The sequence below is a fragment of the Somniosus microcephalus genome, unplaced genomic scaffold (genome assembly GCF_052327205.1).
Source record: "Somniosus microcephalus isolate GS21.2 unplaced genomic scaffold, FLI_Smic_1.0 unresolved_chr2, whole genome shotgun sequence".
In the NCBI taxonomy this organism is placed as follows: Eukaryota; Metazoa; Chordata; class Chondrichthyes; order Squaliformes; family Somniosidae; genus Somniosus; species Somniosus microcephalus.
The window spans coordinates 716,729-788,817 of NW_028225180.1; the positions used below are offsets into that span (position 1 = coordinate 716,729).

A 72,089-nucleotide genomic window follows, 5' to 3' on the forward strand; every position below is an offset into this window, starting at 1 on the left:
GACACCGTGCCCATAAAAGACGTCGCCCCAGCCGGCATCGACAACAACCACGGCAATAGCAGCAACAACGATCACAGCAACTCTTACCCACCCACTACTCTTTCATCACCCCCGGAAGAACATCGACCAACGGCACCCCCACCAACTACCCCTTCAACAACCCTGGTGGCACCCCCGGCAGAGACCCAGGAGGTTACTGGGGACACCCAGCCGACACCCGCGGCAACACAACAGCCACGTCGGTCGCAGAGGACTATCAAACCCCCGAACAGACTAAATCTATAGAAGGGGTGAATGTGATGAAATATTCCATTCATCACTGCCTGTGACTGTGGTCGGTTTCAGTGTCATCTCCCTTCCCCCAGTCCTCATTGTATTGTTTATTGTAATGTGCTGGAATGTGCTGTGTGTAGGGCTCCGCCCATACCTGGCCCCTTTTGTAAGCTAGCTCAGTCTGGCCTCAGTCTCCAGAAGGAAGATACCTCTCTCTCTTACGTGTTACTTTCTAAGTTAATAAAAGCCTTGTTTTGTTTCGCTAACATCGAGTCTCGGAATTATTGAGGCACATCAGATCCTGAGTTCAAATTCCAACAGCTGGGGAATTTAATTTGACTTAATTAAACACATTTGAATAAAAGGTTGGTGCCAGTAATGATGACCATGAAACTACCGGATTGCCTTAAAAATGTCATCCAGGGAAGGAAATGTACCGTTGCTACCCATTCTGGACGAAATGTGATTCAAAACCCACAACAACGTGGTTGCCTATTAACGGCCCTCTGACAAGACCTAGCATGATGTATAATGCGGCTCACCACCACATTCTCCAGTGCAATTATGGATAGCCAATCAATATGGCCTTGACAGCGACGTCCACATTCCAAGAATGAATAGAAAAATGATCTTTACTGCTCATAATGGTTTATGAATGTTTATAATGTTGAAACCATGCCACCATTTTTCGGGACAGTCAGAGCTGCCATCTTTGTTAGGGGCGCCAGTGCCGCCATCCTTGTCAGGGGAGCCAGAGCCGCCATTTTGTAAGGGTCGCCAGAGCCACCATCTTGGTAAGGTGCGCCAGCGCAGCCATCTTTGTAAGGGGCGCCAGAGCCGCCATCTTTTAAGGGGCGCCAGAGCCGTCATCCTTATCAGGGCAGCCAGAACCGCCATATTTTTCAGGGGAGCCGGAGCCGCCATCTTTGTCAGGCAAGCCAAAGCCGCCATATTTGCTAGGTTATGTGGAGCCGACATTTTGGGCAGGATTGAAGGCCCACCATCTTAGTGCGGTACATGGGTTCCGCTCTCTATGTGCGGACTACAGAGCCGTAATTTTTCACAGCGTGCGGGTACCGCCATCTTTGTATGGGGAACGGAGACGTCATATTGTGCGGGGCAGCAGAGCCGCCATTTTTGTGATGGGTGCCGTGTCCGCCATCTTTGCGCGGTGTGGCGGGTCCACCATGTTTCTGTGGGGCGCTGCGTCCGCGATATTTGTGGGAGTCTCCGGGGCCGTTATCTTTGTTCGGAGAAATGAAGCCGCCAGTATTGTGCGGGGCGCTGTGTCCGCCATCTTTGCGCGGAGCAACCAGGCAGCTATCTTGGTTGTGTGAATTTCCCCGCAGGTGGGCGGGCTGCCCCGGGGGAAAGCAGCTCGCCACAATATCATGCTGCAATGTCTCTGCTTCACATCACGATTTAATGAATTTTGCAATCAGCGTAAACGCATCATTACCCACATTCTTTAACTGCTCCCTGAACTTAGTCTGGGTCACGGCATAAATCCCAGTGTTGGTGCAGCAACTCAGCAGCTGCAGCATCAATCCTAATTCCTGTAAATATTCAGGTGGGTATGCAGACACAGACACCAAAGCCAACAAACGGTACCATATATAAAACCCCATATATGCGGCCCATAACAGGATGAAATTGCCGGAGATAACAAGCAGTAAAATGATGGATTTCCTGCGGCTCTCCATCTCTGGGTCTCTGGGATTCTCCCCACTGCTGGGACCCCGGAGTCTCCTGCGGGCTCTGCTGGACACTAAAATGTGTCTGACGGTGAAAGCATTGAGCAGCAGAATCACAACAAATGGGAGCCCCGGGGTGAGAATATAATGAAGGAGCTCGATTGTTGCCCAGACCCGTGAAAACCAAACATCGAGTGTTACATTACAAAACCAGGGGAAGTTCATAAACATATACTGATCTGTGAACATAAAATACCAGGAAATGTTCTTTAAACAGCTCAGCACAGCCACTGTTCCCAGAACCACAGCCGCCGTTTTCTCGGTGCAATATTTAGTTTTCAGCTTGTGCCGACAAATGGCCACAAATCGATCAAAGGTGAAAGTGACGGTGAACCAGACAGAACAGTCTGTGGCTGCATAAAGCAGGATGGCGTGGAAATTACACACAGGGATGGGCGGAAAGAAACGAAACTGATCCCTATAAACAATCGGAATCTGCTTCAAAATCAGGTCGAGGATAATGACCAGTAGATCCGCCGCTGCCATGGCCACCAGGTAGCGAGTGACACACTTGGAGAGGCCGCAGTTTCCCCGAGAGAGGATCACAATCGTCAATAAGTTCACTGTGAGGAAGAGAAATAAACAAGGAGTTTATACATCGGGCTGGGAGCACGAGCAGCAGTTTGAAGGAATTCAGGGAGAAATCTGCAACTCATTCGCGACATTCAATGCTATTTCCTAATACTATTATCCATGGAGCTGAATACAGGGGGTATTTTAAGAGCAATTGGTAATACATTGTGGAATTAATCAATGAAACAGCGATAAATACAACATGAAAGTAACAGATGTTTGATCAATGAGAGATTAAATGGTAGATCTACCTTTAGCCCAGAAGACAAAAGCACCGCCCGAGGTATCAAGGACACCAAGGACCAGAAGCTCTCAGGAAGCCTTCAAGTCCCGGGATCAATCAGCATTTAGAGCGGTGCGATACCCTTATGTACCCTTCGTTAAGTAGGGGGAAATCCCGCTTGTATTCCTGGTACTCGTTAGAATATCCATTATATTTCAAAGTGAAAATGAATGCAACGGCAAAATACAGAAATTGCAATCTTGGCGTGCAATAATTACTGGCAAATTTATTTAAAATGTATTGCTGTAATATGCAAGTGATAAGATAATAAATACAAGTGCAATGCAGTTAGAACGATAACTGGGCTGTTCGAAGTATTTTGAAGATTGTGCTTTTTACAGTTTTGTTGGAATACTCAAATTGCAGCTCATTGAAAGGAAGATTTATCAAATAACATTTGAAAGAATGGACTCTGAATTATAATCAATTGTTATCATTGACCAGGTAAAACCCCAGTAAAAGCATTTTTTAACATCATAATCAGCAACATCTCTAACAGGTAACGACCTGCCGAACGCTTTTGTAAAGTATCTGAATGCAAAAAGAAGAGATTTATACTTGTACTTTTTCACCTTTTGGTTTTCAACTTGTGCAGAGAATATTAGTTGAGAATATATGAAAGGATTTTCTTGTCCTCAGTACTTCAGTTACAATCAGCTGGGATTGTTTATCCTGCAGTGCAGCAGGAGGCAATAGAGAATCACTCTGCGTCACACTGAGAGATCCAGTGAACTGTGACAGACGAGCATGGCCTCCAATTGTAAATTCAAAACAAAGATTGGAAATAAACGCATTGAAATGTGGCTGAGTGAACGCTTTTTGGGAATGTAAATTGTTCTTGTAATCCGAATCTAACCATCAGAAGCAGTGCCACTAATGCAGAACTGCAGATAGTGGGAAAGGAGACATTGACTGCAACTGAATGATTCGCGGATATTTAGAAATTTAAAGATGTGGATGTGATCTGCCAGGATTTGTTTCTGTGACTCTGTGTCAGTAACCATACCGAGCATTAGGCGAAAACAAAATCAAATTACTGCAGATGCTGGAAATCTGAAATAAGGACAGAAAATATTTTAAGTACTCAGCAGGTCAGGCAGCATCTGTAGAGAGAGAGAGAGTTAACGTTACAGGTGAATACTCTTTTGCCATTACAGCATTCTTCTGATCTGTTACAAATGTTCAGTGTAGATAGCAGAACCAAATTCGTTAAGCAAAGAGTCTCATCCAATATCTTTTCTTGAGTTGAATAAAGAATAATTGAATCTTGTATTACCTTCGGGATCAATAGCCATCAGCTGTGCGGATGGGATGAGGAATGAAAAGAAGAGCAATACAGTTAAACATGATTTATAGAATTCATAACCGGATACAGATAATTACCAGGGACACCAACAGTAGAGAGTGTTGTGGGGGGAGTAAAAAACAAGAACAGTAATACAGCTAAACATGATTTATAGAATTAATAACAGGAAACAGAGACGTATATTAACACACAATATATATTAATGATCTAGACGAGCGAACTAGATGTAATAGCTTCAAGTTTGCAGATGACACAAAGCTGGGTGGGCGTGTGTGCTGTGAGGAGGATGCAGAGAAACTCCAGTATGATTTGGACAGGTTGGGTGATTGGGCAGATGCATGGCAGATGCAGTATAATGCGGGTAAATGCGAGGTTATCCAATTTGGTGTCAAATATATGCAGGCAGATTATTATCTGAACGGCAATAGAATGAGAAAAGGGGAAGTGCAACGAGACCGGGTTGTGCTTGTGAACCAGTCGCTGAAGGTAAGCATGCAGGTGCAACAGGCGGTTAAGAAGGCAAATGGTATGTTTGCCTTCATAGCGAGAGAATTCGAGTACAGGAGCAAGAATGTCTTGTTGCAGTTGTACCGGGCCTTGGTGAGGCCACATCTTGAGTATTGTGTGCAGTTTTGGTCGCCCTATCTGAGGAAGGATGTACTTACCATGGAGGGAGACAAAGAAAATTCACCAGGCTGATACCTTGGATGGCAGGAATGACGGATGAGGAGAGATTGGGCAGGTTAGGCTTATATTCGCTAGAGTTGAGAAGAATGAGATGGGAACTCATTGAAACTTATAAAATTCTAACAGGACTAGACAGACTAGATGCAGGAAGGCTGTTCCCGATGGCGAGGGAGTCCAGAACCAAGTTCACAGTCTAAGGATAAGGGGTAAGCTATTTAGGACTGAGATGGGGAGGAATTTCTTCACCCAGAGAGTGGTGAACCCGTGGAATTCTCTACCACAGAAGGCAGTTGAGGCCAATTCATTAAATATATTCAAGAAGCAGTTAGATATCTTTCTTAGGACTAAGGGGATCAAGGGATATATGGAGAAAGCAGGGACAAGGTACTGAGTTTGGATGATCAGCCATGATCACACTGAATGGCAGAGCAGGCTCGAGTGGCCAATTGGACTACTCCTGCTCTTATGTTCTATGTTTCTATGTTACCAGGAACACCAAGAGCAGTGAGGATATGCTAGTTTTTTTAAAGAAAAAATCTTGCATTCCAAAATGCAACATCTTGAGACACCAAATACCATTAATAACTGTGTATGCCACGGTAACTAGTAAGAATAATATTACAGTTTAACTTGGTTTATAGAATTAATAACTTGAAATAGGTACTTACAAGTAACACTAACAGCAGCAAGAAGGGGATAGTAAATCTTTTTTTAACCTCCCCTCCCCACTCATCATTCCGAAGGAACCGCTCACTCCACTAAACCCTGGTCCACTCCTGAATCACCCCCAACCGCCGCTCCCCTCCGCACAGCACCTTCCCATGCAAGCGCAGGAGATGCAACATCTGCCCATTTACGTCCTCCCATCCCACTGTCCTGGACCCCAAACAGACCTTCCAGGAGAAACAGCGCTTTACTTGTACTTCTTGCAATTTAGTATACTGTATTCGATGCTCACGCTGCGGTGTCCATTACATTGAGGAGACCAAATGCAGATTGGGTGAATGCTTTGTGGAACACTTCTGTTCAGTCCTTAAGCATGACACCTAGCGTACGGTCATGTGCAACTTTAATTCACTCCAAACCTTCCACTCTGGCCTCTCTGTCCTTGGCTTCCTACAGTGTTTCAATGAAGCTCAATTGAAGCTTAAGGAACAGCACTTCATAGAAACATACAAACATTTAAAAGTAGGTTCAGGAGTAGGCCCTTCGTCCCTTCGAGCCTACTCCACCATTCAATATGATCCTGGCTGGTCCTCTATCTCAATATCATATTCCCGCTCTCTCCACATACCCTTTGATGCCTTTTGTGTCTAGCAATCTATCTATCTCCTTCTTAAATATATTCAGTGACTTGGCCTCCACAGCATTCAGAGGTAGGGAATTTCATAGGGTCACCACCCTCTGAGTGAAGAAATTTCTCCTCAACTCAGTCATAAATGTCCTACCCCTTATGCTAACACTGTGACCCCTCGTCCTAGAACACCCAGCCACGGGAAATATTCTCCCTGCATCCAGTCTGTCTAGCCCTGTCAGAACTATATACGTTTCAAAGAGATCACTAATCATCCTTCTAAATTCTAGTGAATACAGGCCTAGTCGACCCAACCCATCCTCATACGACAGTCCTGCCACCCCAGGAATTGGTCTGGTGGATCTTCGTTGCACTCCCTCTATGGCAAGTATATCCTTTCTTAGGTAAGGAGAAAAAAGTGCATACATTACTCGAGGTGTGATCTCATCAAGGCCCTGTATTAGTGTAATTAGTTAATCTTGCTCCTGACCTCAAAACCTCTTGCAATGAAGGACAACAAACCATTTGCCTTCCAATTGCTTGCTGCACCTGCATGTTTGCTTTCAGTGATTGGGAACAAGGACACCCAGGTCACTTTGTACTTCAGTATTTCCCAATATAGCACAATTTAAATAATACTCTACCTTTCAGTTTTTCCTACCTAAATGGTTAACTTCACATTTATCCACGTTATGCTGCATCTATCAAATATTTGCCCACTCAATCAACTTCTCTAAATCGCCTTGAAGTCTCATTGCATCCTCCTCACAACTCACAATCCCACCTAGTTTCGTGTCACCAGCAAACTTGGAAATATAACATTTGGTTCCATCATCCAAATCATTGATATATGTTGTGAAAATCCGGGGCCCAAGCACTGACCCCTGCAGCACCCCACTAGTCACCACCAGCCACCCCGAGAAAGACCCATGTATTCCTATTCTCTGTTTCTTGTCTGTTAACCAATTTTCACTCCATGCCAGTATATTATCCCCAATCCCATGTGCTTTAATTTTCTCCACTAACCTCGTATGTGCAACATTATCAATGGCCTTCTGAATATCCAAATACACCACATCCACTGATTCTCCCTTATCTATTCTACCAGCTACATCCTCAAAAATCTCCAGTAGGTTTGTCAACAACTATTTCCCTTTTATAAATTCACGTTGACTTTGTCCACTCCCGTTGATATCTTCGAAGTGTCCTGTTATCGCATCCTTTAAAATAGACTCTAGCATTTTCCCTACTAATGATGTCAGGCTTACCGGTCTATAGTTCACGGTGTTCTCTCTCCCTCCTTTTTTAAATAGTTGGTTTACATTTGCCGCTCTCCAAACTGCATGAACTGTTCCATAATCTAAAGAATTTTGGAAGTTGATAACCAACGTTTCCACTGTATCCATGGCTACCGCTTTCAGTACTCTGTGATGTAGATTTTCAGGCCCAGCGGATTTAACAGCGTTCAGTCCCAATAATTTATTTGTACTTTTAATCATTTCCTATAATTCCTCCTTCTCACTAGATCCTTGGTTCCCTTGCATTTGTGTCCTCTTCCGTGAAGACTGAACCAACGTATGTGTTTAATTGTTCTGCCATTTCCTTGTTCCTGATTATAAATTCTCCCGTTTCTGAATATATGGGACCTAACTTTGTCTTCACTAATCTTTCTCTTTTTACATACTTGTAGAAACTTTCACCATCCACTTTTATCTTCCTTGCGAGTTTACTCTCTTACTCACATTTTCCCCTCTTAATGAAACTCTTGGGCCTTCTTTGCTGAACTCTAACTGCTCCCAATCATCAGGCTTGCTAATTTTTCTGTCAACTTTATATAACTCTTCTTTGCATCTAATAATGTCCATAATTTATTTTGTTAGCCATGGTTGGGCCGCTTTTCATTTTGTGTTTTTGCGCCAGAAAACAATGTATAACCGTTGAAATTCATACAGTCGTTCCTTAAATGTTAGACATTGCCTATCCACCGCCCCGCCTCTTAAAGAAGCTACCCAAGCTATCATAGCCAACTCACTCCTCATATCATCATAGTTTCCTTTGTTCAGATTTAGTACCTTAGTTTCGGATTGGAATTCTTCACTTTCCATTTTAATGAAGAATTCTATTATTTTATGGTCACTCTTCCCGAAAGGACCACGCACAGCACGATTGTTAATTAATCCCTTCTCATTGCACAATACCCAATCTAGGATAGCTTGTTCATTATTTGTCTCCTCAACATACTGATCTGAAAAAACATCTCGTGCACACTCCAGGAATTTATCCTCCACAGTATTATTGCTAATATGGCTTGGCCAGTCTAAATGTAGATTAAAGTCAACCATGATTACTGTAGTACCCTTGTTACATGAATCTCTAATTTCCTGTTTGATGTCATCCCCTACATTTCCACTACTGATTAGAGGCCTATAGACAACTCGCACCAATGTTTTCTGCCCGCTGGTGCTTCTTAGCTCCACTCAGACTGATTTTACATCCTGATTTTCTGAGCCAATATCCTTTCTCACACTTGCTCTGATTTCATCCTTTAGTAACAAGGCCACCCCACCATCTTTTCCTTTTATCCTGTCCTTCCTAATTATCGAATATCTTTGGATATTCAGCTCCCAGCCTTGGCCACCCTGCAGCCACGTCTCTATAATCAAAATTATATCATATCCATTTACATGTATATATGCTGCTAATTCATCTACCTTATAACGAATGCTTCGTGCATTCAGATACGGTGCCTTTAGATTTGTCTTTTTAACATTTTTGCCATCTTAACATTTTTTGCTACTATGGCCCTATTTGTCTTATTACCATTTTAGCTTATGCGGACCCTATCTGTTACTGCACTCCTTTGTTTGTATGCTCTGTCCCTCCAGGACACAATCTGGTTATCCTTACCCCAATCACTTTCCTGCACTGCTTCCTTGTCTTTTCTATTTAGCATTCTAGATTTCTCTCCACAAGGAACCACCTCCCCACATGTATTTACTTTAAAGCCCATCTTTCCATTCGGCACTATACTGTCTTCTGGAATCTAAATTGATTTTCGCAATTTAGGACCAATTGCTCGGCCCCTATTATTTCAGACGGCAGCGGTTGATGTTTCTTCCATCCCCATTTGTAACATTTAACCACTCCTGCCTTCCAACTATCCACGAACATCACTTTTGTTCTTTTCACTACTACCCTCTTCCCCTGTCCTTGCATCTGCATAAAATCTGTTACATCTCTAGCTTTTTCCAGTTGTGATGAAAGGTCACAGACCAGAAATGGTAAAACTGTTTCTCTCTCCACACTGCTGCCTCACCTGCTGAGTGTTTAAAACACTTTCTGTTATTGTTCCAAAGTATCCTTGTTAATTGCCACTGTTGAAGTATACTTTCCATAGAGATCCTGGAACTCACGACATTCAATCTCTGAGAGGCTGGTGGACTTTGTTTTGGAGGCAACTTGCTGATTTTGTGAGGTAACACAGTGAAGGGAGCTCCTTATTGAGAGCAGAGGGAAAACCCCGAGTGACATCATTAGGCCTCACTGCAAGTGGCATTAAATACAGCCATTCAACAAACTGACTCATTGATCTATTGTCAACTCAACACTTCACTACAATACAATCTAGCTCGCATCATTTTACCAACTTTAAATTAAAATTGAGTGCTTGCACAGCATTTCACCCCTGACCCCTCGGTCCTGGAATTTAATTCCCAGGGTCGCCTATATTAAACTGTCTCTGCCTCAGTGCAGGAAATTCATTCCCAGGTAATTCTCGGTTAGAATGTTCCCGGCTCAGTCCAGGAATGCAATTCCCAAGGCTGCCTAGATTACATTGCTCCTGCCTCAGTCCAGGAATTTGATTCCCAAGGCCTCCTAGATAACACTTCTCCAGCCGCAGTCCAGGTATTTAATTCCCAGGGCCGCCTAAAGGACACTGACCCCGCCTAAATCTTGAAACTTAATTCTCACGGCCAACAAGATTACATTGTTCCCACGCCTCAGTCCAGTAATTTAATTCCCAGGGCCGCATAGATTACTCTTTTGCCGCCTTAATCCGGAAATTTCATCACTGGGCCGCCTAGATTACACTGCTCTGACCTAATGCCATGAAGTTGATTCCCAGGGCCGACAAGATTTCACAGCTTCCGCCTCAATCCAGAACCTAATTCCAAGGGACGCCAAGATAGATCTGCTGCCAGTTCAGTCCAGGAATTTCATTGTGATGGCCCACTAGATTACACTGCTCCCACATCATACCATGAATTTTAATCCCAGTGCTCCCGCCTGAGTCCAGGAATTTAATTCCCAAGGCCGCCTAGATTACAATGAACCCGCCTCAGTCCAGTAATGTCATTGCATGTGCCGCTAAATTAAATGGCTCCCACCTCAGTCCAGAAATTTAATTCGCAGGGACACCTAGTTTTAACTGTTCCTGCGTCAGTCCAGGGCTGTCATTCCCAGGGCCGTCCAGATGAGAATGCTCCCGAATCAGTCGAGGAATTTCATTACCAGGGCGCCTAGTTTGGTCTGTTTACAACATAAGAACATATGACATACAGAAGGAATAAGTCAGTTGCCCCTCTAGCCTGCTCCGCCATTCAATATCTTCATGGCTGATCTGATCATGGCCTCGCCTCCACTTCCCTGACCGCTCCCCAATACCTTTGACACCCTTATCATTCAATAATCTGTCTATCTCCAACTTAAATATATTCAATGACCCAGCCTGCACAGCTCGCTGGGGAAGAGAATTTCAAAGATTCACGACCCTCTGTGAGAAGAAATTCCTCCTCATTTCCGATTTAACAGGTGCGACCCTTTAACCTGAATCTATGTCCCCTAGTTCTATATTCCCCCACGAGGGGAAATATCCTCTCTGCATCTACCCTGTAAAGACCTTTCAAAATCTTATATGTTTCAATAAGTTCCCCTCTCATTCCTCGAAACTCCAATGAGTATAGGCCCAACCTGCTCATCCTTTATTCATAATATAAAATCTAGATGAGAATGCTCCCGCCTCAGTCCTGGAATTTAATTCCAAGGGCTGCCAAGATTACATTACTCCCTCCTCAGTCCAATAATTTAATTCCTTGGGCCACTTCGCTTACACTGATCCCACCTCACTCCAGAAATGTCATTCTGTTACTCACCTAGATAACAGTGCTCCCACTTCAGTCAAGGAATTTAATTCCCTGGGCCTGTAACATTGCACTGCTCCCGCCTCATAGCAAGAAGTTCATTCTCAGGGCCGCCTAGATTACACTGTTTCTGCCTCAGTCGAGGAATTTCATTGCCAGGTCCGTCCAGTTTAGAATGCTCCCGTCTCAGTCCAGGGAGGTGATTGCCAGGGCTGTCAAGATTAGAATGTTCCCACCTCAGTTCAGGAATTTCATTCTCAAGACCGCATAGATAACACTGCTCCCGTTTAGATTAGCATGCTCCCGCCTCCATCCAGCAAGTTGATTGCCAGAACCGTCTAGCTTAGAATGCTCCCGCCTCCGTCCAGGAATTTCATTCACAGGGCCGCCTAGATAACACTGCTCCCAGCTCAGTCCAGGAATTTGATTTCCTGGGCCATCGAGTTATTTATGCTCCCACGACAGTCCAGGAATTTCATTCCCAGGTTCGCCTGGATTACACTGCTCCTGCCTCAGTCCAGCAATTTCATTCCCAGTGTTTATACATTTACAATGCTCCGGCCTCTATCCATGAAATTCAATCCTTGGGCCGCCAAGATTACAATGCTCCCGGATTTGTCCAGCAAATTGATTCCCAGGGCATTATGCTTGTCTGAATCCAGAATAAGATCAACAAGGTCTTTCTAATGATTTACCTCAACCAGCCCAACTTGTAATGGTGCTTCACAGAGTGGCAGAAAATAATTAAAGGTGCAAAGTTTTGAAATCCAGGAATCAAAGGAAAATGTTTAAAATATTAATCAATGACATAAATGCAGTGTAACAGTCTCAATACTCCATGAAAAGATCTGGAAACTTTAAATTCTCACACAATCATAGTCACAGAACAATAAGTAGCAGTCTACATTTCCAACTCCTCCATCACCATCCCAGTGTATGTCCTGTTCCACCACATGGACAGACACTCCAGAGGCGGGGACACAGGGGTTTACAGTCGGCTGGGAGATATCCTGCGAGTCCTCAACATTGCTTAAGGAGCTAATGAAGTCTCGTGGCTTCTAGTCCGTCATGAGCAAGGTAAATTCCTGCTGATTAGTACCTACCGCCATCATTCAGCTGCTGAATCAGCACAGCTTCATGCTAAACACCAGTCGATGGGAGTACCGAAAGCAGAAAGGGCACAACATATATTCTCCGCGTGGGGAGTGAGAGACCTCAATGTCCATCACCAAGACTGGTTTAGAAGCACCATCATTAACCGAGCCGTGAAGAACAGAGCTGTCAGTTTGGGATTGTGGCAGGTGGTGGGAGAACGGACACGGGAAATCATCCTGCATGAACTGGTCCTCACCAATCTACCTATCGCATATGCATCTGTCCATGACGGACATTGGCAGGACGGACCACTGCACAATATTTGTGGAGAATAATCCTCGCCTTCACACTGAGGAAACCATCCTTTGTATCATGTGCCACTACCATCGTGCGCAGTGGGATGAAATTAAACAGATTCAAGCGGACCCACAACCAACAAATCAGATTATTTCAAAGCTGTCATAGCCTTTCGTGAATGGTAGTGAACATTTAAGCCATGGTCCTGGCAGTTTTTCCTATTCAAGTATATATGGAATTACTTTTTGAAATTTTCTATTAAGAAAGAAAGACTTGCATTTATAGAGCGCCTTTCTCGACCATGGGTTGACATAAAGTACTTTACAGCCAAAGAAGTACTTTTGAAGTGAAGTCAGTGTTGTACTGTAGAAAACACGGCAGCCAGTGCGTGCACAGCAAGTTCCCACAGACAGCATTGCAATAAAGACCAGTTCACCTGTTTTAGTGCTGTTGATTGAGATAAATATGGGACAGAACACTGGGGATAACTCCACTGCTCTTCTTCGAATATTGCCATGCGACCTTTTACATCCACCTGAGTGAGAGCAGACAGAGCCTTGGTTTAACGTCACATCCAAAAGGCCGCCCCTCCGACAATAAAGTACCCCTCAGCAATGCACGTCCAACAGTGCAGCGCTCCATCAGCATTGTCTCTCCGCGAATACAGAGCTCCTCAGTACTGACCATTCGAGAGTGCAGCGCTCCCTTAGCACTACCCCTCTGACAGTGCATCGCTCTCTCAGTACTGCCCCTCGGACAGTGCAGCGCTCCCTCAGCACTGCCTGTGCAACAGTCGAGCGCTCCCTCAGTACTGTGACTCTGAAAGTGCAGCACTACGTCCAAACTGCCCCTCCGACAGTGCAGCACACCCTCAATACTGCCTCTGCAACAGTAGAGCGCTTCTTCAGTAATGTTACTCTGAAAGTGAAGCTCTACTTCAATACTGTCCTTCTGACAATGGAGTGCTCCATCAGTACTGACCATCCGACAGTGCAGCGCACCCTCAGTATTCCCCCTCTGACAGTGCAGCGCACCCTCAGTACAGGCCCTTCAACAGAGCAGCGCACCCTCAGTACTGGCCCTCCGACAGCGCAGTGGTCCCTCAGTACTGTACCTCTGACAGTGGTGTGCTCCCTCAGTACTGCCCCTCGGACAGTGGAGCGTGCCCTCAGTTCTGCCTCTCTGACAGTTGAGCGCGCCCTCTGTACTGTCCTGCAGACAGTGGAGCGGTCCCTCAGTAAATCCCCTCCGACAGTACAGCGCTCCCGAAGTACTGCACTGGAGTGTCAGCCTATAATTTTGTACTCATGTCGCTGGAGTAGGAATGAACAGACAACCTTCATGACTCACAGGAGAGTTTGCTACAAACTGAGCCTATTGACTCTGCTTCCATCAGCCTTTCAGAGAGTTCATTCCAGATCATCTCACTGCATGATCAAAGTTTGTCCTTTTGGTAATGACAAGTCAGCCATTGTAAACAGTTTCTCCTTACTTACTCTATCAAAACCCTCGACATTTTGAACACTTATATTCAATCTCCCCCTAACCTTCTCTTCTCTAAGACGAAGAATCCCAGCTTCTCCAGTCTCGCCGCATAATTGAATTCCCTCACCCATGGTGTCTTTATTGTAAATTCTCTCCACAAAAACAACAGACGATGACCAACTCCATCAAGAGATAATCTAACTTCCTCCATTTGACAGTCAATTGCATTTACCTCACGGAATCCTCCAGCATCAACATTCTAGGCTTCGCCATTGATCAAAAAATCAAATGGACCAGCCACATAAAAGACCATAACGGCAGGTCAGCGGTTGAGTATTCTGCGGTGAGTAACTCACGTCCTGTCTCCCTAAAGCATTTGCAACAGCTACAAGGCTCAAGTCAAGAGTGTTATCGATTACTATCTGTAGACACCGAGTAAATCCGCATAGTTGTTCTTTTGCTGGACTAGTATTCCAGAGGCCTGTAATTATAACCTGTGAGATAAAAGGTCAAATCCTACCACGGCAGCTAGAGAATTAAAATTCAGTTAATTAAATAAATTTGGTATTGAAAAGCTAGTATCAGTAATGGAGAGCATCAATTTACCTGAATGTTGGAAAAAACGCACTGGTTCACTAAGGTCCTTTACCGAAGGCGAACTGCCATCCTTAATGGGCTGCCCATATGTGGTTGACATTTAACTGCCCTCTGAAATGGCCCAGCAAGCCAAACAATTGTACCAAAGTCAGGACTTTGGGAGTATCATAAAATCAAGCACTGCAGCGGTTCAAGAAGGCGTCTCACCACCACCTTCTCAAGGGCAAGTAGGGATTGGCTTGCCTTGCCAGCGATGCCCACATTCTGTGAATGAAGCAGTAAATAAAAATACTGAATCTTTCTCAACATTAAGAAAAATTAGGCACATTATAATTAAGAGTCTGCAAAATTAGCAGATTCTAAGGGGTCATATGCAGGACAATATTACAACCTGTGAACGAACACTAATGGTCTCGTAATCTGTAAGGTCATAAATGGGAGCCGAGAATTTCCGATCTGAAACAGTCTGGTTAGTTTCTTCGCTCGAGAGGGATTTCTAGGCGTTTGAGCTTTCACCGTTGTTTCTCTTTAAATACTCTGTCTCTTCAACAATCTATGTGACGGCCCTGTTTCTTGAAAAAGCCTTTCTGAGTGTTTCTGGCTCATTAAAAAGCTATTGTGACTGGTCCTGTCTCTTCAAAACGCCTGCATTACTGGGCTGGCTCTTTACAAATGCCTCCTTGTCTGGTGCAGGGTCTTTAAAAAGACTTCGTGACTGGTCCTGTCTCTTTAAAATGCCTGTAAGACAGGTACTTTCTCTTTACAAAACCTGTGTCACTGGACTTGTCTCTTTATAAGGCCTTTGTGACCGGTCCTGTATCTTTAAAATGCCTGTGTGACTAGTCCTATCTCTTTAAAAATCCTACGTGAACTGTGCTATCTCCTTAAAAAGCTTGTGTGACTGTATCAGTCTCTTTAAATAGCCTGTGTGACTGTTCAAGCTTCTTTACAAAGCCACTGCGGCTGTTCCTGTCTCTTTAAAAGGCATTTGTGTCTGGTCCTGTCCCTTTAAAAATGCAGTGTGATTTGTGTTGTCTCTTACAGAAGCATGCCTGACTGGTCCTATCGCTTTAATAAACATCGTGACTGGTCCTGTCGCTTTAATAAACATTGTGACTGGTCCTGTCTCTTGAAAAGGACTGTGTGACTGGTCCTTTCGCTTTATTAAAAATTGTGACTTGTTCTATCTCTTTAAAAAGCCTGTGTGACTGGTCCTGTCGCTTTATTAAACATTGTGGCTTGTTCTATCTCTTTAAAAAGCCTGTGTGAATGGTCCTTTCTCTTAAAGAAGCTTGTGTGACTGATGTAGCTTTAACTGGTGTGACAGATTAGGTTGGACCTGATAAAGCATTCCCGGGTCCTGCTCTCCTCTGCCAAAATTGCTCAGTATACCAGAATCACTCTGCTATACAAAGATAAACTCTGGCTCCTATTCTCTACTGCTAACCGTCTTCATAAATCCCGCTTCCCTGTCTCCTCCACACTCACCTCCGATAACAAGTTTAATGAGCTCATGGACTTCTGTGAATCTATGATTGAGACCATCCTTTCAGCTGCCTCTGCCACTTCCCTTCCTTCATTTAGCCCACCGGGCCAAAATTCCTCTAAGGGTCCCGCCTGCCCTAGCCCTGAACTAAGAATATAAGAACATAAGACAGAGGGGTAGGAGTAGTCCATTGGACCCTTCGAGCCTGCTCCGCCATTCAATGAGATCATGGCTGATCTTCTGCCTCAACTCCATTCACCGGCCCTGCCTCCATATCCCTGATGCCCATACTAGTCAGAAATCTATCGACATCTATTTTGAATATACCCAATGACTAAGCCTCCACAGCCCAATGGGATAGAGATTTCCAAAGATTCGACACCCACTGTGTGAAGAAATGTCTTCTCATCTCAGTCCTAAATGTCCTACCATTTATCCTGAGGCTGTGTCCCCTGGTTCTAGACTCCCCATCCAAGGGAAACATTCTCCCAGCATCCATCCTATCAAGCCCTGTGAAGTAAGATATTAAAAATTGGATTTAATAAGGTAAAACAAACCAGGATTCATCTGTAACACCAATATACAAAATGGAGGGAATAGGTTAATTCGTGCTCTGAGTTGAACAATAGAAGTCTGTAAATGTTGTATAAACCCAGATAAGGTTTAAACAGGACTACGGGTTAACTGCTGAGAGATTAAAACTGTCAAAACAACCCCTTAGAAAGAGGGAGAGATATATGGGTTCGGCCACGCGAGTCGACACCTTTGCACTTAAGGGTTTGTTAAGTGTGAAGCTCAATAGGGTTCTATTCTTTTAACTAACTAAAGTGCTTTTGCTCTGTAGAAATAATTTAAGAGAGAGGGACAGAAAGTCTGCGGATTGCCCGCTTTGGAAAGATCTACTATCTTAGAGAAATACTTAAAAAGACCAAGCCATCTGACAACAGCAAATGGGCGATCGTAAAGTAATAAAGTTGAGGTCCGGGTCATGAGAAAGTAACAAGACCAACTGATAACGAAATGTGAGATTTGTAAGCGACTGGAAGAATGGAATGTCACGGTTTTATAATTACAATTTAACTATAATTCTGTATATGTTAATAAGCTTATCCCCGCCTTTAGGGCAGGGCCTTAATTTTTGTATAACTGTGTGAACCTCAAGAGATTCGGTGGAGTTGGAGCCTTGTGTTGGGACGCAAGAGCCATAGCTCCCCAGGCCTGAATAAACCGTTTTTACTTCAATTATTGGGTCTGTCTTTCTTACATCAAGCCAGTGTTGTCGACTTTGTATATCACTTAGTCCACACTTTGGGGGCTTACTTCAATTGGCGACGAGGATGAGAGGTGCGTTCTGAACCAGACTCTCGGACAGCGTTAACCTAAGACGGGTGAGTATGTTTTAATTACCACCTGTAAAATTAGGGGTTAATCGCTGGCGAGACGTTGAGTCAGAATCGACGTATAGAAGAACTATAAAAAGAAAGACACATTTAATTGAAGGCGGTTAAAAAGTAAGCTGCAGTAGGGGTAGGGGCAGGTAGTTCCCTAACAACCATTGGGGCAGATAGTTCCCTAAGGACCGTGAGGCAGGAAAACCTCGGTAGGGGCAGGTAGTTCCCTACCAACCTTTGGGGCAGGTAGTTCCCTAAGGACCGTGAGGCGGGAAAACCTCAGTAGGGGCAGGTAGTTCCCTACCAACCTTTGGGGCAGGTAGTTCCCTAAGGACCGTGAGGTGGTGATACCTCAGTTAGGGGCAGGCAGTTCCCTAAAATCCGTGAGACGGCGAAATCTCAACAATTGAATGAATGGGTGCACCGTGGTGAGTGAATGAGATAAAACCCTACGGTCATAAAGAGGTTAGAACGGACAAGGGTGAGGTCTGTCCCCAGCACCTAGCCTGAGCCTGAATTAAGAGGACAGTAGTCCCACGTGACGGCCAGGATCAAGTAGGACACCGGGAGCTACAGACCCCACAGTACCGAAACCTCGGGACTAAAGGGTTGGTGTGTGTCTAACGAAACGAAGTGACTAACAGAAAGAAAGAAACTAACTAAGGTGACGCTATAGGGGTGAACAACGTAGCGTACAATCCTAATTCACCAATACCGTGAATTAAGCATTAAACGTAGCAGTTAGTTATGACTAAGAGGGTGGAAGAAGAATCCTCAAGGGATCTGGATTCTATAACCCGACTCCTGGAAAATAAGAAGAAACAGTGCAGAGAGCCAAAGGCTTGGTGGGGAGGAGCTAAAGAAAAAGAGGCAACATATAATGTAAGGAATTGAAACAGAAGGGAGAGATAAAGAAGGAAAAAGATCTAATTTGCAGGCGAACCAATTTGAAACCCCAGCAAGAAAAAACAAACAAACAAACAGGGATTTGGAAACTAGGGAAAGCTGTTGAGTCACAGATTTAAAAAGGAAGGAAAAGATAAACTTAAAGCTTTACCAACATGGAAGTTATTAGCATCTGTACCGAGACAAGTAAAACAAGAGGAATGAAAGGAACCTTAGACATATGCTGGAATTACAGTTTGTATAAAAATGTGTGAGTGTGGATGTTTTCCTGATTAGGAATGTTTAAGAGGATTCAATATTCCTTTGTCTGAAAATCTGTCCGTTAAGAAAAAGAACAGTCTGCTGTGTGTTGTAGCTCCACCCACTTCTCTGTGTTAAAGTAAAAGCATTTAACCCCTTTGTCTTGTCTGGGATTTTGGAAGTTTAAGAATGTGCAAATAAGATTGTGCCCTCAGAATGAAAAAAACCTATTACAATTTAAGTTAAGCTGGAGTGTAAAAACTGAGAAGAGCAACAAAAAGTTTGTTTAATGAAAGATTAAGTTTCAGTCTAAGATCTAACCTTGAAGTTATGAGGTAAATTAACCTATTAAAACCAGACTTTCATTGTGGCCACAGTGAAATTCTGGTTGATGTAAATTGGTGTAGTCCAAATTGAATAAGTTAACTCAACTCCGCAAGAATATCCGATAGTGGCAGGTCCGTCTACAATATTTAATTGACTATGGTACTGGAAGCCTTATAGAAGGCGGGACTAGAGTTAAACCTTAGAAAGATATAGGTAGGGAAGGATGAAGTAGTCTACCTAGGATACATAGTGACACAAGGGAAGAGACAAATGCCCAAAAACAGATGGGAGGGGCATAAGGACTGGCTGCGTGCTTTGATTGCTCGCAAGCTTCTAGGGATGGCAGCAGGAAGGGACCGCGCCAGAGAGGGGAGGGGGATCCGAGGATGTTTGTTGATGCATTGGTAGGGCGCCGACAGTGCAAAATGTTAATAGACACAGGAGCCACAATCTCATTGACAGACTTACCCTTGCCCCGAACGAAACTTTCAGTTAGTATAGCAGGAATCGGTGGACGAAGAATCAGGGCTTATAAGAGCGAAACAGTCTTACTAGAAATTGGATGTATAATAATACCTACACAGTTGTGGGTATGCGAGAACACTGAAGGAACAATCCTAGGGATAGATATACTGCGAGAAGTAGGAGCTTTAGTCGACCGTAAAGCGAATGAAGTGTACTGGCCCCCAGATTATAAGTCAAACAAACAGGCAGGCCCGGGAAACAAAGTAGAAATGGCCCAGCCTATACAGGATTTGATCAAAGGGGGGTAGCCAAAGGAAAATGTGTAAACCTATATAGATAGTCGGAATGCCTTTGGGATGGTGTCTGATTACATGATAGCGGGAGTAGGCAGGGATATATGACACCAGGAAAAGACCCGTAACACACAAGAATAAAATCAAGGAATTAGTAGGAACCTCTCTCCTACCCAAAGAGTCCGTAATAATAAATTAAAGCACACAAGAGGGTGGGCAGCTAAACGATCAACTGAGAGAGGGAATCTGACCAATGAAGCCCAAATGTTCATGTTGAGTCAAAGTGTGAAACCACAACTGTCTTTCAGTCAGGGATGTTTTTTGGGTTGCGTGAAGTGATGCAATAATGATTAGCTCCACCTTCAAAAGCCTGCGAAGGAGTTAACCCTTTCCACTGACAGCTGTTTGAGTTCACCAAGCAACAACTTCAGTATTACTGAATAGAATTTAAAGATATTGGACATTAATAAATGTAAATTTCTTAATGTTGAGTTAATATTTCCCCACAGTGATAGAAGGAAAATTAGGATTTGATAAATGGAAGTTATCTTATAAACTAATTGCAGCACCGTCTCAAACGGCAGGGAGACTGCTTGGGAGGCTGTCCTGTTACCCAAAGATAAATCTGGACAGATAGTTAGAGACATGAGGCCAAAGACCAACAGATTATACGGGATCGAGAACAGGATACACGGGACGACCAGAAGGAGGTCTTAGCAATAGATAGCAAAGTGATAGCAGAAATAATACCAGCCAAATCAGGGCTGGTACCCAGATGGTCAGGACCTTATGAAGTATTAATGAATAATGACACATGTGCTCATGTAGATGGGTCTGGAACGGGTAAAGGAAGGTGGAAACACTGGACTCAGTTAAAAATATATAAGAAAGACAATGAGTAAACCAAAGATGGTGCCCTTTTGACAGAGTGAGGAGTGTACTAGAAGATATAAAGAATGGGAAGGGGAGTTACTACATATATCAATGATAGGGCTGTGTATGATGATAATGGGCTGTGTATGATGATAATATTATATATGCCATAGTTTGCATCTTCAGGTATGTCTGGGGACAGAGCCACAGAACAAGAAATGAACCAGATGTACAGCATTTTGAACTGATAAAATGGATAAGAGCAGAATAATTCTAACTGGCTGGTGACGACCAGCCCCCTTTTTGTAATTACAGGAACATTGGACGTCCGGAATGAGATGGAGCGTCCTCGCCTTGATTCTAGGGATGAACATAAGTATTGCCATTATCGAGGGGGATTAGTAATAAGGAGAACACAGGATGAGGTGTATTTTAGTGTAGCACAGAGAGTTACTAAGCTTGCCATTAATAGGAGTACTTTTGAGATACAAAACAAACCTGGAACTCCCTGTGGGTAAAACAATTAGAGGATCCACAGGAGAAAAAATCTATCTTACAAAGATGTAAGAAACGGGGAGTATTGGAAACGACTGGAGCAGGGTATGCGGCCGGGTTAGCAACAGTTAATAGCTTGGACATAGAAGGAGTAAACGAAGGAGTAGAAGAATTACAAGCAAAAATAGAGAAGTTACTAAAACAAGCTATTGGAAATAGCCAGCAATTGACACTGGCAGGGAAAACAAACAATAATGCAATTGTCGGGGGTGGAAGAGATAGTAGCCCCCCATGCAGAAACAATCAATACAATTATTGATAGACTTAATAATGCTTCTCACCAAACCGATAAGGAACTAATATGTGCCACGTAGGGCTCATGGCTATTGTCGAATGCTCAGCATAACATGAGGCAAATAAATAATGAACAGATCCCTGATTGGATTACTAATAAGGATCTGGAACCTTGGATTGACACAAATAAAAGCCTATGTAAGGAATGTAAAGTGGGACAAGTATACCGGGCAGGCGATTGTCTGACCCCATGGACTAAGATGATTGGCTTTGTACTGGCCATCCCACAATTCCCAGAAGGGGGACAACTCCGATACGACGTGATTAATATAGGAGAAGTACAAAGGGAAAGTGGGTTAAATATCATGATGTCGCTACCAAGACACATTGGGAAAGGGATGAAGATAATAAACAGAAGAATGAAACCTAAAGGGGGGTGGTAGTGGACGGGTGCCACCACAAGGGAAGGACATGGGTGTGCACACACCCCCCCACCGAGGGAGACACATCCGAGTGCGGATTTGCGAAAATTACCAATTGCACCCTCGAGGTTCACCCAAGGGGATACACCGGACCTGGGTAGCATCAAGGAACAATGGGACTTGTTGTGTCACCACAATTGAACAGAAATATGAATATCAAGATATGGCTTATACTATTCCCCAACCAAACCGTTGTATTGGTCTAAAGATACCTATACAGATAGGAAAACCTGGTCATTTGATAATATGAGACTTACTAAAAAGGGTTGAAACTTATGTCATACCAGAGCCCAAGGCAATTCCTAAGTTAGAGGAAGCTTGGCAGAAGTTACGGCAGGAAACAAAGGAAATTTTAAAGTACTATCATAAAATAGAAGAAGGCTTAAAGAAACAACAGAAAGACATTAGTACAACATTAGAGGAAACTCACCCACTTCCTCATATTTTGATAATTGGGGACCAGGATGGTCGGGGACTGTGGACGCCTCAGTAATACAAGGCATAATGATATTCCTCTTGATTGTTATTCTGATATATTGTGTATTTTTATTTCTCCAGTGCCTTTGTGCCAGGATGAGTAAGGCTGAAATTGGTGCGGTGAAAGAAGTAGAGCCTGAGGAGGGGCAGGTAGCGATGTTAAGAATGGACAACTCCCCCGCCTCACCAAGGCAAATGGTGTAAGACGCGATGGGAAGCCCTGAAATTATATGGGATTAATTGGGCATGGTAAATAAAGACCGGGCCGGCCAACCGTAAGATGGAGGTGGCAGAAGGAGGGTGGCAGAAGGGGGGTGGTGAATGAGGACTGGTGTGTGATGACAGTCTCGAATTGGCACGTCACACACCCCACGTGGGAATGAGGGACAAGCTTGAGCAGAGAATCCTCAACCATTAGTGTAGGGTCTAAGGGGCCCCGGGAATGGTTACACCGGACGGAGTGCATAAAGGAAAGCCCACCCTAAAGGAAAGACCACCGTAAAGGAAAGACCACCATACCATAGAGGGGGAAGTCGGCCTCCAAATTCATAAGATATATATACATGTATAACCTAAACTGGTAGAAGGCCAGGGAGTGCACGCTCTGGCAGACACCAGGAAGTGGAAATACATGTTGACCTGTTTGGAGCAATTGTCCAAAGGTCAAAAGGGGGGACTGAAGTAAGATATTAAAAATTGGATTTAATAAGGTAAAACAAACCAGGATTCATCTGTAACACCAATATACAAAATGGAGGGAATAGGTTAATTCGTGCTCTGAGTTGAACAATAGAAGTCTGTAAAAGTTGTATAAACCCAGATAAGGTTTAAACAGGACTACGGGTTAACTGCTGAGAGATTAAAACTGTCAAAACAACCCCTTAGAAAGAGGGAGAGATATATGGGTTCGGCCACGCGAGTCGACACCTTTGCACTTAAGGGTTTGTTAAGTGTGAAGCTCAATAGGGTTCTATTCTTTTAACTAACTAAAGTGTTTTTGCTCTGTAGAAATAATTTAAGAGAGAGAGACAGAAAGTCTGCGGATTGCCCGCTTTGGAAAGATCTACTATCTTAGAGAAATACTTAAAAAGACCAAGCCATCTGACAACAGCAAATGGGCGATCGTAAAGTAATAAAGTTGAGGCCCGGGTCATGAGAAAGTAACAAGGCCAACTGATAACGAAATGTGAGATTTGTAAGCGACTGGAAGAATGGAATGTCACGGTTTTATAATTACAATTTAACTATAATTCTGTATATGTTAATAAGCTTATCCCCTTTAGGGCAGGGCCTTAATTTTTGTATAACTGTGTGAACCTCAAGAGATTCGGTGGAGTTGGAGCCTTGTGTTGGGACGCAAGAGCCATAGCTCCCCAGGCCTGAATAAACCATTTTTACTTCAATTATTGGGTCTGTCTTTCTTACATCAAGCCAGTGTTGTCGACTTTGTATATCACTTAGTCCACACTTTGGGGGCTTACATCACCCTGTAATAATTTTGTATGCTTCAATGAAATCCCTTATCATTCTTCTGAATTTAAGTGACTACGGGCCTAGTCTACTCAATCACCTCTCATACGACAGTACTGCCATCACAGGAATCAAACTCGTGAATCTTTGTTGCACTCCCTCTATGGCAAGTATATCCTTCCTTAGATAAAGAGACCAAAATTGTAAACAGTACTGCAGGTTTGGTCTCACCAAGGCCTGATATAATTGGAGAAAGACTTCACCATTTGCCTTCCTAATGGCTTGCTGCGCCTGCACATTCACTTTCAGTGACTCATGTACAAGCATTCCCCAATTTTTCACCATTTAGGAAATACAATGCCTTTCTGTTTTTTTCTACCAAAGTGGTAACTTCACATTTATCGACAGTATATCCCATCTTCCATGTCCTCGCCCACTCACTGAGCCTTTCGAGATCCCCTTGAAGCCTCCTCACATCCTCTTCACAATTGACATTGCCACCTAACTTTGTATTATCAGCAAATTTGGAAATGTTAAATTTAGACCACTCATCCAAATCATTGATATAGATAGTGAATGGCTGGGGCCCATGCATCAATCATTGCAGTACCCCACTAGTCACAACCTGCCAACCTGAAAAAGACTCGTTTATCAATCCTATTTGTTTTCTGTCTGTTAACTAATTCTCAATCCATGCCAGTATATTATCAACAACTCCAACTCCCATCTTTCACCAGTTTCTCTCCGATCTTCTTTCATAACCTCTCCATGCTCATCTTGTCCATGAGACCCACTTCCTCCTCCCTTTACCTATTGCCACCAAACTGCTGACCTCCCAACTTCCTTTTCTTGCTCCCATGTTAGCTGACATTGTTACCAGTTCTCTTTCCTCAGGCACTGTCACCCTCTCCCTCAAAACTGTGGTTATCACCCCTCTCCACAAATAAACAACTCTTGGCCTCTCCGGCCTTGCAAACAACCGCCCCATCTCCAACCTCCCTTTGCTCTTGAAATCTTTTGAATGTGTTGTCGCCTCCCAAATCGTTGCACATTGTTCCCGCAATTCGATGTTTGAATCCCTCCAATCAGGCTTCCGCCCTTGCCACAGTGCCAAAAGTGCTCTCATCAATGTCACAAATGACATCCTTTGTGACTGTGACAAAGGTAAACTATCCCTCCTCGTCCTTCTTGACTTGTCTGCAGCATTTGACACGGTTGACCAACTCATCCTTCTCCAATGCCTCTCCACCATCGTCCAGCTGTGTGGGACGGCATTCGTCGGGTTCCTTTCTTATCTATCTAATCAAAGCCAGAGAATCACATGCTACACTTTTCTCTTCCCGTTCCTGCAACGTTACCTCTGGTGTCACGCAAGGGTCTATCCTTTGCCCGTCCAAATTTTCATACATGTTACCCGTTGGTAACACCATCCGAAAACAGCGTTAGTTTTCACATGTATGCTGACGAGTCAGCTCTACCTCACTAGCACTTCTGTCGACCCCTCTATGGTCTCTAATTTGTCAGAGTGCTTCTCATACATACATTTCTGGATGAGCAAAAATGTTCTCAAATTAAATATTGGCTCATCCGATGTCATTGTTTTCGGTCTCTGCCACACAATCCGTTCCCTAGCCACTGACTCCATCCCTCTCCCTAACATCTGTCTGAGCCTGAACCACAATGTTCACAACCCTGGTGCCATACTAAACCCAGAAATGAGCTTCCGAACACATATCTGCAGCATAACTGAGACCGCCTATTTCCACCTCCATAACTTCGACCATCTGCACACCTGCCTGAGCAGATCCGCTGCTGAAACCTAGATCCCTGCCTTTGTTACCTCTAGACTTGACTATTACAACGAACTCCAGGCTGGCCTCCCATATTCTACCCTACAGAAACTGCAGGTCATCCAAAACTCGCCTGACCATATCCTAAAAGATAACATGTACAGCTCGCTCATCACCCCTGTTCTCACTGAATACATTTTGCTCCCTGTTAAGCAGCACCTCGATTTCAAATTTCTCATACTTGTTTAAAAATCCTTCCAGGGCCTCGCCCCTCCCTATCTCCGGAATTTCCTTCATCCACAACACACCCCTCCCCTCGAGATATCTGCACTTCTCTAAGTCTGCCCTCTTGAGCATCCCTGATTAGACACTCTCAATAATGTTGGCTGTGCCTTCTTTTACCTAGACACTGAGCTCTGGAATAGGCACTGTATAAAATAAGTTGTTTTGGTTGTTCATCTTGTTAACGACGCCGTGTGACCAGATTGGTCTTTACTAAAATCCGGTAGTTTCATGGTCACAATTTCTTGCACTAGCTTTTTAATTCCAGGTTTGTTTAGAATCATGGAATCATACAAAGTTACAGCACGGATGCAGGCCATTGTGGCCCATCGTGTCCGCGCTGGCCAACAAAGAGCTATCCAGTCCAATCCCATGTCTGAGCTCTTGGTCCGTAGCCCTGCCGGTTACAGCATCCGAAGTGCACATCCAAGTACTTTTTAAATGTGGTTAGGGTTCCTGCCTCTACCACCCTTTCAGGCAGTCAGTTCCGGACCCCCACAAACATCTGGGCGAAGACATTTCCCCTCAAATCCCCTCTAAACCTTCCCCCAATTATTGTAAATCTGTGAAGCTTGGTTTTTGACCCCTCTGCTAAGGGAATTAGGTGCTTTCCATCCACTTTTTCTATGCAGCTCATAGCTTTATACGCCTCAATAAGATCTCCCCTAATCCTTCTCTTTTCCAAGGAAAACAGACCCAGCCTATCCAGTCTTTCCTCATAGCCAAAATTCTCTACTCCCGGCAACATCCTTGTAAATCTCCTCTGCACCCTCTCTAGTGAAATCTCATCTTTCCTGTAATGCGGTAACCAGTACTGCTAGCAGTAATCTAGCAGAGGCCTAACTAGTGTTTTATACAGTTGAAGCATAAACCCCATGCTCTTGTAGTGTATATCATGGCAATAAATGCAAGCAATCCATATGCATTCTTAACCACCTTACCAACCTGGCCTGCTACCTTCAGGGATCTGTGGACATGTACTCCAAGCTCCCTTTGTTCCTCTACACTACTCAGTGTCCTACCATTTAATGTGTATCCACTTTCCTTATTAGCCCTCCCCAAATGCCTTATCTCACAATTCTCTGGATTGAATTCCATTTGCCACTGTTCTGTTCACCTGAGCAATTTGCCGATATCTCACTGCAGCCTACAGCTTCCTCCTTCATAGAAGATAGAAGCAGGAGTAGGCCTTTCGGCCCCTCGAGCCTGTTCTGCCATTTAATAAGATCATGGCTGATCATCCAAATTCAGTATCCTGTCCCTGCTTTCTCCCCATATCCCTTGATCCATTTAACATTAAGAAATATGTCTAAATCCTTCTTGAATATATTTAATGAATTTGCCTCAACTGCGTCCGTGGTAGAGAATTCCCACAGGTTCACCATGCTGTGGGTGAAGAAATTCCTCCTCATATCAGTCCTAAATGACGTAACCGTTATCCTTAGACACTGACCCAAGGTCCTGGACTCACCCGCCCTCGGGAACATCCTACATGCATCTAGTCTGTCTAGTCCTGATATAATCTTATAAGTTTCAATGAGATCCCCTCTCATTCTTCTAAACTCGAACGATTATAAGCCTAATCAACCCAATCTCTCTTCATACGTCATTCCTGCCATCCCAGGTATCAGTCTGGTGAACCTTCGTTGCACTCTCTCCATGGCAAGACCATCCTTCCTCAGACAAGGTGACCGCAACTGCACACAATACTCAAGGTGTGGTCTCACCAAGGCACTATACAACTGAAGTAAGATATCCATGCGGCTGTACACGAAACCTCGCGCTATGAAGGCCATCATACCATTTGCCTTCTTAACCGTCTGCTGCACCTGCAGGATTAACTTCAGCGACTGGTGCACAAGGACACCCAGGTCTCGTTGCACTTACCCTTTACACAATCTATTGCCATTCAGATACTAATCTGTCTTCCTATTTTTGCAACCGAAGTATATAACCTCGCATTTATCCACATTATACTGCATTTGCAATGCATCTGCCCAATAACCCAACCCGACTAAATCAGACTGGAGTTTCTCTGCATCCTCCTCACAACACACACGCACACCCAGCTTTGTGTCGTCTGCAAACTTGGAGATATTACATCTAGTGCCCTGGACTAGATCATTTCTATATATTGTAAATAGCTGGGGTCCTAGCACCGATCCCTGCGGTACCCCACTAGTCACTGCCCGCCACTCGGAAAAAGACACGTTTATTCCAACTCTTTGCTTCCTGTCTGCCAACCAGTTCTCTATCCAAGACAGTACCTTGCCGCCAATCCCATGTGCCTTAATTTTACAAGCTAATCTCTTATGCGGTACCTTATCGAAAGCCTTCTGAAAGTCCAAATAAACCACATCCACCGGTTCTCCCTTATCTATTCTACCAGTTACATCCTCAAAAAATTCCAGTAGATTAGTGAAGCATGATTTACCTTTTGTAAATCCACGTTGACTTTGTCAGAAACAGTGACTGACTTTCAAGTGCTCTGCTATTATATTTTATAATGGATGCAAGCATTTTAGCCAATACCGATGTCAGACTTACCAGTGGATAATTCACCGTTTTCTGCCTACCACCTTTTTTGAACAGTGGGTTCACATTTGCTATCCTCCAATCCATGGGAACTGTTACAGAATCTATAGAATTTTGGAAGATGACCAGCAACGCCTCTACCATTTCTAGGGCCACTTCATTAAGTAACCTGGGATGCAGATTAGCAGGCCCTCTGGATTATCAGCATTCAATCCCGTCAATTTCCCTTACACCACTTCCCGACAAATGCTGATTACATTCAATTCCTCCCTCTCAATAGAAGCTATGTTCCCCGAATATCTGGAAGTTTATTTGTATCAACCACACAGCCGATTTTAGTAACATCTGCAAGCTTCCTAATCTTACCCCTATATTCAAGTCAGGATCGTTGATATATACCACAAAAAGCAAGGGAATTTATACTGAGCCCTGTGGAATCCCACTGGAAAAATCCTTCCGGTCAAAAAAATCACCCATCAACCATTACGCTCTGCTTTCTGTCTCAAGCCAGTTTTGAATACAACTTGTCACTTTGCCCTGGATCGCATGGGCTTTAACGTCGTGATGAGTCTGACATGTGGAACTTTATCAAAAGCATTGCTAAAGTCCATATGCACTACCTCAATAGCACTACGCTCATCTACCCTCCATATTACCTCCTAAATAATATCAATCAATTTAATTCATTGATTTTAATTTCCCCAGCTGGTTGGAATGGAACTCATGGTCAATGCTCCGGGCATCTGGTTTACTAGTCCAGCAACATAACCATTAAGCTACCGTACGCCTCAAATATATCGCCGTTCCTTCATCATCACTGGGTCAAAAGCCTGAAAAGAGTATTCCAACTTCACCTTACGGACTGCAGCAGATCAAGATGAAGGCCCACCACTTTATCATGGGTTACCAGGGATGGGCAAGTAATACCGGCCTTGACAATGCCACCGATAAACTGAAAACAAATACATGCAAATAATAAAATGGGAATACAATCAATGATATTTTAACTTATTGATTGCAACCAGGCACGACTTATGATCCATGCGGACGTCATGCTCCACTTAACAAATGTTCAAAGCAACTTGGCTCGCCAATTCTATGGTTTTATGATAGATACTGCACACACTTTCCCAATTTCCCTATCCTTTCAAAAGGTGTTTGAAAAAGTACCATATAATAGCAAAATTGAAGCCCATGGGATTAAAGGGGCAGTGGGAACATGGCTCGGAAATTGCCTACAGACAGAAAGCAGAGAGTAGTGGTTAACAATAGATTTTCAGACTGGAGGGAAGTATAAAGAAGTGCACCCCAGGGGTCGGCATTGGGACCATTGCTCTTTTCTTGTATATCAATGCCATGGACTTGGGTATAGAGCGCATAATTCCAAAGTTTGCAGATGATAGGAACTGGGAAATGTTAATTGACATTGAGCAGGGTAGTAACAGAGTTCAGGAGCATATAGACAGAGCTGTGAAATGGGCAGTAACATGGCAGAAACAATTTAACACAGAGATGTGTGAAGTGATACATTTTGGAAGGATGTATGAGCAGAGGCAATATAAACTAAGCAGTACAATTTTGAAGTGGGTGCACGATCAGACAGACCTGGGGAGCATTTATACAAATTTTTGAAGGTGGCCGGACAAGTGGCAAAACATCCTAATAAAGCATACGGAGTCCTTGGCTTTACAAACAGTGTAACAAAATCCAAGAAGAAAGGCTAACCTTTTCTAAATCACTGGTTAGGCCCCAGCTGGAGCATTGTGTCCAATTGTGGACACCGCACTTTGGCAAGCATGTCAACGGTTAGGGAAGGTTTAAGGATTTACCAGAACTGTATGAGGGATCTGGGACTAGCGTTACGTGCAGAGACTGGAGAGGCTGGGATTGTTTGTTTTACACCAGCGAAGGTACAAAAACATAGAACTATTGAATAATAGAAGTGTATGGCACAGAAGGAGGCCATTTGTTTCATCGTGTCTGTCCCAGACATAAAAGAGCTATTCAGCCTAATCCCACTTTCCAGCTCTTGGTCTGTAACCTTGCATGTTGTGGCATTTCACGTGCACATCCAAATACTTTATAATGTGATGAGTGTTTCTGCCTCTATCACACTTTCAGGCAGGGGGTTCCAGGCTCCCACCACCCACTGGGGAAAAGGAATTCACAACTCCCCCCGAATCCTTCTAGCGATTATTTTAAACCTAAGGCCCTGGTTATTGACCTCCCTGCTAAGGGAAATAGCTGTTTCCTATATAATCTATCCAGTCCGCTTATAATTTTATGCACCTTACTTAAATCTTCCCTCAGCCGCCTCTGTTCCAAAGTAAGCAATCCCAGCCTGTCCAATCTTTCCTCATAGCTAAAATTCTCCAGCCATGGCAACATCCTCGTAAACCTCCTGTAGTGCACTCAAATCTTCTTGTAACGTGACCCGACGTGTACGCAGTATTCTAACTGTGGTCTAAATAGTGTTTCATACACTTCTAGCATAACCTCTCTGCTCTTTTACTCTATGCCTCGGCTATTAAAGGGGAATATCTTGTATACCTTTTTAACCACTTTAACTACCTGTCCTCCTACCTTCAGGCATATGTGGACATGCACTTCATGGTCCCTCTGATCCTCCACAATTATCATTATCCTACCATTTATTTTTTATTGCCTTGCCTTGTTAGCCCTCCCCTCTTCTTCGGATTGAATTAATCTGCCCCTTTTCTGCCCACCTCACCAGTCCATTGATATCTTCCTGCAGTTTACAGCTTTCTTCCTCACTATCCACCATATTGGCTGAGTGCAAGTCGCATTGAATTTAAGCAGACTTTGGTAAGTGGCAGAAAAAGTCTTTTAAGTGCATTTACTGAATTTTAGTGAGTAAAGAAGTGAATTATTTAAATAAGTTTAATTTTTTAGAGTAAATTAAGCTGTTGGGGAGTTTAAACCGGGAGTATAATCCGGGTATAAAAAGGGCGGGCTTAGTGCTGCAGGCTGAGTGCAAGTCGCATTGAGTTTAAGCAGACTCTGACAAGTGGCAGGAAAAGTCTTTTAAGTGCATTTACTGAATTGTATTCAGTAAAAAGTGATTATTTGAAGTAAGTTTAATTTTTTAGACTAAATTAAGCTGTTGGGCAGTTTAAACCGGAAGTAGAAGCCACGTATAAAAAGGGGCGGGCTTAGTGCGGTAGCGCTGAGTGCGGTCGCATTGTGTGTAAGTAGAGTTTGCTAAGTTTGAGAGTTCAGGTGAGCGGGTGCTTTTTGCTCTATTTTGCTTCCCTCTCTCAGGCTAATCCAACACTGAGGTCATGGAGCGGCGAAGCAAATCAACTGAACAGGTCCCCCAGACAGCATTCACGAGGGAGGTTGGTGTTCAGCTGGCTGGTAGGTCCTCTTCCTTCTCTTCTATACCTTTACGTTGGTAAGTCCTATGAAATAGTGGTGTAATATTATAATCTATATCGGGCCAGAGGGTCTTCATAACTAATAATAAGAAATTTAATTAATTACACAGATATGGGTGAACATGTGATGTGTCACTGTTGCGAAATGTGGGAGCTGGTGGACCCCATTGAGGCTCACGGTGATTACATTTGTGATAAGTGTTTGCTGCTAGAGGAAATCAAGCACCATGTTAAAGAGCTTGAGACCGAGCTTCAGACACTGCGACACATCAGGGAGGGGGAGAAGTTCCCGGACTCTATGTTTCAGGAGGCAGTCACATCTATGAAATTAATTACTGCAGATGTAGTCCGTGGTCAGTGACAGGGCGGTGTGACTACGAGTGAGGAACGTACAGGGATCCAGGATGTAGTGTTGAAGGAGCCGCAGCCCTTGCTCTTGTCAAGCAGCATCGAGGTTCTTACTCCCTGTGAGGGCGGGAGCGGGGACTGCAGGGAGGATGAGCACCCTGGCCACAGCACCGTGGTACAGGGGCCCATTCAAGTGGAGGGAGTAAAATGAAATATTGTAGTGGTAGGGGATAGTATCATTAGGGGGATAGATAGGGTTATCTGCAGTCAAGAGCGGGAGTCCCGAAGGGTGTGCTGCCTGCCCGGTGCCAGGGTTAAGGACATCTCTTCTGGGCTGGAAAGAAACTAGGAGTGGGAGGGGGAGGATCCAGTTGTCGTAGTCCATGTTTGTATAAACGACATAGATAGGACAAGGAAGAAGGTTCAGTTAAAGGAGTATGAGCAGCTTGGGGTCAAATTAAAAAACAGAACCTGAAGGGTAATAATCTCTGGATTATTACCTGAGCCACGAGCGAATTTGGCTTGGATAAATAAAATTAAAGAGTTAAATGCGTGGCTCAAAGGCTGGTGTGGGAGAAATGGGTTTTGATTCTTGGGACACTGGCACCTGTACTGGGACAGGAGGGAGCTGTTCCATTGGGACAGACTCCACTTGGCCAGTGCTGGGACTAGAGACCTGGTGAATCATATAACTAGGGCTGTAGAGAAGGCTTTAAACCAGTTAGTGGGGGGGAGGCTTCTCGAGAGCAAATAACAGAAATGGCAACGGAGAAGGTCATAGACTTAGGTAACAGTGGGGATATTAAAAAACAGAACGTGTCAGGTAGGGAGAGAGCGTATGGAGCAAAAGGTAAAGGAGTAAAAGGGAAAAAACAGGAACAAAGTGTCACAAAACATATTTTAAAGATCTTCACCTGAATGCACGTAGCATTCGTAAGAAAATGAATGAGTTAACGGCACAAAAACTACATATGGGTATGATCTTGTGGCCATTACAGAAACATGGCTGCAGGGTGACCATGACTGCGAATTAAACATACCAGGTTATTAACAATTAGAAAGGACAGGCAGGAAGGGAGAGGAGGTGGGGTGGCTATGTTAATAAAGGAATGAATCACTATAATACAGAGAAATGATATTGGGTCAAAGGAGCAGGGTAGTGAAACATTTTGCTTGGAGATAAGGAATAATAAGGGGAAAAAACACTAGTGGGCGTAGTCTGTAGGCCTCTGAACATTTGCAAATCTGTTGGACAGAGTATTAATCAGGAAAAAGTTGAGGCTTGTAATAAGGGAACAGCTATAGTTATGGGGGATTTTACCTCTCATATTAACTGGACAAATCAAATTGGGCAGAGCAGCCTTGAGAATGAGTTCATTGAATGTATTAGGGATGGGTCTCTTGAGCAGTATGTAACTGAACCGACCAGGGGGCAAGCAACCTTAGAATTGGTCCTGTGTAATGAGATAGGATTAATTAAAAATGTCGTAGTAAAGGTTCCCCTTGGAAAGAGTGACCATAACATGGTTGAATTCCATGTTCAAGTAGAGGGTGAGAAGGTTGGATCTCAAACAAGCGTGCTGAGCTTGAATAAAGGAGACTATGAAGGTATGAGAGCGGAATTGATTAGAGTGGACTGGGAAAATAGATTAAAGGGTAAGACGGTACATGATCAGTGGTGTACATTTAAGGAGTTATTTTACAACTTCCAAAATAAATATATTCCACTGAGGAAAAAAGGGTGCAAATGAAATTATAGCCATACGTGGCTAAGTAAAGTAATTAAGGATAGTATCTGACTAAAACAAGGGCATATAAGATAACCAAAATCTAGCGGGAGGATAGAAGATTGGGAAGTCTTTAAAAGACAGCAAAAAATAACTAAAAGATTGATTAAGAAAGGGAAGATAGATTATGAAAGTAAATTAGCAAAAAATATTTTTTAAAAAAGCAAAAGTTTCTATAGTTATATAAAAAGTAAAAGGGTGGCTAAAGTAAATGTTGGTCCCTTAGAGGATGAGACCGGGAAATTAATGGTGGGAAACATGGAGATTGCAAAAATGCTGAACAAATATTTTGTATCAGTCTTTATGGTAGAGTATACTAAGAATATCCCAACACTGGACAAACAGGGGGCTCTAGGGTGGGAGGAGCTAAATACGATTAAACTCACTAAGGAAGTGGTATTGGTAAAATAATGGGACTCAAGCAGGATAAATCCCCTGGCCCTGATGGCTTACATCCTAGGCTCTTGAGGGGAGTGGCGGTAGGGATTGCGGATGCATTGGTAATAATTTTCCAAAACTCCCTGGACTCAGCAAAGGTCCCGGCAGATTGGAAAACTGCTAATGTAACACCCTTATTTAAAAAGGGTAGTAGGCAGAAGGCTGGAAACTATAGACCTGTTAGCCTAACACCTGTTGTTGTTAAAATGTTAGATTCCATTATTAAGGAGACAGTAACGGAACATTTGGATAAACATAATTTAATAGGACAAACTCAGCATGGTTTCATGAAGGGGAAGTCATGTTTGACAAATTTGCTTGAGTACCTTGAGGAAGTAACATACAGGGTGGATTAAGGAGAACCAGTGGAAGTAATTTATTTAGACTTCCAAAAGGCATTTGACAAGGTGCCACACAAAAGATTATTGCGCAAGATAAAAAATCACGGGATTGGGGGTAATAATCTGGCGTGGGTGGAGGATTGGCTCTCTAACAGAAAGCAGAGATTTGGGATAATTGATTCATTCTCAGACTGGCAATCAGTAACTAGTGGTGTTCCGCAGGGTTCAGTGCTGGGTCCCCAACTCTTTACAATCTATATTAACGATTTGGAGGAGGGGACCGAGTGTAACATATCAAAGTTTGCACATGATACAAAGATGGGAGGGAATGTAATGAGTGAGGAGGACATAAAAAACCTGCAAAGTGACATAGACAGGCTAATGAAGTGGGCAGAGATTTGGCAGATGGAATACAATACTGGAAAGTGTGAGGTTATGCATTTTGGCAGGACAAATCATAGAGCAAGTTATTATCTTAATGGCAAGAAACTGCAAAGTACCGTAGTACAAAGGGATCTGGGGGTCCTGGTGCACGGAACTCAATAAGTTAGTATGCAGGTGCAGCAAGAGATCAAGAAGGCCGATGGAATGATGGCTTTTATTGCTAGGGGGATAGAATATAAAAACAGGGAGGTATTGCTGCCGTTGTACAATGTATTTGTGAGACCGCACCTGGAATATTGCATACAGTTTTGGTTTCCATACTTGTACTGCCTTCCTTTAGGAATTTATGTTAGTTTTCCAGTTAATTCAGGGGTTTGAGTAATTTCGGTCGGTTTCCATTGTGTGCTGATACCTCGTGGATATTTAGTACCTAGCAAGTGCAGTAAAGCGCAGTAAAGTGCAGTAAAGAGCAGTAAAGTGCAGTAAAGCACAGTAAAGTGCAGTAAAGTAAACTACTGTATATCACAGACCTGCAGCCACACATGGTCTGGGAAGTAATATTGTTGTCACGCTCCAGCCTTGGAGACTATTTGTCTTTTCACAATAAGAATCTTTCAGTAAAGTTTACAAGAAAAATCAAGCCTTGTGATTTTTATGGGAAGATATCAAGTTGTTAGCTATCTGTCTAGCTCTGCATAGGAACGCGCTGCAAGGGCAGAATAGTGAAAAGGCAACAGCACAGCGGGCTCAAGCACAAGAAGATACCAATCAGCTACCATGAGTCTACGCTCAGGAAGACAATATACCATAGAGGACGTCGTCCAGCCAACCGAGTAGCATGAGCCTCTTCGAGCAAATGATGCCAAGTCACAGTCCTCTAAAGCATCCTCCAGATCATCTCGGCGGTCCAGCAGACCGTCGTCATCGACAGCTTCTGCAGCCGCCAAAGCACATGCCAAGGCAAAAGCTGCCCAGGCTCAATTGTCCTTCGCTGAAAAAGAAGCTAGAATGATGAAGCAGTGAGCTGACCTCGACGCTAGTGTGACGAAGCAGAGAGCTGACCTCGACGCCAGTCTCCACATTCTCCAAAGCCAGAGAGCAGCCGCTGCCGCTGAAGTTGAAGCTGCAGCTTATGAAGAAGGTAAGGAGAATGAAGGCGGGGAGCACAGCCATGAACCATATGTTCCAGAACAGCCCCTCAGTCTAGTGCAACGTACAAGTGAGTATGTCCAACAACACTCCAAATTGTTCTTCAAGGAAACATCCAGGTATCTCGACGCAGAACCAGCTACCCACCACATTAACACACAGCCTGTTTTCAGAGGCACCGAGCTTAAAAAGAAGAAACAAGTAAGACTTACCTGCAGAGACCTCCACAGCACTCGGCCTATCCAGCCAAGCAGTCCTCACCCGATCCAAAAGGCGCACAAGACCTCGCTAGGCACCTCATCCACCGAGAATTGCTAAGTTCAGGTCTTCTAGAATTTCATGACCATCCTGAAAGTTATTGGTCATGGAAAGCGTCCTTCCTGAGTACCACCAAGGACTTGAATCTGTCACCCAGAGAAAAACTAGATTTGGTGACAAAGTGGCTCGGAGCTCAGTCGTCAGAACAGGCGAGGAGAATTTGCTCAGCACACGTCCACAATCCCACAGCAGGCCTCAACCTGGTTTGGCAACGTCTCGAAGACGGTTATGGGACACCAGCAGTCAATGAACACGCACTGCTTAAGAAGATTGAGGACTTTCCGAAGCTAACCAACAAAGATAATGTCGAGCTTCGAGAACTGGGTGACATCCTCCTCGAACTGGAGTGTGCTAATGGAGAAGGTTACCTGACAGGCCTCTCGTATTTGGATACAGCTCATGGGGTCAACCCAATAGTCGAAAAGCTCCCCTGCAACCTTCAAGAGAAATGGATAGCTAAAGGTTCCAAATACAAGGAGGAATACGGAGTGGCATTTCCCCCCTTCTCTCTCTTCTCCAGGTTCGTCCAACAACAGGCAAAGGTGAGGAAACATCCAAGTTTCACTTTCTCCACCTCCAACAGTTACGCTCCTTCGAGAACAGAGAAACGCACAAAGTACAGCAACAAAGCCTCTGCGAGCGTGCACATAACAGATGTTCCAGCCGATCCATCAGTCAACCTATCCAGTTCTGCTGGGAATAAAGTGGATGACCCAGATCGTTATTGTCCAATACACAAGAAGCCCCACCCAATCAAAACGTGTCGAAGCTTTAGAGGCAAGCCTATTGATGAGCGCAAATCATACCTGAAAGAGAATCGCATCTGCTTCAGGTGTTATGGGTCGACTATGCACATGGCAAAAGACTGCAAGGCGACAATCAAGTGCTTTGAGTGCAAAAGTGAAAAACACAGCGCAGCACTGCATCCAGCTCCTCCTCCTTCGACCACCGAGAGTACTGCGGTTGATAAAGAGGATAGCGGGGAGCAAAGCGAAAGCACATCTTCTTCAGTCACCTCCAAGTGTACAGAGGTTTGTGAAAATGCAAGCAGCCCACGCTCATGCTCCAAAATCTGCTTGGTTAAAGCATATCCTGCAGGGAGAAAGGAGTAGGCAATCAAGATGTATGCAGTGCTTGATGAGCAAAGTAACAAGTCTCTAGCGAAGACAGAATTCTTCAGTCTCTTTGAAGTCAAGGCCAGCGCAGCTCCATACATGCTAAAAACCTGTTCAGGGACAACAGAGACTACGGGTAGGAGAGTCGGCAACTTCATGATCGAGTCCATGGATGGGAAACTACAGCTTCCCCTCCCCACCTTAATTAAGTGTGACATGATGCCAGATGATAGGACGGAAATTCCCTCCCCAGAGGTCGCACGCCATCAGCCCCACCTACAGTCAGTTGCCAACAAGATTCCATGTGTGGACCCAGACGCTCCAATCCTCCTGCTCTTGGGAAGAGACTTCTAAAGGGTGCACAAGGTGCGTGAGGAAATCAACGGGCCGCACAATGCTCCTTTTGCGCAGTGGCTTGACCTGGGATGGGTCCTTGTGGGTGGAGTTTGCCTGGGAACAGCCAACAAACCAGCGGATGTCAACGTCTATAAAGCAAACATGTTGCACAACGGTCGCACATCCTGTCTGACCCATGCCCAAACAGGATCCAGGTAAAGGAAGACTATGACGGCACGACGCAGCATCATAGGTCAACCGCCTCTGCCTGTGAGGAAGAGGCAGGCCTCACTGTGAGCACAGACAGCCTAGGATGCTCAGTGTTTGAAAGGTCCAAGGATGATGACAAGCCAGCACTATCCATGGACGACAAAGCTTTCCTAACCATCAATGCCCTGAGGCGGTTTATCTCAATCCGTGGTCCAGCCAAACTTCTCCGCTCCGACAGAGGGACTAACTTCCTGGGTGCCTGTAAGGAGTTGGACATCCACACGGACAATGCAGCAGTAAGAAGCTAACTCCAAAAGAAAGGATGCACGTGGGTGTTTAACCCACCGCATTCATCCCACATGGGTGGTTCATGGGAGAGGCTCATCTGTGTTGCCAGGCGTATTCTGGATGCTAAGCTGCTTCGGACGGGATCTACTCATCTCACACACGATGTCTTGAGCACTCTCATGGATGAAGTCATGGCGATCATGAATGCAAGAACCCTGGTGCCGGTGTCCACCGACCCAGACATGCCTACAGTCCTCACCCCAGCGATGCTACTGACTCCAAAGGTGAGTGCTATTTCAGCCCCCTCTGGAAACTTCGACATGGCTGAGCTGCACGGGAAGCAATGGAAGCAAGTCCAGTTTCTTGCAGAAACTTTTTGGAAGCGATGGAGAGGAGAGTATTTGTCCACCCTACAGAGCCATAGGAAATGGACAGAAGACAAGCCAAATGTCAAAGTGGGAGATGTTGTCTTGCTGAAAGACAGCCAAGCACACAGAAATGAATTGCCAGTGGGACTGGTTGTCAGAACTCTGCCAAGCAGGGACAAGAAGGCCGGAAGGTGGCGGTGAAGATTGTCAAGGAGGGGACTGTCAAAGTGTTTCTTAGGCCAGTCTCAGAGATCGTAGTCCTCCTTTCTGAAGAAAGATAGCGAAAGGATTCTGAGTATGTTTGAAGCCAAAGGACGTTTTCTTTAGGTTTTATTTTGTATCTGTAGTGGTACAATGGAATTGTACCAAGCGGGGAGTGTGCTGCCTTCCTTTAGGAATTTATGTTAGCTTTCCAATTAATTCAGTGGTTTGAGTAATTTGGGTCAGTTTCCATTGTGTGCCGCCACCTAGTGGATATTTGGTACCTGGCAAGTGCCGTAAAGCGCAGTAAAGTGCAGTAAAGCGCAGTAAACTGCAGTAAAGCACAGTAAAGTGCAGTAAAGTAAACTACTGTATATCACAGACCTACAGCCACACATGGTCTGGTAAGTTATATTGTTGTCACGGTCCAGCCTTGGACACTATTTGTCTGTAAGCACTTGAGAATGCTATAGATGATTTGTGTACCCTATATTTTGCAGAAAATGTTTAGTTTTTAACTTTTCTTTGTAAGGAAACTTACACAGGTAGCCGGGAAGTGCTCGGTCTCTGTCCAGCTGGTAAACTTGTAGCTGTATTTTGATGCACTATGTTCAGGGCTAATTTAAAGAAAATGCCTTCCAGTTTGCTAAATGTATATTCACAGTAAGCTGTGTTTCCACGTGTTTGGTAAGTTGCATGCCAAATGTACTGCGTTGCTCAGGCGTACCTAAATTTGTGTATGCATATCAGTTATGTGCTTGTATACTAATGTGTGCTTCCATTTCTGTATTGTATTTCAGTTTCACAATAAGAATCTTTCAGTAAAGTTTACAAGAAAAGTCAAGCCTTGTGATTTTTATGGGAAGATATCAAGTTTTTAGCTATCTGTCTAGCTCTGCATCGGAACGCGCTGCAAGGGCAGAATAATACTTAAGAAAAGACATACTGGCTCTCGAGTCAGTACAAAGAAGGTTCACTTGGTTAATCCCGGGGATGAGGGGGTGGTCATATGAGGAGAGGTTGAGTAGATTGCGACTCTACTCATTGGAGTTCAGAAGAATGAGAGGCGATCTGATTGAAACATATAAGATTGTGAAGATGCTTGATCGGGTGGATGCGGTGAGGATGTTCCCAATGATGGGTGAAACTAGAACTAGGGGGCATAATCTTAGAATAAGGGGCTGCTCTTTCAAAACTGAGATGAGGAGTAACTTCTTCACTCAGAGGGTGGTAGGTTTGTGGAATTTGCTGCCCCAGAAAGCTGTGGAAGCTACATCATTAAATACTTTTAAAACAGAAATAGATAGTTTCCTCGAAGTAAAGGGAATTAAGGGTTACGGGGAGCAGGCAGGAAATTGGACATGAGTCTAGGTTCAGAATGGTCATGGCCCTGTGGGTAGTGGAGTGGGCCCAGGGGCCGTGTAGCCTGGTTCTGCTCCTACTTCTTGTGTTCTAATTCTGTGTTAGATTTCAGGAGATGCTTTTATTCCTGTTCCTGGCTGGAGTGGAGATCGCCTTTGCAGAAGCTAGGTACTGTTGAAAATACAGAGACAGAGTGATCTCCTGGACGAGTTTCGATCGCCTAGATGGGTCGGAGAGGAATTTCCCAGATTTTTTCTCCCAAATTGGCCATTGGGTTTTTTATCTGGTTTTTCACCTCTCCCGGGAGATCACATGGGTTCAGTTGGGATGGAGAGTGATAGAAGATTTGAGGTTAGGATCAGATCAGCAATGATCTTATTGAATGGTGGAGCAGGCTCGAGGGGCCGATTGGCCAACTCCTGCTCCTATTTCTTATGTTCTTATATTCTTATGACCAGTTTTTGAATCATCTGCAAACTCTTTATTCATGCCCCCTGTGGTAAACCACTTTTATCGTTCACTATCGTTAAACTATAGTTATCACTGTTATATCGTTACTCTATGGTTATCATTGTTCACACCGTTGTATCACTATACGAGGTCGCCTCTTGTCACGCTGCTGTACCTGGGCTGACCACTGCTGACTCCGCCCATGACTCCACCTACCTGCCCAGGTATAAAGGTAGTCGACTGGCTGGCATTCCTCCTTGTTGTATCCGATCACCCACGAGGGTGGGCTCTGTTATTTAGCCAATAAAAACCTATAGTTACTTTCTGAACTCGTCGCTTTTCATTGGATGAATTGATAGGTATATCAATTTTATTGGCTAAATTTTAAAATGTCGACAACTGAGCAGTCAAACGACCAGCCAAGCGACCAGCCAGATGCCCAGCTACAACAGCCACAGCAGCCGGCCTGGCTGCGAGCCCTCAGACCACCGTACCTGGATCTAAACCCACAGGTAGCAAACTCAGCCCTCGACTTCGAACACTGGCTGAGCTGCTTCGAAGCCTACCTGGGATAATCCGGCGTGCCTCAGAAATCCATGCTAAGAGTTCTGAACGCCCAAGTGAGCCCTAAAGTATTCGCACTCATCCGGGACCTTAAAACATATGAGTTCGCCATCAACCGGCTGAAAAGACAGTACCAAACGCTGGGACATTCCATGTATGCCAGACACCTCCTAAGATCCCGCCCGCAACAGCCAGGAGAGCCCGTGGAGGAATTTTTACGGGTGCTACAAGCACTCGGCAGAGACTGTAACTTTAAAGCGTTAACGGCGGCAGAAAATACTGAAGACAATGTCCGCGATGCCTTCGTGAAAGGCCTGCGGTCCGACTACTCACGGCAAAGACTACTGGAAGCAAGGGACCTCGACCTGGACAAAGCTGCAGCCCTCGCTCTCTCTCTAGAGGTGGCCCATCGGGACCTCGAGGCATACTCAAGGTACTGTAACTCGCGACCCTGGGACTTGGGACCGACCCCGACCGCGATACCCCCCGCAGCAACCCCCCTGGGACCTACCTCAGCGTCGGCGTCCCGGACCCAATCGAGACCGCCACCCCCGGTGCCGACTCCGACATCGGACCCCCGCGATCGGGCCGCCGGCTGCTTCTTCTGCGGCCAGGCGAAACACCCGAGGTCGTGCTGCCCAGCCAGGAACTCTACCTGCTCAAACTGCAGGAAGAAAGGCCACTTCGCTAAGGCCTGCAGAGGTGGATCATCAGAGGCCAGCAGTGCCTCATGCGAGCTGTGGGGGCAGCCATCTTCCTTTAGGCAACAGAGGCCAGCATCCCCACATGTGAGTCATGGGGCGGCCATCTTCTCCGCCATTTTGTCCAACCTCGTGGGAGACGCCATTTTACCCACCACGCCCGACCGCCACCGTGCCTCTAGACCCGACTACCGCCTCAACCGCAGACTACAACAACTCGCTCAGCTATACACTAGCCTCCGTCACACTGGACCAGGCCCGACCGCATCACCTGTCCAAGTCGATGATGGACATCAAAGTAAACGGCCACGCCACGACCTGCCTGTTCGACAGCGGAAGCACGGAGAGCTTCATCCACCCAGACACGGTGAGCCACTACTCCCTCCCTGTCCTGCCAACGCGCAACCGGATCTCAATGGCATCGAGGTCACACGCCACAGACATCAGCGGCTACTGTGTTGTGACCCTGTCGGTTAAGGGTACGGAGTATAAAAATTTTAAACTCCTCGTCCTGCCCCAGCTATGCGCTGCCGTCCTACTAGGCCTAGACTTCCAATCCCACCTCCAAAGCATCACGCTAGCATACGGCGGACCACTCCCCCCACTCATAGTCGACAACCAGCAGAATTTAAACCGCCCACCGCGTAACACCTGCGGACTATCCTCCCTCAAGGTCCCGCCACCTTCCCTGTTCGCTAACCTCACCCCCGACTGCAAACCCATCGCTACCAAGAGCAGACGGTACAGCGCCGGGGACAGAGCTTTCATTAGCTCTGAGGTGCAGCGTCTCCTGAAGGAGGGCATCATCGAGGGGAGCACCAGCCCCTGGCGTGCCCCAGTCGTGGTCGTTAAGACCGGCAATAAAAACCGCCTGGTCATCGACTACAGCCAGACCATAAACAGGTACACCCAGCTGGACGCATACCCCCTTCCCCGCATATCTGATATGGTCAATCAGATTGCGCAGTACCGGGTATTCTCCACCATCGACCTTAAGTCGGCCTATCACCAACTCCCTATCCGCCCTGAGGACCGCCAGTATACAGCCTTCGAGGCGAACGGCCGCCTCTACCACTTCCTTAGGGTTCCCTTCGGCGTCACCAACGGGGTTTCGGTCTTCCAAAGGGAGATGGACCGGATGGTTGACCAGAACGGGCTGCACGCCACATTCCCCTATCAAGATAACGTCACCATCTGTGGCCACGACCGGCAGGACCACGATGTTAATCTGGAGAGATTCCTCCGTATGGCCCAATGGCTGAACCTCACCTACAATAAGGATAAATGTGTGTTTAACACCTCGCGCATTGCCATCCTCGGCTGTGTAGTAGAGAACGGAGTCATCGGCCCCGACCCCGAAAGAATGCGCCCCCTCATGGAGCTACCCCTCCCCCACTGTCCAAAGGCACTGAAGAGAACCCTGGGGCTCTTCGCCTACTATGCCCAATGGGTGCCCAATTATGCGGACAAAGCCAGACCCCTCATGAAGTCCACATCCTTCCCCCTTACGGAGGAAGCGTGCACAGCCTTCTCCCTCATTAAGGGAGACATTGCCAAGGCCACTATGCACGCAGTGGATGAGTCCATCCCCTTCCAAGTCGAGAGCGATGCATCCGACTTCGCCCTAGCCGCCACCCTTAACCAGGAGGGGAGACCGGTGGCCTTCTTCTCAAGGACCCTACAGGGCCCTGAGATCCGACACTCGTTGGTCGAGAAGGAGGCCCAGGCGATTGTGGAGGCAGTACGACGCTGGAGGCACTACCTGGCAGGCAAACGATTTACCCTCCTTACTGACCAACGTTCGGTCGCTTTTATGTTTAATAACAAGCTGAGGGGCAAAATCAAGAATGACAAGATCTTGAGGTGGAGAATCGAGCTCTCCACCTACGATTATGATATCTTGTACCGGCCAGGTAAGCTGAACGAACCCCCCGATGCTCTGTCACGAATTACATGTGCCAGCGCGCAAAGTGATAGACTTCAGACCCTCCACAACGACATCTGCCACCCCGGGGTCACCAGACTTTAACACTTCATTAAGGCCCGCAACCTGCCCTACTCCATCGAGGAGGTCAGGACCATGACCAGGAACTGCCAGACCTGTGCCGAGTGCAAACCGCACTTCTTTAGGCCGGACAGAGCAAGCCTGATCAAGGCCACCCGCCCCTTCGAGCGCCTGAGCATTGACTTTAAGGGGCCCCTCCCGTCCTCTGACCGTAATGTGTACTTCCTCATCATTGTTGATGAGTACTCCCGTTTCCCCTTTGCCTTCCCCTGCCCAGACATGACCAGTACCACGGTCATTAAATGCCTGAACGACCTCTTCGCCTTGTTCGGGTTCCCAAACTATATACATAGTGACCGGGGCTCCTCCTTCATGAGCGAGGAACTCCGTCAGTTCCTATTAGCGAGAGGTATTGCTGCAAGCAGGACCACCAGCTACAACCCCCGAGGGAACGGCCAGGTAGAAAGAGAAATCGCGACGGTATGGAAGGCCGCCCTCTTAGCCTTAAAGCCTAAGGGCCTCCCAACCTCCCGCTGGCAGGAAGTCCTCCCGGCAGCACTGCATTCCACCCGGTCACTACTTTGCACTGCCATCAACGCCACCCCCCATGAACGAATGTTTGCTTTCCCCAGGAAGTCGACTACGGGAACCACGCTACCAACCTGGCTGGCCTCTCCTGGGCCCGTCTTGCTGCGAAAGCACGTGAGGGCCCATAAAACGGACCCCCTGGTCGAGAGGGTGGACCTCCTGCACGCCAACCCCCAGTACGCCTATGTGGCATACCCAGACGGGCGGGAGGACACAGTTTCCTTACGAGACCTCACACCCTCGGGCACTCCTGAGACACCACCTTCACCCCCCCCACCACCCCCCCAATTCCAGGCCAGGTAGACGGCATGCCGGAACCGCACGAGCCTTCGCCGACCACGCAGACACCAGCATTAACACCGGATAATGCAACACCGCCGCTGCGACGATCAGGAAGGCGTACGAGGCCTCCGGACAGACTGACATACCAGAGCTGGTAGTACACTTCACCCCGCCGGACTCAAATCTAAACAAGGGGTGAATGTGGTAAACCACTTTTATCGTTCACTATCGTTACACTATAGTTATCACTGTTATATCGTTACTCTATGGTTATCACTGTTCACACTGTTGTATCACTATACGAGGTCGCCTCTTGTCACGCTGCTATACCTGGGCTGACCACTGCTGACTCCGCCCATGACTCCACCTACCTGCCGAGATATAAAGGTAGTCGACTGGCTGGCATTCCTCCTTGTTGTATCCGATCACCCACGAGGGTGGGCTCTGTTATTTAGCCAATAAAAACCTATAGTTACTTTCTTAACTCGTCACTTTTCATTGGATGAATTGATAGGTATATCACTCCCTACATGGAGGTCCATATCATTGATGTATACCACAAAAAGCAAGGGACCTGGTTCTGAGCCCTGTGGATCCCCAGTGGAAACATCCTTCCAGTCACACAACTACCCGTCGACCTTTACCCTTTGCATCCTGCCACAGAGCCAATTTTGGATCCAACTTGCCACTTTCCTTGGATCCCATGGGCTTTAAATTTTTTACCCATGTCTTCTGCCCCCACACACAGGTTACGTTTTTGGTCTCCAAAAGGCCATACTCTCTCCTTAGTTATCATCTTGCTCGTTATGTATTTATAAAAGATCTTTGGATTTTCCTTGTTTCAACTTGTTAATATATTTTCATTCCCTCTCTTTGCTTTCCTTGAGACATGGCTACCGGAAAATCATGACTGGAAAGTAAGCATTGCAGTATATAAGGTATTCAGAAATTATAGCGAGAGGGAGTAAGTGGAGGTGGTGTAGCTCTACTTATTAGAAATATCATAATGGCAGTAGAAAAAAGTGATGCAGCTCTCAGCAAGACATAAATAGAATTCATGTGGATAGAGATGGAAGACAGGAAAGGATCAGTCACATTAATAGTGTAGTCAACAGTCCACCTAATAGTGGAAGAGAGTTGGAGGAATACATATGCAGACAGATTAGTGAAATTAGTAAAAAACCTAGAATAATAATCATGGGGTATTTCAAATACCAAGATATTATTTGGACAATTGAGGCAGGTAAAGGGGATAAGGGAATGGAGTTCCTACAATGTGTACAAGATTCCTTTCGAAAACAACATTTATAAAGCCCAACAAGTGATGAGTCACTATTGGATGTAATAATGGAGAATGTGCCAGAACAGATAAGCGGAACATCGAGGCAATATTGACCATAATATATTATATGCTTTAAGATAATAATTGAGAAGGACATAATGATGACAAAGTGCAAGGTAATAGGTTAGACAACTGCTGATTTTGAGGGGCTGAGAGTAGCACTTGGAAATTAAAAGGACAACATTGGCAAACAGTGACTTACAACAGCAATGGGAAACATTTAAATGAGTATTCAATAGAATCCAGAAAAATATATTCTGCTTATGAACAAGAACAAGATAAACACTCAAGAGTCACCGTGAATGAATAAAGACATAAGGGAAAAATTGAACACATGGAATGTGGCATACATTAAGTACATGGACGACAGGGGAGAGTATGATAAGGTAGAACATGAAGGGATTAGAGGAGAATTCAAAAAACAATTAGGAAGGCAACCACGAACTATGGAATTAAATTATCAAGGAACATAGAAGAAAATATTAAAATATTTTCCAGGTATATAAATAAAAAAGGAATATCAGGTTTGGAATAGGGCCAGTAAGTGATGGAGAGGATAATATCACAGGCAGCAATATAGAAATGGCAGTGATTTTAAATAATTCATTTGCTTCAGTATTTACCAGGTAGGTAGAACAGGTGGAGACGACATTGGAATATGAGGTTAATAATGAGTTAACTGCAATTAAATTAAAATGAAGAGATATACTAAAGAAACTGATCAAAATCAAAGGGCATAAAACTCCTGGTGTTGATGGATTACATCCACGCATTTTAAGAGAATCTAGGGAAAAGATAGTTGAGGCATCACAACACACATTTAATAATTCGTTAGAAAAAGGTGTAGTGCCAGAGGACGGGTGGATAGCTAACGTAACACTTTTATCAATGAAGGGAGATAGACCATGTCCATGGAACTATAGACCAGTCAGATTAAATCGGTGGTAGGAACAATAATGGAAACGCTACTAAAGGAGAAAATAGAAGAACATCTAGAAATACTCAGCATGGATTTCAAAAGGAAAAGTCTTGCTTAACCAATCTAGTTGAATTTCTTGAAGAGGTAACAGAGAGAGTAGACAACGGTAACGCAGTAGATGTAATCTATCTAGATTTTCACAAGGCCTTTGATACGCTATCCAATAAGAGTCTAATAAATTAGGTCAGGGAATGCGGAATCAGGGGACAAGTAGCAGAATGGATAGCTAGCTGGATTCAAGACTGAAACACAGAGTGGGGTAAAGCGTAGCAATTCAGAGAGGCAGAAGGTGGGTAGTGGTGATCTACAAGGATAAGTGCTGGGACCACTGTTGTTCAAAATTTATATTAACGATTTAGACATTGGAATCAAAAACACAATTATTACATTTGTGAACGACACCCAATTGGAGGGGATGGCCAATACTGAGGAGCACTGCAACAAATTACAAGAACACATTAAAAACGTGCAGAATCGTTATAGAATGAGCAAATTAAATTTACCACAGATAAATGTGATGTATTATATTTTGATAAGACTAATAGCGAGGTTACATATTACTTGGAAAATATAAATCTATAAAGGGGTAGAGGAGCAAACGGATCTAACATAGAAACATAGAAGATAGGAGCAGGAGTATGCCATTCGGACCTTCGAGCCTGCTCTGCCATTCAACGAGATCATGGCTGATCATCCAAACCCTAGCACCCGGTCCCTACACCGACAGCCATCCCACCCAAGCCCTATCCCCATAACCCCGTAACCCCACGTATGTAATCCCCCCTAACACTAAGGGCCAATTTTAATCATGGCCAATCAACCTAACCCGCACATCTTTGGACTGTGGGAGGAAACTGGAGCACCCGGAGGAAACCCACACAAACACGGGGAGAATGTGCAAACTCCACACAGACAGTCACCCGAGGCCGGATTTGAACCCGGGTCCCTGGCGCTGTGAGGCAACAGTGCTAACCACGATGCCACCGTGCTGCCCTAGGAGCACAAATACACACATCACTGAAAATTATCGACAGAGTTTAACAAATCCATACAAAAAGCAAACCATGTACTAGGGTTTATTTGTAGATGGATAGCATTGAAAAGTAGCGAAGTTCTGCTAAACTTCTATCGAACCTTGGTGAGGACTTGGTTAGACCACCCTTGGACTACTCTGTGCAACTTTTGTCGCTATAAAAATTAAAATGATATGGAGGCACGTGAAAGGGTGCAGAGCAGATTTACAAAGATGATACAAGAAATGCGAGGGGACACCTATCATGAAAGGATGAACAGCCTGTGTATCCTTTCTCTTGAACAGAAAATGCTGAGTGGTGACCTAAATGAAGTCTTTAAAATCATGAAAGGTTTTGATAGAGTAGAAACAGAGAGATTGTTTCCACTTTTGTGGAAGATCAAAACTGGAAGTCATCAATATATGACAGTCACCAAGAAATCAAATAGGGAATTCAGAATTAACTTATTTACCCAGAGAGGGATGAGAATGTGGAACTCGCTACCACAGGGAGAGGTTGAAGTGAATAGTACGGATTCTTCTAAGGGGCGGTTAGATAAACTTATGAGGGAGAAGGACATAGAGTGTTGTATTGATAGAATTAGACGAGGAACACGGGATGAGTCTCGAGTGCAGCTTGATCTCCAGCTGAGTTAATTTGGACAAATGGCCTGTCTCTGCACCGTGTATCCTATGTAATCGTATGCAACCCCTGCTCTTTCTATACACCTCAAGGCTTTCTGTATAAGTGAGCTCTCAGTCTCTGTCAAAGGATTCCCTTATTTCATGTATGTTTCCCTGTATGCTTCTTGACATCCAGTGGGCCCTAGATTTGATTGTCCAGTCCCATCCTTTTTGTCACCTGTGGCTAAGTGGGTAGCACACTCACCCCTGAGTCACAATGCTGTGGGTTCAAATGCCACTCCAGTGACCTGAGTACTTAAATCTAGGCTGACACTCCAGTACATTGCTGAGTGTGCGCTGTCTGAGGTGCCGGCCTTCAGATGAGATGGTATACAAAGGCAACTTCTGCATTCTCAGGTGGATGTAAAATACCCCATGGCACTATATCGAAGAAGAGCAGGGGAGTTAGCCCCGGTGTCCTGGCCAATAATTTACTCTCAATCACCGTAAAAAATCAGATAATCTGGTCATTATCTCATTGGTGTTTGTTGGACCTTGCTGTGTGCAAATTGGCTGCCGCATTTCCCACATTGCAACAGTGACTCCACGTCAAATGTACTTCATTGGCTGTAACGCGATTTGAGACGTCCGGTGGTCGTGAAAGGCATTATATAAATGCAAGTCTTTCCTTTCCTATTTTCTTTGTGGGAACATATTGGCAGTGAACCCTTACTATCTCCTCCTTGAATGCCTCCCATTGCACTGACACTGATTTACCTTCAAGTATATTTTTCCAGTTCACTTTTGCTAAATGACATCTCAGCTTCTTAAAATTGGTCTTTCCACAATTGAAAACTTTTACACTTGATCTATCTTTGTCCTTCTACATAAGGGGAGATTTAATATAGATAACCTAAATTTTGATTGGATTTGAAAGATTACATAAATCTATTTTATTCCAGTGGCAGAATGGTGGGTAACCAAAGGTTACAGATTTAAGGTAGTAGGCAAAAGACCCAGAGTAGAGATGAGGAGAACTTACTTTACACAGTGAATTGTTGCGATCTGAAATGCACTGTCTGAGAACGTGGTGGAAGTAGATTCAATAGTAACTTTCGAAAGCGAATTGAATAATTAGCGAAGAGGAACATTTTTTACAGGGCTCTGGCTAAAGAGTAGGACTGATAATACAGCTCATTGAAAGAGATGGCATGGAAATGTTTGGCCGAATGTCCTCCTTCTGTGCTGTACCATTCGATCTTTGTATGAGCACGAGACAGATAGATAGAATAGGGAGAGTGAGTGACAGAGAGAAAGAAAAAAAAGACAGAATGACTGGGAGAGGTACAGATGTGAAGAAATTAATTTAAAAGGGGAATAGGATAAATACTTGAGAGGTAACAATTTGGAGGACTATAAAAAAAGAACTGGGGAATGGGACTAATTGGAGGGGTGAGGCCATGGTGGGAATTGATCTGATGGTTGTGAATATTCAGAACGAGGCATTTCCCGATCGGGAGCAAATGCTGCTCAGCGAGCAAAAGGGTGATGGTGAACGGGAAATGGTAGGATGTGGGCTGCAGAGTTGTGGATGAGCTCTTGCTTATGGAGGCTTGTAACTGGGAGGCCAGCCAGGAGAATATTGGAATAGCCATGTTGGAATTTAACCAAGGCACGGGTGAGGATTTATGCAGCAGATAGGCTGAGGAGGGACTGAGACTGTCGATATTATGGAGGTTGTAGTAGGCAGGACTGATGTTTCAGAGAATATGAGGTCGGAACTCAGCTCAGGTCAATGAGAATGCCAACGTTTCGAAAAGTCTGGTTCATCTTCAGGCATTGTTCTGGAAGGGGAAATGAACTGGCAGATAAAAAAGGGAGTTTGTGACAAGGACCGAAGACAATGGCTTTAGTCTTCCCAAATTTAAATGACAAACACAGCAATACAGAGAGACGTGGTGTACCTATCTAATTGATGGATGTGGAGAAGTAACAGGAACAACAACAGCAGCAAGGACGAGAGAGTAACTTATGAGAATTGTAATAAAGTAGGCAAAGTTAATAGCTGGATACAGAGACTTACCAGGAACAATATTCGCAGCAAGGAGGGGAGAGTACAAGGCAAGAACAGTAATGCAGTTAATCAAGGTTTAGACAAATAAAACAGGATAGAGAGACTTACCAGGTACACCAACAACAGCAAGGAGTGGATAGTAAATGCATTCAATTGTCATAAGCCCGTAATAGATCTTATTTGCCAATGATAGATAATCATAATATGTAGAAAGAAAGTCAAACGCCCAGGAGAAACTCTTGCCCATTGTTGTAACATTCCAATCGACTGTTCTCAGATACCGACTCACTCTCTGTTGAGCAGCACACTGATCCCTGTTAGTGCCAGAGGTGATGCTCTCACTGACACTATGGGATAACAAAATGAAAGGAGCCCCTTATTAATAAAAGAGGGGAACCCTGCTCTGATGCAATTAAGGGTCATGGAGAATGACATTAAATACAGTCACTGAACAAACAGCTTCAGTTAACCCGTGGAGACTGATATGAATTACAGTCACTGAACAAACAACTTCAGTTAACCCCTTTCAATCCTGCACGTTTTGTAACACAGTAAAGTAGAACATTTCTTCTGTCTGGATAGGATATATGAGGGTTGCTGAGGGAAGGAATGGTGAAATTGAGCAAGATCTGGCCGGAACCTTCCAGTCCTCATTGGATATGGGAGTGCGGCCAGAGGCTTGTAGGGTTGCAAAAATTGCTACTGTTAAGAAAGGAGAGAGCGGTAAACCCTGCAACTACAGGCCAGTCAGGCAAAGGTCAGTGGTGGGGAATCTTCTAGAGGTCTTATTCCCGATAATTTTGATTGAGTTCTTTGATTAAGTAATGGAGAGAGCTGATGAGCATAATGTGGTTGACGTTGTTTATACGGAATTTTAAAACACATTTTACAAAGTGCCTTTGAATAAACTTGTTAGCACCAAAGGGACAGTAACAGTGCGGTTCTGACATTGGCTAAGAGACAGAAACCAAAGAGCAGTGGTAAATGCTTTTTGTTCAGCTTGGAGGGAATTATGCAGTGATGTCACCCAGGGGTCGCTATTCGGATCGCTGATCATTTTGATAAATATTAAACATTAACGTATCGATATATATAAAAGGATTTGTCTCTCTGTCTGTCTCTATGTCTGTCTCTCTGCCTGTCTCTCTGTCTGTCTCTCTGTCCGGCTATAAAATGAAAAGTTACAGAGCGTACATGTGTAATATCAAAAGAAAGCTCATCATTAGGTGACTCATGTAGGCGTATTTACTTTTTGCTCAGACAAAAATTGTGCTGACGGTCGGACAAAAATTTTGCCGATGGCATCGAAAAAACATTCAAAATTATGCTCATTATCCGCTCATTTGCATCGAGTGGGGGTGGGTTCATTGTGTGTGCGGGCGGGCCACCCTACAGTTGAGTGACGTGCTAATTGATCAATCCTACATTTCAGTGACCTGACGGTTGAGCAATCGGTGCATGTGTGGGCGGGCCTTATCATTCTGAACCGAGGCGAGTGGCCGCCATCTTGATTCCAAACTCTTCATTTCTTTTTCCCACTTTCTGCGGGTTTCTTTTCAAATCTACATTTCCACCAAAAAAAAAGTTGCATTTAAAACACAAATTGTTTTTAAAAAAGTTAATTTATTTGTAAATCTTTTCTCTAACATCTAGAATTTTCCTACCTTTCACCGTTTTTCCAGGCCTGTAAGCCTGGGCCTCTGTTGCCCAGCCACACCCGAGCTAGGCACCTCCCATCACGCTCAACAAGCGGCTCGTGATGACTGCCATCTTTGTGAAGGCTGGAGGGGCGGTCCTGAGCCGAGCATCGCCACCGCTGCCATCTTAGTAAAGGCGGGTGGAGTAGGCGTCAGCACACGCGACTTGAGTCCGTCCGGGCCTCACGCGTTAGGTTGCGCGGTGGCCTCTCTCCGCTCCTGAAGCCGGCTCGGGTGGGGGGCGGGGCTCGGGAGATCGGGGTTCGGCAGATCTGGGCTCTGGGGGGGCGGGGCTCGGGAGATCAGGCCTCGGGAGATCGGAGGGGGGCGAGCATCGGGAGATGGGGGGGCGGGGTCGGGAGATCGGGGGCGGTGGTCGGGAGATCGGGCCTCGGGAGATCGGGGCTAGGGCGGGCGGGAGGCGGGGCTCAGGAGATCAGGCTTCGGGTGATCGGGGGGCGGGGCTCGGGAGATCGGGTCTCGGGAGATCGGGGGCGGGGCTTGGGAGATCGGGCCGCGGGATATCGAGGGGCGGGAATCGGGAGATCGGGGGGCGGGGTTCGGGGAGGCGTGGGCCGTGGCTCAGGGGGGGGCGGGTGGCGGGTCTCGGGCTGACAGGGCGCTCCCCTCGCCCCCTCTCCCCCCTCCCAACCTCTCCCCCTCTCCCCTCCTTACCATCTCCCCCTCCTTCCACCCTCTCCCTCCCGCTTCTTTCCTCCTCCCCCCTCCTCCCCCTTCTTCCCCCCTCCTCCCCTTTCTTCTCCCTCCCCCGCTCCCCATTCATCCAACCTCCCTCCTCCCGCTTCTTCCCCCCATCCCCCACTCCCCTTCTTCCCCCCTCCCCCCTCCGCCTTCTTCCCCCCTCCCCCTCCCCCTTCTTTCCCCCTCCCCCTCTACCTTTTTCCCGCCTCCCCCCATCCCCCTTCGTCCCCCTCCCACCCTCCACATTCTTCCACCCTCACCCGCCCCCCTTCTTCCCCTCCCCCTTCTTCCCCACGCCCCCATCCCCCTTCCTCCCCCTCCCCCTCCCCCTTCCTCCCCCCTCCCCCTTCTTCCCCCTCCCCCTCCCCCTTCTTACACCCTCCCCCTCTAACTTTTTCCCGCCTCCCATCCCCCTTCGTCCCCCTCCCACCCTCCACATTCTTCCACCCTCACCCGTCCCCCTTCCTCCCCTCCCCCTTCTTCCCCACTCCCCCATCCCCCTTCCTCCCCCTCCCCCTCCCCCTTCCTCCCCCCTCCCCCTCCCCCTTCTTCAGCCCCTCCCCCTCCCCCTTCTCCCCGCCTCCCCGCTCCCCCTTCTTCCCCCCTCCCCCTCCCCCTTCTTCCACCCTCCCCCTCCCCCTTCTTCCCCCCTCCCCGCTCCCCCTTATTCCCCCTCCCCCTTCTTCCCATTCCCCCTTCTTCCCACCTCCCCCTGCTTCCCCCTCCCCCCTCTCCCCCCTCCCACTACTTACACCCTCCCCCTTCTTCCCCCCTCGCCCTTCTTCCCCATCCCCCTTCCCCCACTCCCCCTTCTCCGCCCCTCCCCCTCCTTCCCCCTCCCCCTTCTTCCCCCCTCCCCCTTCTTCCCCTCCCCCCTCCCCCTTCTTCCCCCTTTCCCCCCCTCCCCCTTCTTCCCCCCTTCCCCCTCCCCCTTCTTCCTCCCCTCAACCCTCCCCCTTCCTACCCCTCCCCCCCTCTTCTACCCCCTCTCCCCCTCCCCCTTCTTCCCCCCTCCCCCCTCCCCCTTCTTCCCCCCTCCCCTTCTTCCGCCACTCCCCCTCCCCCTCTCCTCCCTCACCCTCTCCCCCTCCCCTTCTGCCCCTCTCCACCTTCTCCCCTCCTCCTTCTTCCACCCTGCCCCCTTCTTCCCCCTCCCCCTTCTTCCCCCACTTCTACCACCTCCCCCTTCTTCCCCCTTCTCCCCCTCCCCCTCATTCCCCGCTCCGCCTTCTTCCCCCCTTCCCCCTTTCCTCCCCCTTTCCTCCACCTCCCCTTTCCTCCCCCTTCCCCTTTCCTCCCCCCTCCGCCTCCCCATTCCTCCCCGCTTCACCTCCCCCTTTCCTCCCCCTACCCCCTTTCCTCCCACCCTCCACCTCCCCCTTTCCTCCCCCTCTCCCCCTCCCCCTTTCCTCTCCCCCTCCCCCTTTCCTTCCCCCCTCCCCCTTTCCTCCATCCCTCCCCCTTTCCTACCCCCCTCCCTGTTTCCTCCACCCCTCCCCCTTTCCAAACCCCTCCCCTTTCCTCACCCCTCCCCCTTTCCTCCCCAACTCCCCTCACCGTGCACCCCTTTCCTCTTCTCCTCCCCTCCCACCCTCCCCTCTCCCTTTCCTCCCCCCTCCCCCTTTCCTCCACCCCCTCCCCTCCCCCTTTCCTTCCCCCTCCCCCTTTCCACCCCCTCCTCCTTTCCTCCCCCGCCTCCCCGTTCCCCCCTTCCCCCCAGTCGCTCTCTCTCTTACCCCCAGTCGTTCTCTCTCTTCCCCCCAGTCGCTCTCTCTCTTCCCCACCAGTCGCTCTCTCTCTTCACCCCAGTCGCTCTCTCTCTTCCCCCCAGTCGCTCTCTCTCTTCCCCCCAGTCTCTCGCTCTCTCTCTTCCCCCAGTCGCTCTCTCTCTCCCCTCGAGTCGATCTCTCTCTTCCCCCCAGTAGCTCGCTCTCTTCCCCCCAGTCGCTCTCTCTCTTCCCCCCAGTCGCTCTCTCTCTCTCTTCCAACAACAACATGCCCTCAAAAGACCCTCGGCACCACCGGGCACTTCAGCTAGTGTATAAATATAAAGGGCATAACTTGAACATTTGCAAATCACACGAACCTTGGTAATGTAGTAAACACTGAGTGGGATTGTAGTAGACTTCAGGAGGACATAGACAATCTGGTGAAATGAGCAAAGCATTGAAAGGTGTCGTCGACGGTGCTATTATGTGTTACTTACGCAGCAATAATCTACTGACCGATGCTGATTTAGCGTACAGCCAGGAGCACTCGGCTGGAGACTTCACTACAGCCTTGGTCGAAACATGGAAAAAGAGCAGAATTCGAGAGCTGAGGTGAGAGTGACTGCCCTCGACATCCAGGACAGCATTTGAACAAGTGCGGCATCAAGGATACCTCGTAAAATTGAAACAATTGGAATGAGGGGGACAACTCTCCATTGGCTGGAGTCATACCAACCACAAATTAAGATGGCTTGTATTTGTTGCAAGTCAATATTGTCAGCCCCAAAGCATCGCTGCAGTAGTTGCTCAGGTTAGGTTCCTAGGCTCAACCAACTTCAGTTGCTTCATCAATGACCTTCCCTCCAACGTATGGTCAGGCAAGGGCTAGTTCAATTACAATATCAGTGTTCACTTCCATTCAAAACTTCGCAGATAATGAAGCAGTCCATGCCCGCATGCAGCAAGGACGACTTTCAGGCGTGGGCTGAATGGTGGCAAGTAGCCATCGCACCACAGACGTGCCAGGCAAAGACGATCTCCAAAAAGAGCCACCTCCCTGTGTCAGTCAATGGCAATATCATCGCGAAATTCCTCACCATCAGTATTCTAAGGGTCACCTTTCACCAGAAGCTTAACTGGACCGGGACCAGCAACGTAAAAATTGTGTCTAAAAAAGCAGGTCAGAGCCTGGGTATTCTTCGGCGATTATCTCAGCCCCTGACACCCCAAAGCCTTTCCAGCATCTACAAGGCAAAAGTAAGGAGTGTCATGGAATACTCTCCAGGTTTCTGGATGAGTGCAGCTCCAAAAACACTCAATATGCTCGACATCATCCAGTACAAAGCAGCTGGCTTGATTGGCAACACATCAACCACCTTAAACGTTCACTGCTTCCACCGCCGGTGCACATTGGCTGCAGTGTTTACCATCTACAAGATGCACTGCAGCAACTCGCCAAGACATCTTCGACAGCACCTCCCATACCCGCGACCTCTATCACGTAGAAAGACAAGGGCAGCAGGCGCATGCAAACAAAGCACCTCCAAGTTACCCTCAAAGTCACACAACTTCCTTATTTGGAAGCATAGCGCCGTTCCTTCATCGTCGCTGGGTCAAAATCCTACAACTCCACTTGTAACAGCACCGTGGGAGAAACGTCGCCTCACGGACTGCAGCGGTTCAAGGAGGCGGCTCAATGGCAGCTTCTCAAGGGCAATGAGGGATGGGCAGGAAATGCTGGCCAAGCCAGCCATGGCACATCCCATGAATTAATACAAATTTAAACAAAAACGCTGAAGTTTAATGCAGAGAGGAGTGAAGGGTAAATCTGTGAGGAAAAAGGGAGGCAATATAATTTAAACTGTACAATTGTATCAAGCAGGAAAAGAGACACCTGGGAGTTTACGTACACAAGCCTTTGAAGATGGCAGGACAAGTTGACAAGATTATTAAAAAAACACATGGGATCCTTAACTTTGTCAGTAGGGGCAGAGAACAAGAGGAAAGAAGTAATGCTGAAACTTTATAAATCACTGGTTAGGCCTCGGCTGGTGTGTTGTGTCCAATTCTCGGCAGTACACATTAGGAAGGATGTCAAGGCCTTGGCGTGGGCACAGAGGAGATTTACTACAATGATACAAAGGTTGAAGGACTTAATTTATGTGGAGAGACAAGTGAAGCTGGAATATTCTCCAGATAGCACGCAATATAAAAGGGTATTAAACTGGAGATTATTGCCGAGGCATAGAATATAAGAGCAGGGAGGTTATGATGGAACTGTACAAAACGCTAGTTAGGCCACAGCTGGAATACTGTGTGCAGTGCTGGTCGCCACACTATAGGAAGGATGTGATTGCATTGGAGTGGGTGAAGAGGAGATTCACCAGGATCTTACCTGGACAGGAGCGGTTCAGCAAGGAAGAGAGATTGGAGAGGCTGGGGTTGTTTTCCTTGGAGCAGAGAAGGCTGAGGAGGGACCGGTTGAAGTGTACAAAATTTTGAGGGTCATAGATAGGATTGGTAGAAAGGAACTTTTCCCTTAGTAGAGGGGTCAATAACCAGGGGACATAGATTCAAGGCATGAGGCAGAAGGTTTAGAGGGTATTTGAGGAAAAACTTTTTCACCCACAGGGTGTTTGGGATCTGGAACACTGCCTGAAAGGGTGGTAGATGCAGGTACCCTCGCAACATTCAAGAAGCATTTAGATCAGAACTTTAAACGCCAAAGTATACAAATCTTTGGGGTAAGTGCGGGAAAATGGGATTAGAATAGACAGGGCTTGATGGCCGGCGTGGAACGATGAGCTGAAGGACCTCTTTCTGTGCTGTATAACTCGATGACTCTATGACTCAGAAGTGACCCATGAATGAACTGCCTGAGGAACATGGACCCAACCGAGAAACATAATCTTACAGGGTGAACAGAAGGAGCTTTGTAATATCAGGACTGACAAACACAAACACTGTTTCAGATTAATGCTCTGGAATGTGATGCGTGGGGAATGACACTTATCTTAATTTAAACTGCTACTCTGGAAAGTACAGCACAGGTTTACGTACAGTGTAAAGCTCCCTCTACACAGTCCCATCAAACACTCCCAGGTAGTTACAGCTCGGGTTAGATATAGAGTAAAGCTCCCTCTAAACTTTCCCATCAAACACTCCCAGTTAGTAACAGCTCGGGTAGATACAGAGTAAAGCTCCCTCTACACTTTCCCATCAAACACTGCCAGGGCAGGTACAGCACGTGTTAAATAGAGAGTAAAACTCCCTCTACACTGGCCCATCAAACACTCCCTGGGCAGGTACAGCACGGGGTTAGATACAGAGTTAAGCTCCCTCTACATTGCCCCCTGATACTCGCCCAGGGCAGATACAGCTTTGGTGAGATGTAAAGCAAAGCTCGCTCTAAAAGGTCCCATTCTGTGTGTGTGTGCCTGTGTGGGGCTCAGTGCCACAGCGGTTGTGAAATCAGCTCACTAAGCAAAGGCCGGGGATGGAGCCTGGGCCTCTCCTGCTCTGAGTGTCTATTGGGGGCCTCAGTACCACAGCGGGTGTGAGATCAGGCTATCTCAACGCAGGCCATGATGGACCCTGGGCATTTCCCAATTATCATTGCCTCCCCAAAATCTCAGTGTTGTCCCTCCTTGGAATGGTTTGATTCAGTCTCTCTGTCAGATCAGTGTTGAGGTATCATTCCTGCTTCGCTCATCGCAGTATATTTAAATTAATCCACTTTCTTCTGGAAATAACTCTACTGTCGTTCCAACAAGTTGATATTGTTGAGCTGGCAACAGCTCAGTTCTGTGCCATTTTTGAAGATAAAAAATCAGGGATCACACCCAGTAATAAAGCACATTATCTCAAAGGATCATTAATAGCTCAAAGGGCCCACAGCACACAGAAATTTACAGAACCAAGAGGGAAACACATCTACCTCTGTCTATAATCTGCTTCTCGCTCCGTATTTGTCTGCGTTTGTCGATCTGCCTTCCATCTCTGTCTCACCCTCTATCTACCTAATAATATCACATCGGTCTATCTCCATCTGTCTCTCCTCTATGTCTGTTACCACCTCTCTCTCTCCCTGTCTACATCTATTATCTCTCTTCTCTCTATCTCCATCTATCTCTCCTCTATTTCTGTGACTCTGTCCATCTTCCTTCCGTTCTGTCGCGCCCACTCACTTAGTCTCGGCCTCTGTCTCTCTCACTCACTCTCTGTCCCTTTCACTCACTCTGTTTCTCTCACTCACTCACTCGCTGTCTCTCTCACTCACTCTGTGCCTCTCTCTCACTCATTCTGTCTCTCAAACTCACCCAATGTCTCTCTCACTCACTCTCTGTCCCTTTCACTCAATCTTTCGCTCTAACTCACTCTGTGTCTCTCTCTCACTCACTCGCTGTCTCTCTCACTCACTCTGTGCCTCTCTCTCACTCATTCTGTCTCTCAAACTCACCCAATGTCTCTCTCACTCACTCTCTGTCCCTCTCACTCAATCTTTCGCTCTCACTCACTCTGTGTCTCTCTATCACTCACTCGCTGTCTCTCTCACTTTCTCTGTAGTTTTTTACACAGCCGTTCTCTGTCCCACTCTCTATCTCTCTATCTCTCTGTCTCTATTACTCTGTCTGTCTCTCTCACTCACTTTGTGTCAGTTCAAATGCTTTATTGGCATGAAAGTTTACAGAGAACCATATTGCCAAAGCTTACATAGCAAAAAGGTACAGTTTTCCAACATTCTGTAGGTGTCAATCGATTTGACATTTGTTGGGTATATACAATATTACTTTTAAACAATATTAATTTTAAACAGTCTTTCTACTTCATTTGGTACGTTCAATATTAATTTTAAACAGTCTTACTTTTAAACAGTCCTCAGGTTGTGACATGTTGTTACATATTTAGCCCCAAGGTATGGTCTGTCTCCTTCTCCTAGGACTAATCTCAATTTTGACAGATCATCCAATTCCTTGAAATCTGGGGTTGTTTGGCTTAGCTTGTTGAATAATATGTTTCTTGATGTGTTGAATTTTTCGCATTTTAGGAGGAAATGCATTTCTGTTTCAACCTCGCCAGCCAGACATTGATCGCATATTCTATTCTCTCTAGGCTGCCAGGATTTCTTGTATCTGCCTTTTTCAATTTCCAGTTGGTGGTCGCTTAGTCTGTACCTGGTGAGGGTCTGTCTCTGTTTTGTGTCTCTGATGGTCGTGAGGTAGTCTGCCAGTTTATATTCTCTTTTTAGGGCCCGGTAACATTCTAATCTGCTTTGGCTTTCGGTTATTTTGTTCCAATGTTCCAGGTAGGTTTCTTTGCATTTTTTAATGATTTGGTTCACTCGGATTGGTGTTTGGACGGCTGTGTTGGTCTGGGGCTGGTCAGGGTCCGGCTGAGTACTTAGTTTCAGTAGCAGCTGACTCAGGGGACTCTTTTCTGGGTTTAGCTCTTGGGTCTGAAAGGCTTTGAAATGAAGGGTGTCTGGGGAGCTAGATTTGAGGTGATTTAGGAAGTTTAGTGCTCGTTTTTGGATGTTTATTATCAGTGGGTATCTGCCTAGTTCGGCTCTGCATGCATTTGTTGGCGTTTTTCTTTGGGTGCGAAGGATGCTTCGGCAGAATTCTGCATGTAGGGCTTCTATTGTGTGTTTTTCCCATTTAGTGTAGCTTTGGTGATTTAGCGGGCCCCATACTTCACTACCGTACAGTGCAATGGGCAGGATTATGCTGTCAAAAATTTTGAGCCAGATTTTGATTGGGATTTGGATGTTGTAGAATTTTCTTTTTAGTGCATATAGGGCTCTTCGGGCTTTTTCTTTTAGTGCATTCACTGCTATGCTGAAGCTCCCTCTCTCTCTCACTCACTCGCTGTCTCTCTCACTTTCTCTGTAGTTTTTTTCACAGCCTCTCACTGTCCCACTCTGTATCTCTCTATCTCTCTGTATCTATTACTCTGTCTGTCTCTCTCACTCACTTTGTGTCTCTCTCTCACTCACTCGCTGTCTCTCTCACTTTCTCTGTAGTTTTTTTCACAGCCTCTCTCGGTGTCACTCTGTATCTCTCTATCTCTCTGTATCTATTACACTGTGTGTCGCTCGCACACTCTGTATCTCTCTATCTCTCTGTCTCTATTACTCTGTGTCTCTCTCTCACTCACTCGCTGTCTCTCTCACTTTCTCTGTAGTTTTTTTCACAGCCGCTCTCTGTCCCACTCTGTGTCTCTCTATCTCTCTGTATCTATTACTCTGTGTGTCTCTCACTCACTCTGTGTCTCCCTATCTCTCTGTATCTATTACACTGTGTGTCTCTCTGTCCCACTCTGTATCTCTCTATCTCTCTGTCTCTATTACACTGTGTGTCTCTCTGTCCCACTCTGTATCTCTCTATCTCTCTGTCTCTATTACTCTGTGTGTCTCTCTCTGTCCCACTCTGTATCTCTCTATCTCTCTGTCACTATTACAGTCTGTGTCTCTCTCTGTCCCACTCTGTATCTCTCTATCTCTTTGTATCTATTACTCTGTGTGTCTCTCTCTGTCCCACTCTGTATCTCTCTATCTCTCTGTCTCTATTACTCTGTGTGTCTCTCTGTCCCATTCTGTATCTCTCTATCTCTCTGTATCGATTACTCTGTGTGTCTCTCTCTGTCCCACTCTGTATCTCTCTATCTCTCTGTCTCTATTACACTGTGTGTCTCTCGCACTGTCCCACTCTGTATCTCTCTATCTCTCTGTCTCTATTACTCTGTGTGTCTCTCACTGTCCCACTCTGTATCTCTCTATCTCTCTGTCTCTATTACACTGTGTGTCTCTCTGTCCCACTCTGTATCTCTCTATCTCTCTGTCTCTATTACTCTGTGTGTCTCTCTCTGTCCCACTCTGTATCTCTCTATCTCTCTGTCTCTATTACTCTGTGTGTGTCTCTCTGTCCCACTCTGTATCTCTCTATCTCTCTGTCTCTATTACTCTGTGTGTCTCTCTCTGTCCCACTCCGTATCTCTCTATCTCTCTGTATCTATTACTCTGTGTGTCTCTCACTGTCCCACTCTGTATCTCTCTATCTCTCTGTCTCTATTACTCTGTGTGTCTCTCTGTCCCACTCTGTATCTCTCTATCTCTCTGTCTCTATTACTCTGTGTGTCTCTCTCTGTCCCACTCTGTATCTCTCTATCTCTCTGTCTCTATTACTCTGTGTGTCTCTCTCTGTCCCACTCTGTATCTCTCTGTCTCTCTGTCTCTATTACACTGTGTGTCTCTCTGTCCCACTCTGTATCTCTCTATCTCTCTGTCTCTATTACTCTGTGTCTCTCACTGTCCCACTCTGTATCTCTCTATCTCTCTGTCCCTATTACTCTGTGTGTCTCTCGCTGCGTCTACCTCTCTCTCCCATTTCTGTTTTCCTCTCCCTATTCTCACAGTGAAAGAGGAGGCAATTGAGATATTGGATGGAATAAAAATTGATAAAATCAGCTGTTAGAAAGGCAGGCTGTACTTAAAGTAGATAAGTCACCAGGACCGGACGGAATCATCCTAGGATGCTGAAGGCAGTAAAGGTGGAAATTGCGGATGTACTGTGGCCATAAACTTCCAATCCTCCTCGAGTACGGGGCTGGTGCCAGACTGCTGGAGAATTGCAAATGTTACACACTTGTTCAAAAAAGGGCGGAAGGACAAGCCAGTTTAAACTCGATGGTAGTGAAGCTTTTCAAAACGATAATCGGGGAAAAGATTAACAGTTACTTGGACAAGTGTGGATTAATTAAGGGAACCTAGCACGAATTTCTTCATGGCTAATCATGTTTAACCAAATTGTTTGCATTTTCTGAGGAGGTAACAGGGAAGGTTGATAAGGGTAATGTGGTTGATGTGGCCTACATGGACTTCCAATAGGCATTTGATAAAGTGCCGCATAACAGGCTTGCAGCAAAGCCGAAGCCCATGGAATAAAAGGGGTAGTGGCAGCATGGATACGGAATTGGCAAAGTGACAGGCAACAAAGTGTCGTGGTGAACGGTGTTATTTCGGTCTGGAGGAAGGTATACATTGGTATTCCCCAGGGGCCGGTACGCAGACCACAGCTTTCCTTGATATATATTAATGTTATGGACTTCGGTGGACAGGGCACTCTTTCAAAATTTGTGGATGTCACAAAACTTGGAGGTATAGCGATCAGAGAGGCGGATAGGGATAGACCTCCCGAGGACATAGACAGGCTGGTGAAATGAACAGACACCAGGCAGATAAATTTTAATGCAGACAAGTGCGAAGCGATACATTTTGGTAGGAAGAACGAGGAGGCGCAATATAAACTGAAGGTACGATTCTAAAGGGGCGCAGGAACAGAGAGACCTGGGGGCATATGTACACAAATCGCTAAAGGTGGCAGGGCAGGTTGAGAAAGCGAGATAGAGAGAAACTGGTCCCATTAGTGGAAGGGTAGAGAATCAGAGGGCAGAGATTTAAGGTAATTGGCAGAAGTTCCACAGGCGACATGAGGAAATCCTTGTTTATACAGCAATTGGTTTTGAAGTGGAATGCACGGCCTGAAAGGGTGGTGGAGGCAGATTAAATAATGACTTTCAAAATGTAATTGGCTAAGTTACTGAAGGAAACAATTGCAGGGCTGAGGGTAAGGTGCGGGAGAGAGGGACTCGCTGAAGTGCTCTTGCAAAGAGACGGCACGGGCTCGACCGGCCGAATGGCCTCCTTCTGTGTTGCAACCATTCTATATTTCTATTCTCTGGTAACATCTTTATCTCCCATTTTCTTGCACTTTTTTTCTCTCTTCCTCCCTCTGCCTATCTCATTATTTGCTTCTCTTGCTCTCTCTGTCTATCACTCCCTTTCTTTCTTGCTCTTTGTCTCTCGCCCTCTCCAAACTATCACTGTCCATCTCTCTGTTTCTGCCCCTGTCTCTCGCTATGAACCACCCTTTGTCTCTCCCACTCTGTTTGTTTCACCTTGTCTCTCTTTTCACCCCCGTTCCCACTCTCTCTTTCTCTCTTTGTATGTTAATCCTTTTCTCTTTTATAGCCCCGCTCTCTCTGTCGCTGTGTCTCTCTCTCTCTCTCTCTCGCCCTCTCTCTCCCTCTCTCTGTCCCTCTCTCTGTCCCTCTCTCTGTCTAGGTCCTTCTTTCTCTCCCTTCTCTATGTTTTCCCTCTCCCTATCTGCCTCTCACTCTCGGAATGTGTTTTAGGCACTCTGTCTGTCGCTGCCTCTCTCTGTGTTGCTCTCTCTATCTCTAGTCTCACTGTCTCTCTATCTTTCAATGTCGCTTGCTCCTCTCCTCTTAGTCTCTCCCCATTCTCTGGCTCTCTCTCTGCTCTTTTCCGTCTCTCTCTGTGTCTTCCTCACAATCTCCCTCTCTCAGGCTCTCATTCTCCCTCTTTCATTTGTTCACGCTGTGTGAGTGTGTCTCTCTCCCCTCTTTCTCATTTTCTCTCTCTTTCTCTGCCTCTGTCTCTCTCAGCATCTATTTCTCTCTGTCTCCCATTTCCCGTTCTCTCTTTGTCTCTATGCTTCACTCTGTCTCTGTCTCCCTGTTTGTCTCTATCAATCAACCCCGGTCTCCCCCGATCTCCCTCTCTGTCTCTCTTTCTGCCTCTGAATCTCAGCCTTTTCGCTGTTTGTCTCTCCCTCTCGCCTCTTCTCTCTCTCTTTCGTTCCTCCTCTATCTCTCTCTTTCTCTCCCTATATATATACTGTAGGGTGGTACCGTGTACCCAGTCAGATCTGCCCCTGACTGTCTCTGAGCGGTTCCAATCGTTCCCACATCCCTGGGTTCTAGACACCGGACTTAGGTATAGGCGGCGATACAGAATTAGTGTAGGCAACTGGTTTGGTACAAGAAAACCGTAATTTTATTAAAGGCACAGCAATATGCTCACAACACTGAAGATTACTAGAATAATTACAGGCATATAAAAAAGAACACCTATTTGGGAATGGGGAACACACGGCACATCGAGGGGAACAAACAGATTAATAATCCCCCTAACCTTGTCCCACCCCCAATACCTAACTAGATTTAGCTAGGAGGGGCCAGGGATTTATGCTCATCAATGCGGTTCCTTTTTGATGGTTCGAAACCTGTCAATCAAGCCGGTTGTGGTTTTGGGGTTTGCGCTTGTTGTCCTTGGGCCTGCCGTTGTCACGTGGTCCCAGGGCGCGGCGATGGAGTTGTCTGTGCGAAGTACCCCTCCTTTTTCCTTCTTTAGAGTAAGTTCTTTTGTTGGGTACTTCACCTTGCAGGAATGGTTGTTCTTCTGGTGGTGATTTGTTTGCTGACGGTTTTGTTGCAGTTGGGGCTCAGTTGTCGGTTTACTTTGATTTTACTACCCACGCTTCGAATGCCAGCTTATAATGCCCGCTTGACCCACACACTTCTTTATGCTGCACTTCTCTGCTTATCGGCCTTGCCGTTCATCTCATCTCGCCTGCCCACTTGCTGCCCTCTGTGTCTTGTATGCATTGAGTCGGGTCCCGTTCTCCTTCCCGCGTTTGGCCCCCAGTGTTGTAATGGGTGTCCCCGGTGTTGAGAGAGGCAAGAGCGAGCCAGCACAAGAGCGAGAGACACTTAGCTACCGGTGGGCCTATAATTTTACCCGTTTCTTCACCCCTGCGCGCCAAATCAGGTTAGTTATTTCTTTAATTTTGGCGGGCTCGTCTAAAGTGATTACAGTCATCCACTTTAACTGTTTTTGGGGTGGTTTTTTCCTTGATTAATGGCTTCAATACCCTGGCTGTTCGTCATTTATGAAATGTAATCGTCTTTCCCTGCTCTGCTAGCTAATTTGAAGCTGTTACCGATTATTTATGCAAAAAGTTAATTGCCTCAACATTAGGTCTATCCTGAGTTGATCTGTTTCCAAGATGAAGAATGCATATTCTGTGTTTACCTAGCTGTCTGGCTTTAGAAAATGACAAAGTCTTCCACTCAGTTCCATGCATGTTAGGTTTCGTTTCAGGATTTGATTGGGCCTGCCTTTTGCAGGGCCTTGTCCTTTAAAATTCCTGCAGGTGTCTGTCATGAGGTTTCAGAAGCCATTTTCTTTTGGGTACCCTTATTAATTACTTGTCCATGCAGGGTACCTTTATCAATAACTTTTGGGGAATGTGGGAATTTTGAGAACCCTACACTCCCCCGTGTTGATACTAAACTCGCTTTAAGTATCATCCTGTCAAGGTGAGCAAAATGTCCGTCCCTCCATAGTAAATCTTCCGCTGTAATTACCTATATATGATCCCATGAAACATGCATTTCCCATTCTATAAAAATGTAGTGTACATTAGCATACATAGGCAGAATACAGTCGCTTACACACATCCAAGCATGCAGGGGGTCCAACACCACTGCACCACTTGTAACACATACATCTTTATTAAAATAACACGTCAAAAGCCTTTATAGAAACAAAACACTAAAAAAAGAATATTTATTCTGAAATACAAAATAGAAGATTCAAACAGGTTTATCTCCCTCCACCTTAACATAGTGCTCCTTCCAGCTCCTTTGGTTTCGGGATTCTAGTATCTGGCCTTACACCTTGCACTGAGTGCACACTTGGTACAATACTATTCCCAGCTGGAAAATCACGAGGATGTGGGAAGCCAGTCTAATCCATGAAGGGAACTCTATGTTGTCAAAAATGTCCCACCAGGGTGGAACCACAATATCCAATATTTTGGCCCCTATCTCTGCCGTCTTCTGCGGCAGACTGTAGAAATATTTCTGTGAGACTATTACAGCTTTTAGTATTTTGGTAAGGTTTTCTGGTAGAGGGGGGATATCGTAGCCGAAATCTGCTACATATTTTTGCAGGTTGGTGAAATACTCTTTTAGAGTGAGGTGAGCAGTGGAGGGTTCAGGAATGGGGCCAATCAGTTCCTGCGCCACTCGAAATTCTGCCTCGGGTTTAAAGCAGAAACTGCTGTCACATACCAGACACCAGCTATGCTGTCCATACTGGTATCGGGGCGCACCTGTGGTGACACAATATGTCCCACCTCCAATATATGCTACCTGTGGGGGAACATGTTCTTGTGCCATTACCTCCATGGTACAGTTTATAGGTTTTGTGCCAGCAGCTTTAAACCCGCACTGTGGTTTTGAATAGGCGTTCAAGTGCTGGGGACACAGTATTATATGTGCTCCCCGGTTCCGGCACCCCGAGAGGTCAGTACCTGTCATAGCGTGCTCCCACTTTATGACATAAGGTGGGACCGCTGTGAAACGGATGTGTGCACCCCCTTGAATGACTCCAATATTCTCTAGCCTGTATACTGGCGCGGGCCTGTCCATCCCACCCATGACCGGCATCCTTACTACTATACTCATGATAGTATGATTTGAATGTCCACAATCTACTGGGACAATGTAGGCCTCAGACGCTAGCCGGAGTTGACACGGGCTTAATGCATTCTCAAACGGGTGGAGGGCTGCGAGGTGTTTTTTGCTGATCCAGGAGGGGACCAAACCATGTTTTAAATCCTCCAGATTACTGCGGCCCTCGCCCAGCAACCATGCCCCGTACAGTACACACGCCTGGTTCTGTGCAGCCTGATCTGAAACATTTCTGTCCTCTCTTATGAGGGCATTTACAGTCTTGGCGTGTCTTTCCAGCTCGGCTGTTATCTCTTTTAAATGGACCATTATGGCCTGGTCCTCGTGTATCTCTGAGCCTACTACCTTATTTTAATCCATTGGGATCTTCCTCAATTGTGTTTTTAGACAGTTTATCTGTGTCTGCAACTCTATGTCATCCAGTCTGTTGATAACAGAGCGCCCGGTGTTAAACGCTGTGAAACATCAGTCTAGGCTCCGCTTCTTTGTCTCCCCGCATTACCAAAATACTCATTGTGTGTGGTGTACAGTTCTGCTTTGTTTACATTGGCAAAATTAAACTCGTAAAATTTCCTAAACATTTCTTCTGACAGGGCCTGATATAGCTGTTCTGTATCTTTGGGGCACCACTCAGGTAATTGTACCTCGGTAAGATTCAGGATCATGGAAGCTACCATGTAGTGTACCCGCTGGTATAGCACCTTTTCAGTCGGCACTAGTACCAGCTCATTCCCTGGTCCCTTGGTGATGGCAGGGCACCCCACTCTGTGTGTCCTTGCTGCCTGGGTCTTGGGCAGGGACCTTTCGGGCGTGTGCCACTAGCTCAGTGGCTTTAACTGGGACTGGGAAATGCGGGACTGTGCAGGTATGTAGGTGGGAATCCCATTCCACCCCCTTCTCTTTATCCTGCAATGATGCGGAAAAGATGATGGATATGCCCGTCGGACAGGCCCTTTTTGAGCCCCACATGCAGACATAAATTCCTTGTTCCGACTCCCACCACTTATCCCAGCACACTCTAGTACCCCTTGGGTCCTTGTGACCGTCCGGTAGGTGTCGTTCCCCAGTCGTACCCAGTCACCTGTATGGTCCCTCATCTCCTTGCTCAGCTTTCAGAGCCACCACCACCTTCCCAGGGGAATCTGTCCTCTGCAAGTCAGGCACATGCGTTTCCCCTCAGTGACCCCAACGCGTGTGGCCACCACCTGTATGCTGGGGCATGGGAGGGAGGCCTCCCCGTAGGCCTCCCCGTAGTTTAACCCGGTCTGGCTATGTACTGGGTGGAGTTAGATCCCAGCCACCCTGCCCATTATCCCTCAAGGGAATAGATGGCGAGCTCCTCCACGCCTCATTCGCCACCCCCGGCAGTCACAACTGGTGCTGTCTCTCCTGAGCACCCATAAATGTGGGAGTCCTCCATGTCACCTCGCCTCCCAGTGCTCATTCCTATCAGGGCGAGTGGGAGTGCGCCCCCCTTCATCCTGAAATCCTTTCCAGCAAAGAGATACAAGAACATATTGCCAGGTCCCGAGAGATTCTCTGGCTTGGCTTGGCCTACATTTCGTTGTACTGCACCTGTGCACTAACAATGAAAATAAAAGTTGATTTGATTTGATTTTATTTTAGATACAAGAACATATAGCCAGGTCCCGAGAGATTCTCTGGCTTGGGTGAAACATAGTAAAGTCTTGCGACCTCGACTCAATATAAACACTTTTACAACAATACTATTTAAACCAACAATCAACGCGTTTAAACTTAAACTAAACACCCAAATTTAACAATATCACACTTAAATTATGTAAACTATGTACATCCGACGCCTGTCTCCAGGCAGCTAGCCTAAACCCTGTTCGGGCTGCAGCACACCGCTCCCTTCGGTGTGGCTGCACTGTCCTTTATTTTCGATCCCTCACAGCCTGTGGCTGCTGGCTGGGAACCTCTGTCTTTAGATTGACCTCTGACTCGGGAGGCTGTCCCTTTAAACGGGGGAGTCGGTGACCACGGTTCCTTTGGTTGTGGCGTTCGCGGGGATCTTCCAAGGACTTTGGCTGATGGGGTTGTTCTGGCTGCTGGGCCTTTAACACAAGCCACTGCCCACTCCTGTGCGGTCTGTGCACTTACCACTACCGCTGGCTGGAGATTTTCATCCTCAGGCTTTACCTCTCATGAACATGTGCTAGGGGTAGGCAACACTACGCAGCCTGATGCTTTAGGCTGAAGGTCCTCACCCTCAGGTCCCACCTCATCTAAACTTGTGTCAGGGGCGGGGTCTTCGCCCTGGGGTCCCTCCTCCTCTAAACCTGGGTCAGGGCTGGGGTCTTTGGCATCGGGTCCTACCTCATCTGAATCCCAGACGAGTGTGGGAGTGTCCCAATGGTGGGCGGGATGGACTCTTCCCTTAAACACGCCACTGTGCCTGTCTGTGCAGTCTGTGAACTTTCTCCCACTGCAGGCTGAGGATTTCCATCCTCAGACCTTGCCCCAACTGGCTGTTCTCTTTTCTCGGGCTTAAACAATTTGCACTGATTAATGTAACTAGCAGCTTGCTTTAAGGTCTCGTCCGCTGCCCTGAACGGGCCTTCAATGGACTCCCCATTCTTTCTCCTTACCGGGACAGGCATCTTAAGGGGCTTGGACCTGCTTTAGGTCTGGGGCCAAAGTTACCAATTGTGTGCCTCCCTTGTCATGGATTGTGGCTACCGGGCCTGCTCTACAAGGATCGCAGAACTCTCCTTCCCATGCCCCCTGCTTAGCCACCTCGACGGTCTTTTGGTTACCCTCCCACGTGGTATGCAGGGATCCTAAATCTATGGCCAAAGGTTTGGACATTTCCTCAGCCTGCTCATTTCCTGTGAATACCACTGGCTAAATGGGACCTCGTTAGAAAAGGGTGACTTGGTCGGTATTGATTTCTTTGTGGGTTCAATGACGAGACATTTATGAAAGAAGATGTCTTTTAATCTAAGTCTGTTCAACTCTTTTATACAGCTTTTACAGGAGACACGAAGCTTGTGATGCATCTAGAACGAAACTGAAACTAAACTCACTGCCTTGCTTCTCTCGGTCACATGCCCTCTGCTGGTCAGGCATAAGTAATCAATACCTGCAACTATGCTGGTAAGGCATGATAATCAAACAGGCAAATAACATCACTATTTGCTGATATCATTACATCTCCTTTTCTTAAAACAGAAGTATTTTGCCTTTAACTAACAACATGTTTTCTTTGTATTAATCTGCATTTTAACTGTAACACTTAATGAACTTACATTATCATTATCATGATCAAGGTTTTTTAACCTTGCTTTGTGTGTTCACATGAAATATGTCAATACACTAGAACTTGAAGAAAGGATAAGATAACATTACTTCCTTCTTGATGCGCTATCAATTCCTCATAAAAGACAGAGAGTTAATTAATAGGCTTTTATTAGCAAAGAACAGAACATGCCTCTCGTGGTTGCCTGGTATCCAAAAGGGCAGGGGGCTGCAGAGCAGTCACCTTTATACCCGGGCATGTGGGTGGAGCCAGGGGCGGAGTCAGCTGAGGCATGCATAGGCACAACAGTGTGCAACAACAAAAACAACAAACTGTGGTTTACCACACTTCTATAACAATAGTCCTTAAATTTGCTCAATGAGTCTCTCAGGAGGCTTCACGTGTCTTGAGGATTTTCTGATTGATTGTCCTTGAATCTGAGTTGTTGCCTCAGATGATTGGTTCTCAGCTGTGTGATCAGGTTGTTCAACAGTATCAGTCTCTTGACCTGCTGTGGCTGGTCCCATGAGAAGATCTCGAGATTTCTTCTCAGAACAGCACCCTCATCTGTCTGAATGGTGTATGATCTTGGTTGAACTTCACTCAGGACAGTTCCCTTCTGAGTCCATGTGTTTGTTTTGTCTTTCAACCTTACTTGGTCACCAGTGTGGAGTTCAGGTAGGTTTTGTGTTCCTCTGTCATAGGAGTACTTTTGCTTTTCTTTCTGTTGCTCTTTGAACTTCCTCACTTTCTCCCCCTCTTTTTTTTTCAGGAGGTTCTTCGGGATGGGTAGGTTTGACCTTAGCCGATGTCCCATCAGGAGTTGGGCTGGTGACTTACCACACTCGCGCGGCGTTGTGCGGCATAGAAGCATGCTCTGGTAGAAGTCAGTTCCACTGTCTTTTGCCTTGTACTTCAGTCTTTTCACTGTGTTTGCGGGCTCTCCTGGGTCAACAGCTCTGGACAGCGTGTCTGCTGTATACATCAGCTTACCCAGTGTGTAAGCAACATTCAGTTCATCATAGACTGTCTCTCCGTCGCTTTCCACAACGAGGAATCTCTTTACCAGGTTCAATCTCTCACATGCTTTTAAACCTAGTATGGCTTGCACATTCTTTGGCACCA

At 45.9% G+C, this 72,089-nt stretch overlaps 1 protein-coding gene across 1 annotated transcript; it reads right to left on the reverse strand.

Moving 5' to 3' along the window:
• Nucleotides 1-1,688: 1,688 nt before the first annotated feature.
• LOC147092029 (putative G protein-coupled receptor 139) lies at nt 1,689-51,623 on the reverse strand. Its single transcript, XM_085976403.1, has 2 exons — nt 51,364-51,623; nt 1,689-2,590 (listed from the first exon to the last, which is right to left on the reverse strand). Exons 1-2 carry the CDS (start codon nt 51,500-51,502, stop codon nt 1,689-1,691), a joined length of 1,041 nt encoding a protein of 346 aa, XP_085832529.1. The 5' UTR covers nt 51,503-51,623.
• Nucleotides 51,624-72,089: the final 20,466 nt, after the last annotated feature.

What these genes read in the sequence shown, in the direction of transcription:
- LOC147092029 (XM_085976403.1), bottom strand. Translation starts at nt 51,502, where the DNA reads ATGGGCAAGAGTTTCTCCTGGGCGTTTGACTTTCTTTCTACATATTAT. An exon ending in TGCTGTTGTTGGTGTACCTG is followed by an intron (nt 2,591 to 51,363) that starts GTAAGTCTCTCT and finishes TCTTCCTCACAG; the next exon opens with TGAACTTATTGACGATTGTG.